Below are 72,089 nucleotides of genomic sequence, written 5' to 3'. Positions count from 1 at the left end.
TGGCACAATTCTACTCAGGTGAGTTATTACCACGCTGCATTCTGGGGCTGATAGTTCGTCTTAATGAAACCCAAGTGGGGTACCAGCAGTCCATTCAATTCAATAATATAAAATCATAGGGGCGCAGGCAAAGTTCATCCCCGTTCAAATTTCTTGCCCAACAGACCTTCTCCGCCAATGCAACGCACCAGCAGCGGGACCGCTGACTTCTGCGGCGGTGCTTCCCTCGACCGGGTCTGGCCGATACAAATAAAGTTTCACAAGTGCCCACGCAGGAAGCACTCCCTGTGAGCAAACTCCAAATTGGGGAAGAGACCCACGCTCCCAGCATCAGCAGAGCCTGACGCGTTTCAGGATGTCTCCCTTTCTCAAAGGCTTTTCTGCAATTGAAAGACTGCCAGTTACACGAACAACAGCGTATATCCCTCCTTTATTTCCATGGCACAATTCTACTCAGGTGAGTTATTACCACGCTGCATTCTGGGGCTGATAGTTCGTCTTAATGAATATGGAATTGAATGGACTGCTGGTACCCCACTTGGGTTTCATTAAGACGAACTATCAGCCCCAGAATGCAGCGTGGTAATAACTCACCTGAGTAGAATTGTGCCATGGAAATAAAGGAGGGATATACGCTGTTGTTCGTGTAACTGGCAGTCTTTCAATTGCAGAAAAGCCTTTGAGAAAGGGAGACATCCTGAAACGCGTCAGGCTCTGCTGATGCTGGGAGCGTGGGTCTCTTCCCCAATTTGGAGTTTGCTCACAGGGAGTGCTTCCTGCGTGGGCACTTGTGAAACTTTATTTGTATCGGCCAGACCCGGTCGAGGGAAGCACCGCCGCAGAAGTCAGCGGTCCCGCTGCTGGTGCGTTGCATTGGCGGAGAAGGTCTGTTGGGCAAGAAATTTGAACGGGGATGAACTTTGCCTGCGCCCCTATGATTTTATATTATGGAATTGAATGGACTGCTGGTACCCCACTTGGGTTTCATTAAGACGAACTATCAGCCCCAGAATGCAGCGTGGTAATAACTCACCTGAGTAGAATTGTGCCATGGAAATAAAGGAGGGATATACGCTGTTGTTCGTGTAACTGGCAGTCTTTCAATTGCAGAAAAGCCTTTGAGAAAGGGAGACATCCTGAAACGCGTCAGGCTCTGCTGATGCTGGGAGCGTGGGTCTCTTCCCCAATTTGGAGTTTGCTCACAGGGAGTGCTTCCTGCGTGGGCACTTGTGAAACTTTATTTGTATCGGCCAGACCCGGTCGAGGGAAGCACCGCCGCAGAAGTCAGCGGTCCCGCTGCTGGTGCGTTGCATTGGCGGAGAAGGTCTGTTGGGCAAGAAATTTGAACGGGGATGAACTTTGCCTGCGCCCCTATGATTTTATATTATGGAATTGAATGGACTGCTGGTACCCCACTTGGGTTTCATTAAGACGAACTATCAGCCCCAGAATGCAGCGTGGTAATAACTCACCTGAGTAGAATTGTGCCATGGAAATAAAGGAGGGATATACGCTGTTGTTCGTGTAACTGGCAGTCTTTCAATTGCAGAAAAGCCTTTGAGAAAGGGAGACATCCTGAAACGCGTCAGGCTCTGCTGATGCTGGGAGCGTGGGTCTCTTCCCCAATTTGGAGTTTGCTCACAGGGAGTGCTTCCTGCGTGGGCACTTGTGAAACTTTATTTGTATCGGCCAGACCCGGTCGAGGGAAGCACCGCCGCAGAAGTCAGCGGTCCCGCTGCTGGTGCGTTGCATTGGCGGAGAAGGTCTGTTGGGCAAGAAATTTGAACGGGGATGAACTTTGCCTGCGCCCCTATGATTTTATATTATGGAATTGAATGGACTGCTGGTACCCCACTTGGGTTTCATTAAGACGAACTATCAGCCCCAGAATGCAGCGTGGTAATAACTCACCTGAGTAGAATTGTGCCATGGAAATAAAGGAGGGATATACGCTGTTGTTCGTGTAACTGGCAGTCTTTCAATTGCAGAAAAGCCTTTGAGAAAGGGAGACATCCTGAAACGCGTCAGGCTCTGCTGATGCTGGGAGCGTGGGTCTCTTCCCCAATTTGGAGTTTGCTCACAGGGAGTGCTTCCTGCGTGGGCACTTGTGAAACTTTATTTGTATCGGCCAGACCCGGTCGAGGGAAGCACCGCCGCAGAAGTCAGCGGTCCCGCTGCTGGTGCGTTGCATTGGCGGAGAAGGTCTGTTGGGCAAGAAATTTGAACGGGGATGAACTTTGCCTGCGCCCCTATGATTTTATATTATGGAATTGAATGGACTGCTGGTACCCCACTTGGGTTTCATTAAGACGAACTATCAGCCCCAGAATGCAGCGTGGTAATAACTCACCTGAGTAGAATTGTGCCATGGAAATAAAGGAGGGATATACGCTGTTGTTCGTGTAACTGGCAGTCTTTCAATTGCAGAAAAGCCTTTGAGAAAGGGAGACATCCTGAAACGCGTCAGGCTCTGCTGATGCTGGGAGCGTGGGTCTCTTCCCCAATTTGGAGTTTGCTCACAGGGAGTGCTTCCTGCGTGGGCACTTGTGAAACTTTATTTGTATCGGCCAGACCCGGTCGAGGGAAGCACCGCCGCAGAAGTCAGCGGTCCCGCTGCTGGTGCGTTGCATTGGCGGAGAAGGTCTGTTGGGCAAGAAATTTGAACGGGGATGAACTTTGCCTGCGCCCCTATGATTTTATATTATGGAATTGAATGGACTGCTGGTACCCCACTTGGGTTTCATTAAGACGAACTATCAGCCCCAGAATGCAGCGTGGTAATAACTCACCTGAGTAGAATTGTGCCATGGAAATAAAGGAGGGATATACGCTGTTGTTCGTGTAACTGGCAGTCTTTCAATTGCAGAAAAGCCTTTGAGAAAGGGAGACATCCTGAAACGCGTCAGGCTCTGCTGATGCTGGGAGCGTGGGTCTCTTCCCCAATTTGGAGTTTGCTCACAGGGAGTGCTTCCTGCGTGGGCACTTGTGAAACTTTATTTGTATCGGCCAGACCCGGTCGAGGGAAGCACCGCCGCAGAAGTCAGCGGTCCCGCTGCTGGTGCGTTGCATTGGCGGAGAAGGTCTGTTGGGCAAGAAATTTGAACGGGGATGAACTTTGCCTGCGCCCCTATGATTTTATATTATGGAATTGAATGGACTGCTGGTACCCCACTTGGGTTTCATTAAGACGAACTATCAGCCCCAGAATGCAGCGTGGTAATAACTCACCTGAGTAGAATTGTGCCATGGAAATAAAGGAGGGATATACGCTGTTGTTCGTGTAACTGGCAGTCTTTCAATTGCAGAAAAGCCTTTGAGAAAGGGAGACATCCTGAAACGCGTCAGGCTCTGCTGATGCTGGGAGCGTGGGTCTCTTCCCCAATTTGGAGTTTGCTCACAGGGAGTGCTTCCTGCGTGGGCACTTGTGAAACTTTATTTGTATCGGCCAGACCCGGTCGAGGGAAGCACCGCCGCAGAAGTCAGCGGTCCCGCTGCTGGTGCGTTGCATTGGCGGAGAAGGTCTGTTGGGCAAGAAATTTGAACGGGGATGAACTTTGCCTGCGCCCCTATGATTTTATATTATGGAATTGAATGGACTGCTGGTACCCCACTTGGGTTTCATTAAGACGAACTATCAGCCCCAGAATGCAGCGTGGTAATAACTCACCTGAGTAGAATTGTGCCATGGAAATAAAGGAGGGATATACGCTGTTGTTCGTGTAACTGGCAGTCTTTCAATTGCAGAAAAGCCTTTGAGAAAGGGAGACATCCTGAAACGCGTCAGGCTCTGCTGATGCTGGGAGCGTGGGTCTCTTCCCCAATTTGGAGTTTGCTCACAGGGAGTGCTTCCTGCGTGGGCACTTGTGAAACTTTATTTGTATCGGCCAGACCCGGTCGAGGGAAGCACCGCCGCAGAAGTCAGCGGTCCCGCTGCTGGTGCGTTGCATTGGCGGAGAAGGTCTGTTGGGCAAGAAATTTGAACGGGGATGAACTTTGCCTGCGCCCCTATGATTTTATATTATGGAATTGAATGGACTGCTGGTACCCCACTTGGGTTTCATTAAGACGAACTATCAGCCCCAGAATGCAGCGTGGTAATAACTCACCTGAGTAGAATTGTGCCATGGAAATAAAGGAGGGATATACGCTGTTGTTCGTGTAACTGGCAGTCTTTCAATTGCAGAAAAGCCTTTGAGAAAGGGAGACATCCTGAAACGCGTCAGGCTCTGCTGATGCTGGGAGCGTGGGTCTCTTCCCCAATTTGGAGTTTGCTCACAGGGAGTGCTTCCTGCGTGGGCACTTGTGAAACTTTATTTGTATCGGCCAGACCCGGTCGAGGGAAGCACCGCCGCAGAAGTCAGCGGTCCCGCTGCTGGTGCGTTGCATTGGCGGAGAAGGTCTGTTGGGCAAGAAATTTGAACGGGGATGAACTTTGCCTGCGCCCCTATGATTTTATATTATGGAATTGAATGGACTGCTGGTACCCCACTTGGGTTTCATTAAGACGAACTATCAGCCCCAGAATGCAGCGTGGTAATAACTCACCTGAGTAGAATTGTGCCATGGAAATAAAGGAGGGATATACGCTGTTGTTCGTGTAACTGGCAGTCTTTCAATTGCAGAAAAGCCTTTGAGAAAGGGAGACATCCTGAAACGCGTCAGGCTCTGCTGATGCTGGGAGCGTGGGTCTCTTCCCCAATTTGGAGTTTGCTCACAGGGAGTGCTTCCTGCGTGGGCACTTGTGAAACTTTATATATATATATATATATATATATATATATATATATATATATATATATATATATATATATATCTATATTAGCACAGTTTCGCCGGCAGGTTCCCTCCTCCAGTCCCGGGAAGAAACCACACAGGAGCCGTGGCCACGATTCAAAGTGCAGTTTATTGCGAGCACAAGGACCTACGCGTTTCGGAGTAAAATTACTCCTTCCTCACGGGCAAGAATGTGCATTTCAATAGTGTTAATAAAATAAAGTAATGTGTCACGTGACAATGAAAATAAACAATATACTTAAAATATCAAGAAGGCTATCACGAAAGTTGATGCCCTCGATCGTAGAGATCTTTTATTTCCCAAAGTCGTTGACTCTCAAAGTAAACCCAAAGAGACTATAAGATTTATAACGACTTATAGTACACAAGCATGGGAAGTAAGAAAGAGCCTTAAGAAATTTTGGGAGGTCCTCAAAACTGACGATGACCTTAATGAATACATTGGAGATCACCCCTCTCTGACCTTCCGCAAACCGAAATCACTACGTGATTATCTTTGCAACAACATGATTCAAACCCCCAAAAAAAGTAATGCAGTGAAAGGTTTCTTTACTTGCAATCAATGCAAGGCCTGCAAGTTTAGTACTAGTATCAAATCCCTCAAGTTTAACAATAATGAGGATCCATGGATTATACAAAAACACCTCAGTTGCAATACTGAATTTGCCATTTACACCCTGAAATGTCCATGTTCAAAATATTATATTGGCAGCACCATCCACAAAGGTAAGAAACGGGTGCTAGAACATTTCAGGGCCATAAACAAAAATGATAAATCTTACCCAGTGGCTCGCCACTTCCAAGAGCACCACAAAAGTAATGCCAATTTAGTGAAATTTGCTGTTATCGACTGCATCCCCCCCAATGTGAGAGGAGGGAATAGATTGTTGGAGCTCAGGAAACTAGAGTCCAAGTTCATTGTGAGATTTAATACCATGGTGCCCCATGGGTTAAATATGGACGAAGAATTGTCTGTGCATCTTCATGGTGACTAAAACAACTAGTTAACCGTTTTATATTACTTGCTGCTTACTATTTCTGATTGCTGTTTTTTAGAATTTGTGTGTTTTATACTTTACAACCACTATATTTAGGCTGTAGAGATTTTAATAGACCTTTGTCTTTATTATCTTATCTGTTTCAGGTGCAATAACTTACCTTGGACTTCATCTATGATCAAGAATACAATAGCCCACTAGGGCATGATATGATTTTGGTTCCAATCTGCTACGATGAATTGTACTTAGAGATGATTATGCCCACTGGGGCAATACGGTCATGTTTGCTTATACAGACTATGCCCACTTGGGCAATACAGTTATGTTTTCTTATTTATGTTGGGTACAATCATAAGTCTCATATGCCTAGCCAATATGTAGACATTTATTAGGTACCTTTATTGAGTGGTAGTAGACATTGTCCTATATATACTGTTAGGCCTTGGACACTGACCTATGATTATTCCCCCTCTTCGGGGCTCTCAGGTCTGGGGCTTTTATTTATTCTTTGGTTTGATTAAATCTCAAAGTAGTACCACATCCATTGTGCAGATATATGTCCACTAGGACAATAATATTGTTTGTGTTCCCAATAAATGCAATTTATTCAATTTAAGTTGGCACAGTTAATTTACGCTCGTTGTTCTCGCAAACATGCTGGTATTGAACTCCAAGTATCTCAATTTTCCGAATCTAACATTGCCGCCCAAATAGCACAATGCATTAATCATGTATAACTATCTTTTGGGATGGCCGGTTCGAGCCCCAAGTCCGTGTATTTCATTTTCATTTTAAATATGGGGTATGAAGTGCCATTTTGAGTTCTTTAAATCTGAATCTTGAATTTAAAATTGACTATAAAGGATTTTGTATGCTTTCACAAGATGAACAACAATTATGAACTGGAATGTTATATTGTATGTAAAACAGACGGATGAGACATAGTAAGTCAAAGTATATTGTTTATTTTCATTGTCACGTGACACATTACTTTATTTTATTAACACTATTGAAATGCACATTCTTGCCCATGAGGAAGGAGTAATTTTACTCCGAAACGCGTAGGTCCTTGTGCTCGCAATAAACTGCACTTTGAATCGTGGCCACGGCTCCTGTGTGGTTTCTTCCCGGGACTGGAGGAGGGAACCTGCCGGCGAAACTGTGCTAATAGAGGGGGGTGGCTACCCCTGCCGTGTGCCCGCCGAACCAGAGGCTTGGGGAATAGCCATAATTGTGTGTTTCTATATATATATATATATATATATATATATAACAGCGAAGTGTCTCCCGGTATTGTTCGCCGAGAGGACAAGAAGACTCGCACTCCAGGATCCGTGTTCAGAAAGTATTTATTGGCGACACGTTTCGACCAAGAGGTCTTTCTCGTAAGCCAAAAGCATACAGTTGAATTCACCATTTTAAAGTGCACAGTGGAAAACATCGAGGATGGACCAATGCTCGAGAGAGCAACAATGGAGCTCGAGGAAAGACTACATTCTTTTCAGCTCACATAATGCACAATATGTACAGAGTATCAAACAACTTTCTTTTTAGAAACCATAAGGCATACACAACAAATATCATAGTGTTCTTAATCACAATATTAACACAGTTTTTAAACCAAATATGCAATGCAATGGTAATGGAAAGGAAAATTGAAAAAATAAATTAAAACATTAAAACAATTCCGGCTAAGTGGCCTCTTGTTTGCTTTCTCGGAGAGGTTTTTTGTGAGCAAAAAGCAATCTAGGACGAGTGGCTGAGGGCAAGGTAATGTATGATAAGCACCAACATATAATCCCGTTGTAGCAAATACACTTATTAATTTATTTACCTGATGGGGATCAAAAATGGAAATTATACATATCTGATGCCAAAATATGTTCACAAAGGAAGGTCCATGTAGCATTAAAACTGAAAAACAAAACTTTTTCTTAAAAGTGCTCTCAGCTTTGGAACAAGCCTTGTACCAATTCAAATGATTGTGCGTGAAGTGACCCCTAAATAATCTATTTACAACTCTCTAGATTGTACTGCTAAAAAGGACAAGGTGGTGAGTGAAAGTGTGGTGTGCAGAAAATTAGTTAAAATAAAGTCGCAGCCAAAAGTAACCAAAATTGATTGGGGATTTCAGACTCCCTGGAACTAAGATGTCAACGACTAGCTAACAGGGATACGTGGGTATGGCAATCAAGTGAAACCGGATTCGGACTAGTGTCCGTGGTTCCGGGGGTAACCCATGGGTGGGTACAATATGCTCTTTTGTGAAAGTTCAATGTCCTGTCTGTACCAACTAGGAAGAGAGCCCTCTCCTATGTTACAGGATGGTCAAGGAAATTGGCGATCACAACAGTAGAAGGTTCCAAAACGAAAAGAAATGCTGAAAGTAAGCCAAGTTGCAGGTAGAGTACTCATCCGATGTGGACATGTAACTCCTCATCCTCATTCAGGCCAAAGAGATTCTTAGAGTCGAGGCGAACAGTGTACTGTGATTCCAGAACTCGCAGCTGTTTCAATCTATCTCCCCCTCTGGGACTGGCTGGTACTCTGTCAATGCCAAAAAATGAAAAACAGTTAACATCTTTGTTGTGATGACGCAACCAGTGTCGTGCAGTGGCATAGCTCATATCGCAATTCTTGATAGCCCTCATGTGTTCAAGGATGCATTTCTTGATGCTCCCTATGTAAAACTTACCACACGGGCATACAATCACATAGACACAAAAATCGGTATTGCAATTCATGAATTTCTTAATGGGCTCAGTTTTACCAGTTGGTAAGGGATATGATGTCACCTTCTTGGCATATACATATATATATATGTATAACATTCTTTAAGTTTTTAGAATCACTCACAGTCACTGGATTATGTCATCAGTGATGTCATCAGTGATGTCACTGACCATGTCATGAGTGATGTAATATGTGACATCATCAGCAGTGCATTGCGGGGGTGAGATTTATAGTTAGCTCAGCTAACTATAACAGCTGAATTACACAGGTTGTGTACAAGTTAAATGTCAGCCTCACTATAATGTTCCTGAAACCTGTGTTTTTTTCAGTGAATATATGTATGCATATTTGGGGGGCTGACCCTCAAATCCCCTTTTTGGGGGGGCAACCCTCTTAACCACCCCTTTTGAATCTCCTTATCTACCTTTACCTATGCCCACCCCTTTCCCCTTTACTTCTACCCACCCCTGAACCCTAAAATCCCCTTATCTCCCTTTACCTCTACCCTCCACTTAACCCTAAAATCACCCTTGCCTCCCTTTACCCCTACTGATCCATCAACCCTACATCAGCCATAGCTCCAGCCATCCTTGAACCCTAAAATCACCCTTACCTCTACCCTTCCTAGAATCCTAAAAGTACCCGTATCTCCATTTACTTCTAACCACCTCTTAGTCCTGAAATCACCTTTACCTCTGCTTGCACCCAAATCCTTAAAAAAAAAATGACATATACATTTATGTTAATACTTACAGAGAGGTAAAAAAAATATGTAGTAAAGGTAAAACCCTATTAATTGTACTTACCTGCCGAGTAAATACTGCGGAGTAAAGGAAATGCAGGGTAAGTCTGTGGGCAAATGTAGCGTACCCACTGAGTACCCCTTTTATGATGAAACCTGCTCCACTTTGACTGCGAAAGTGCCTTCACTTACCAGAATGCAGTCAACTCTGCACGAAGCAGCACTTTATAAAAAACAAGTTAATCATGACCTTAACATTGTACCTGCATTTTATTGATTCATTTCAAGAAGTGGCTGCTCTATTAAATAGAAAAACATCTGATGCGAGTCTTGGAAAAAAACATAGCTCATTTTTCAGACTCGTTCGGCTGTGGTGTGTCTGACACTAAGCAAATGATAGGAGGATGCATGCTCAGGACAATTAGCCCTCTGCAGCAGGAGCAGAGCTCCCGGCACCACAGGGCGACTGCTTAGTTGCAATGCACGGCATATGTTAGAAGGCAGGCAGGAACAGCCAATGACATAGATGGAATGTTCTCTGAATCGAGCAATGACTCATCCAGACGGAGCTTCGCGTGGCACATTGTTCTTGTAACGGAGGCAATTAGGTTAATGTGCAGGTAAGTATAGAGCTGACATTTTCTTGAACTATTGATTCGTGCGGTCGTTGTCTCTGGCATTGTTTTTCGCTCGGTCTTCTCTGCAGCATTTTCCAGGCTCTTGCTAGCTAATGTTATTTCTAGTCCCTTTCAGAACAAGTCCAACAGTGAAGGAGCAAAAAATAAAGGGGCAGATTTATGTCACGCAACGTCACGCAATGGCGGCGTAAACGTGGCGCATCCCTGCGACCCATTTACAACGTTGTAAAGCCCTGCGCCACATGTGGGCGTTCCGGCGCAGGGTGGGCGTTCCGGGTCAGGTGCGCCTCGCAAAAGTGGCTGAGTGAAATCTACAAGATTTCACTCAGTCACTTTTAGGCCAATGCTGCGTCAAAACCCTGCAGCTGCTTGAAGCAGGTGCAAGGCTTGACGCAGCATTGGACAGATAGGGCACCCCCGAGCCTTGCTGGAGCTGCGTCGCGCTTGCGACGCAACTCCAGCAATGCGCCACCTTTACGGCACAGATGCGTCACGCATCTGTGCCGTTTTTGCCCCATGGTGTGCCGCATTGTAAATGCGGCGCACCATGGGTGGCGGAGCTGCGGCGCACAATAACTGGCGCATCCCTGGGGATGCGGCAGTTATTGTAAATCTGCCCCAAAGAATAAAGGACTTCGGCTCCGACTGGCTCAGAGTTGCTAGACTGAAACATTTTTGTGAATTCACGGTGCTTGGAAGATGCAAAAGAAAGCCACGAAGTGATGGGAAGTAGCAGGAATCTGGAAGAGAAATCCAGCTGTACTGTTTCAACGCCAGTTTAAGGTCAAGACATTGAACAGTTTATTTCCAGCACAACCTATGTGTTTGAATAGCGTCAAATGGGAATGAGGATTCTTATTGACAGTGCCTAATAGGCCCAAAGTTTTTTATTGGGGATCTGCCTCAGCACAGCGAAATGCCAGCGTTGCTGGATACCAACGCTATTTAGTCTTGATTCCATCTCGTGTATCCTTCTTCCACATCCTTCACTTTATACATCTTTACCGCATGCCTGCATGTTCTTTTTTTATCCTTGTTTTCACCTTCCGTCAATGTTTTCCTTGCTTTTCTCCCTCAATCATTTTTCCTGTTCTGCCTTTCTCTCACTCACTCTAGTTCAAAGTCTGATACTGAAAAATAAATCTTGGTACCCAAAAATGTGTGCCAATGCCCAACACCGGCAGCCTTCCCGTTTGACTTGCCTTGCAGGGCCATCCCAGAACTTTTTGCCTTCCTCCTGTATTTTTTTTGACCTGGTACTGGTGGTTTTATTACTCTGGGCACTTTATCACTGCTAATCAGTGCTAAAGTGCATGTGCACTCTATGGTAAGCTTGGTAAAATTAGTCTACACCTTTTCGGCAAATTTAATTTACCTATCAGTCCCTTGTACAGTGGCATCCCATATACCCAGGGCCAGTAAATTAAATACTACTGGTGTCACCCACCTAAGTAGCCTTTCAAACCTGTCTCAGGCCTCTGCCACTGCAGGGCCTGCGTGAGCAGTTTAGTGCCGCTGAGACATGGCACATAAAATGGTTGGCACACCTAAGGTAGGCCCTAGCTAGCCCTGTGGGCTGGCTGCAATGTGTATATAAGGTAGGACATGTGCCTTAACTTTGTGGCATATTCTGGTTGTGACAAACAGCCTATTTGGTTTCTCACTGCTATGAAGCTGCTCTCTCATAGGAATGCTTAGAGGATTCCCTGATATATGGTTCAGTGGTCATTCCTGACATGAGTGGAGTAGAGCGGCCATGTTTGGTATGTTTAGAATAGTAGTGATAAATCCTGCTTATTGGTGAAAGCACATTTATTATTACTATTTTGAAAATGCCACTTTTAGAAGTAGGCATTTCAGTGTGCTATGTGTCTTTGTGCCTGCCTGATGTGTATTGACCGTCTGGTTCTGATTGACAGGAGAGAGGGGATGTGCATTCACTCCTGCCAGTTCCTGGGGGGGGTTGAGGTGTGTCCTGCCCTGCCTGGGTGACTCAGCGCTAGGCTGAATAGACCTTGGTTGAATTTAGAGTTGCAGGAGGAGTTGTCCCTTGCATCTGAATAGGCCTGGTCTGTATTTGGAGCGGTGGGAGGAGTAGCACCTTCACCTGAATAGGACTGTGTCTGCCTTCCACAATGATGGCTCTGCCCCCCTGTGGTGTGTCTGGAGCCAAGGCTTACACTTTGAATGAGAACAGTTGTGCACTGTTAATTATATTTTTAAGTGCCCCAGAACTGGTTTAAACTGGGCTCGAGGTCCTGTGCCAGGGCAGTACAAAGACTGTTTGTACCATAAGTACTGGGGCAGTGACCCATGTTTTTTGGCTTGCTTGGAACTGAGGGTGCTTGGAAGACGAGGACTACTGTGCACCAGGAGGAACCTCCATATGGGACCCATCTACTTGGAGGAGTGGACCTGTTGCCCTTTGGGCAGCTGAAGGGACTACTGCTCTGCAAAATGGACCCAGAGTGCTGTCCTGCATGGGCCCTGTCTTCGGAAGTCTCCCAGGGCTGTGCATCTGGCCTGGGGCTAAGTGAAGTAGCTCCGTGCTAAGCTTGTGGAGCGCTTCCTTTTTTGACTGTGTGCTTCCACAAATTGCCCGCTGAGCCCGAGAAGAGGCTCCAACCTTGACTTGCGATAGGGCCGAGTGCCTTCGCACTGTGAGGAAGGCTGCACCAAGAAGGAAGTTGCCTCCGTCTCCGAGGTTGAGCACGGCTCCCCCCAGCTGGTTGCTGTAGCAACGAGGGAGCCGCAAGAGAAACTGGAAGCCAGTCGGAGGCCGAGCCTGGTTTTGGACAGGGCCCGCTGCCGGGAGAAGTCAAGTGGAGAAGAGGAGCTAACGGAGGCTTCGCTCCATGAAGATCAGCCCCACCTCCCTCGCAAGGGAAGCCCTGTATCAGAGGAGAGCCGATGGAGGCTTTGCCTCATGTCCTGCCAGTAGCTCTCTGCATCGCTGGGTGGCTGCAGGAAAACCCTCACTCAAGACCCCGGTCCGTAGTCGCAAGGTCAGTGAAACCGGGGAGAATCTCCTGTGAAGGTCGGGTTGCCCGACGTTGGGCCTGACTGCCCTGAGACACTTTTTGTTGCTCCGAGTTTGGGAGCGAGGTTGGTGTTCACAGCTGCACCGTCAGATCATGGGCAGCTGCTGGAGGGACACACGCATTTTTCCAAACCCCTGCCTCTCCAAGCTATAACGGATGAAAAGACCGGACAACGCTAAAGAATGCCTTTTCTGCATTTTGTATGCTTCTTAGGGATAAACCCAAACTCTAATAAAGGGAATGCTTCTGATACAATTTGGCCAATTCTATATGCCAGCATTTTAGCATAGACTTTTGCATCCGTATTGATAAGCAGCATACAACTGGCAGAAAAAGTAGGAGTGGTGCTGATAAATGACCAACTTGTAGAAAATTAAATCTTCACATTAAAGGAGGAGACCCTACCACACCAATTGCTGAAGCATTCACTCTGGAAAATAGTGGGGCAGTAGAAGTAGATGATTGGCAGTAATAGGCAACCTGTCTCGAAGTTTGGATTTGTCCATCAGGAAGTGACTTGTTGGGTAGCGGAGCAGGTGGGTGAGTTACTCTATGGGAAAAATGGGACAAGTATTGATCACAAAAATGTGACAGGCCATGCCCATGGCTTCAGGCAGCAGCAGCAGTATGGATCTGGAAGCCCCCTCTGGTACGGCAACAATCGGGCTCTCATGTGTCACCTCCTCAGCTGTGTGATCTTTGATACTACAAACAGATATACTACCCTTCCTCTGACTGTTTATGGTTCTTTGCAAACAGCACACTGTAATTCTCTTGTACTCATCCTGGAAGCACACTGACGAGCATTAGTGTACCAGTGTCAGGAAAGCAAGCGGTGACAGCCAGGAAGGAGCAAGCATCTCAGGGAGACCAAGTTAGGATAGGCAGGAGCAATTCTTTTCAACTGACATGTCTGTTGTGATACCAATACCCATATAGACATCAGATGTATTAGGAGAGAGAGTTTTGCACTATACAGGTGTTATGATTTGTAATGTACCCCAAGATTGGCCTGAGTCGTTACCTAACCTTTCCCCTACATTGACCACGCCATTGTACTACATAAAGTGTTTGTGCTGACATTTTACCTAGTTAGGTGCTGCATAAATGTTTTGTCTTTTTCTCCAAAAACTAGCCTCATTTATTATCAGAAACACAGCAGGACTACCATCTTCTGCATCTTCTGCATAATAACCATGTATAAGGGTTATCCCTTTCGTCGTCTTCGGCTGACATGGCACAGCAAGGTGGAACCCCTGAGGGTACCTTCTGGGTATATAAGAACCATATCTTTGCCTGGGCTGGCAGAGAAGAAAGACTTCCATGCTGACACGCTGACAAGAGAAGCTGAGGCTCCTGCACTCAGACACTCCCGTACGCAGTGGTCAGTCATCCCTTGGGATGTGTTCATCTTGAGACCAAGATGCGGTCCTTCGGTCTCTGACTTCAGGTAAAGGGGATGGATTAATCCTAGGGGTATTCTTGGCTCTACACCTACATACATGCTAGGTACATTTAGGTACATCTAGTTAGGGTCAGCATCGTAGGAGTATGCTTTTTTTCTGACATGTATTTATCTACCTGCATATATCTGTTGTTTTAGCACTAAGATAGAAATCTACCATCCATTTACTCTCTTGGTGCTTAAAACCATTTATATCAGTTTCTGTCTCATGGTTGTTGCAGCACACATATTCTACAAAGAATGACTCTGATTCAAAAAATACTTATTGAAAACGTCCACATAGTTTATTCTGTGAATCTCTCTGAGAAAAGTGAGCACCGGTGACTGAGTATAAAGTACTGTGCTGTTTCCATGATCCCTGAGAGGACAGGGTTGTCATGTTCGACCGTTGCCCAAAACTATTTTCTCCTTGGCAAGAGGAGTTGAAAGTGGCACTGTGAGCTAGCTGGTATAAAGGCGAACATATCCTGTGGGGTTGTCTGGAATCAGTCTGGACACCAGTACCATAGTTTATGTGGTCTAAACGCACAGATCCTATATAGCTTTATAGGAACTACACAACACAGGGGGATGTTAAGAAGGACGTTGCTTCGGTCGATGATAGGTGTAAGTCCCATTGACATGAAACTACTCATTAAACTATCTCACATCAACAAAGGAAAACTCAAAATCTGTTACATCTATCATTCTATAACTAAAACAGCTTATAGGACCTATGAAAGCTTCTTGCTCTGAATTCCGGTATAATGATCAACCAAATGTCCCTCTATGGGTAGTCCTTTGTCCCTGATTGAATCTCTTCCATGACAGTGGATTGTGATCAGAGAAGAGTTTGAGATTGATGTTCATCTGTGTGGAGAAGTGTGGCTCAATGATTAGAGCGGCAGACCCTGATGCAGAGGTCTAGCCCGGGACCAGGGTTCAATTCCCCGCCTCGGCGGGTCTAGGGCTCAAAAATTCCACGGACCTGATAATTCTCGCCTCGGTGCCTATTCCAATCATAGAGTCCCACTCTGCAACTCTGGGCAATAGCTTGCTTAATCTCCACAACGGCCCCCACAATGCTAAGGATGCATGGCCTTCAGCCTGGGGGTGCCCAGGAGTGGACGCCTCACAGGGAAAGCCAGGACGGGTTCCACAGCGGTATTTGTACAAGTGCCTTGAGACCCTTGCGGGTGAGTAGTGCGCTATACAAGTATCAATTTACAATTTACATCTGCACCTGATTTAGCCATCTTAGAGAACACAATACCCAGCCTATCCAAGAATATTGATGATACAAACATACATCTCAAACATCCAAGCATTTGGGAGATCAAGATGCAAAGGCTATTGGCAAGCAATGGAAACTGGAAGATTTAGAAAATCAACATCAATGCAATTTATATACACTAGGACTAAAGCAGGGCATGGAAGGCAGATACATGACAATTTAAGGTGCTGCAACACCGGAATGCATTTCCTGATTTGGCTGGCTGAGACATGGACTCTTGGACATCGTTGGCTTAATACCTTTCTGGCGTTTAAACCTTAACAGGAGAAAGGAAGGTCACACATCGTTTAATATATGTTGGCATTTTAACCCATATCTGTGGCAGAAGCATCCTTTCATGTCCAGTCTGATATTAGTGATGGAGCAGTTGAGAAGAGGTGGGGTTTGCAACAGGTGATTGCTCCCCTAGAGTCATACTTTCCTGTAACCAGACTAAGGCTCCCGAATAGTTAGGTGTGTGGAAGGGAGGAATATCATCAAAGGGGAACTACATATGATGATGACTTAATCCAGAAGAATTAGCCCTTTTGATCACTCTGTTTGGCTTTAGATCTTAGGAAGTAGGGACACCGTGGCTTGAAAAGAGCAGATAAAGAGGTGGTGGGCCCGTTCTAGTTGGCAATACTTTTGTTTGCCTATCTTTGTTTTAGTGATGGTTGGGGGTTGAGAAAGCTATCCATGCACCTGATGTTTGGACAGCAAGGGAGTGGGTGATTTCGTTGACTGCAATTTTGGTTTGATTGTGGGTTGTGTGGTTGGGGGGAGGTTTGGATAGCAGTTGAGTGAAAAGAGGGGTGCACCAAAAGGTAAACAAATCGGTTGTTTATCTATGTTCTTTAAAATTAGGATTATTCTCCAAGTTTGGAGAGTCGCTTGGCTAACGGTCCTGCCAAAACACAGGAAAATAAAGGAGGAGCTTCACTCACTAAAGCTCAACTTAATCTGGGCAAAATAGGGAAAGCCACGTTTCTTTTTCGTTTTTAAACTGCGACATGAATTACGCTAGAATTCAACTGTAATAAGTTACTACAGGTAAACAGCTACTCCATTTCTTTATTACGGTGAATAACAACGCCACAAGCCGTCTGCAATGAGGAATAGACAAGGGCTCTTTTTATGCAAGAGCTTCAAGCTCTCCTATATTATACATGCATAACTGTGCACAGAAGCGTTGGTGAGGAAACTTATATATACTGTGCAATGTGTGTGGTTTCATGGCAATTTACCCTTTTTGGTGTGCATGTGATTTATTTTTTCCAATTGTCTTAAGTTACTTTTATAAGCTAAATACATGCACAGCTCCGATTTTGCTTTGATTGGTATTGTGAAGCCATGCTGTAGCTCTCACTTCAGAGGGTTTTGTAAAGCTATCTTTGTTGCAGATAAACATGCTGGAATATGCTGGACAAAGTGCCTGCCGTGTAGGGTTTTGGAATTGGAGGCCATAGGAAAAATAACTCTTTTTAACGTGGTTGCTTATTTTTGTCCCTTGAGCAAAAAACACCCACAACAAGATATTAGAAGGAAACATTGTACATTGTTTAAATGGTAATATAGACCCAAATACATGCCAGTAACCACTTGATGGGATTTGATCGACCATATCACAAAAATGGTCAGTCTAAGTTTCAGCAAGCATAGAAACAGATATGTCAGAAGTGTAGGCAGGGCCCAGAGAAAGGAACTGAGTGTGCCCTTCCTAGTTCCATGACCTGCTTCTAAGTTTAAAAAACACGTGCCCTGCAGTTTAATAGGAAACAAGGCACTACATCACCTGGCACCATCTACCGGTATTGCAAAGGCCGCCGCCGAAGTGGACGTCGCTGGCTGGCACCATAACGACTGTCGGGGACCTGAAAATTTCAGTTTGAGCTGCTGCAGCGTGTCCAGAGACGAAGTAGGGGGTTCACCCCCACACCCAACCCCCAAGAGATGGCACGCCAAAAGAGGTGTGAAAATACCTGGCCAATGTGGGGACCAGGTAATGTTTTGAGCCCCCCAATGGGGGAAGCCCCCACTGACTAAGAGGAGAGCGGTGGGCTATAAGGCACCTTGAGCTGCAGAGGCTGTTCAGCAAGCTCAACTTCACAGCAGAGTTATCCCCTTCGGCGAGATCTTTGCCAGGCGCTTAATGCAGGTAACGGCGGGGCTCATGGATAAACGCCACCATGTCAGGATAGGGGCAGGGTTCAAACAGGGCCTAACCATGTGGGACGTATTCCTGGCAGACTTTATCAGGCTGCTGATATGGAGAGAGGGCTGGTTAACAGCCAACAGATAGCCCTGTTCACAGACGCATCATGCAGCATAGGGTTTGGGGTAGTTCTGGGAAATAAGTGGTGTGCAGGGCAGTGGCCAAGGAGCTGGCACGAATTAAGTGTCACCAACATCATCATGTTCCTGGAGGTATTTCCCATTGTGGTAGCACTAGAAGCCTGGAAACAGAAACTGAGGAACATTAAGCTAACGCTTTGATCAAACAACAAAAGGGTAGTGCAGGCGATTAACAAAGGCATGACCCGGTGCTCTGACATACTGAGAGTAATGTGTTACTTGGTTAAATTGCAGCCAGAGGGGAACATAGAGCTGAAGGCACCCCACGTACCAGGGGTGGGGAACACAATGGCAGATGCACTTTCATGAGCACAGATGGGCAAATTCAGGGAATTGGCCTCAGGGGTGTAATGGAGGATCATCCCCTTCCGAGAGTATTTATGGGCCCTGACAGGATGGACTTGTCGATCCAAGTTAACAAGGCTCTCACCCCAGGAGTGTCTACGCGTTACAAGAAATTTGCAGGAAAAGTGATGCAGGTCGGGTGCTTCAGACAATGGGAGACTTAGGGGAGACAAAAAAGGTAGTGGAGCATTTTATACAGTGGGCATACAAAGGAAAAAGGTCCAAATCATGGGCGCAGGCCTAGCAATAAGAGGATGGAAGCACAAGGAAGGAAAGAAACCCGACATCCAGTGACCCATAAACTTTAAGAAATTGACCCTGCTCATGGAGACGCTGGGGGACGTTGCTAGAGATGCATTGGAGGCAACATTTTGTCAAGGCGGCCTTCACAAAGGCCTTCTTTGGGGCATTTAGGGTCAGTGAACTGGTGGCCCCAGCAAAAAGTGGCCCGGCGGTAAGATGCCATCAGACCACCAATGTCAAACCAGGGATAGCAAAGGTAGAGCTGATGTTGAGATGGTCCAAAACAGACCAGGAAGGCAGAGGGGCATTGGTGCGACTGGATTGCATTGATGAGCCCAGGTACTGGGGGTCTGCTGCCTTGTGGCCTTCATACAGGGAAGGGCCCACTATGCAAGCTCAGAAATGGGAACCTCCTGAGTAAATTTCAGCTCAAAGCGGTCATGCACCAGGCCCTGGGCAAGGCAGAGCTCCCAATGGCCGCGTTTGGATCACATTCCTTTGGGATTGGGGTGACAACATCTGCGGCACAGCATGGGATGTTCGAGGCCAGGATCAAGACAGTGGGCAGGTGGCAGTCCAACGCTTATAAGATATATGTGAGGCTACAGTTATTGTAACTAAAAAATAATAACATGAAATGGGGGAAAGGATTCACAGAGAGCTATGCCACCTTACAACGTGATTGGTGCCTCAGCAGGGAGGCACCCTCGCTTGTTTGGGTTGTATGCCACTCATATGTCTCCTGGATGCACACCTGGTGCCTGCATGGCAGTCATAAGCAGAAGGCAGGGCAGTCGACACGTGTGTCTGGTGTTGGGGCCGCCCGGAGATGAAATGGAACTAGCTTTCAGCAACTCTAAAGGAATTGCAGGCAGCGGCCACATGGCACCCCGACGACCTTGCGCTGCTGGGGAGAAAAGACCTCCTCCATGCTATCCAGTTAGGCCTAACGTAGACAACCAAGTTGTTTGGTAGCACCACCATCATATGGTCCGAATTGATCACCAGGCTGGCTTAGCGAGGCGCCAAGTCAAAACTCAAGGAAGAAACCAAACATTGCAGTTAGCAAATTGTGCAGGATTATTGGCCTGGAGAGCCTCAGGCACGGCCTCATAAACCCAGTTCACCAGGAGCTTTACACACAAGATTGGGTTCACCTGTCAGAGGAGGGGATGCAAGTGTTTTGGGCCAACCTATGGGCGCGATGGCATTGGCAGGTTGCACATACAATTATTTTTTTTTTAAACAACACAGTCAAATGAATCATCGGGGAGCCACCGGGAGACGGAAGCCTCCCTTAGGGCATGGCAGATAAGAGGGGGTACATTTGTTGGTTATGGAGACACACAGGCAGGGCAGTGCATAGGATGAGGGGCACTCATTTGAGGATGCCTTATGGCAGGGTAAGTAGTATTAAAAAGGGGGTAGCAAATAGAGACCGCACTCGCAGCCCAGATCCGCTGCATGGCAGGGCACAAAAAGGACAAACAATGTAGCGTGTAGGGACCTAACTCAATAATGGTGAAAACCAACAAAACAATTCATGACCCCAAAACTGGAAAGAAATGATTTATGACTACAAAAGGAGGGAAGTATCGAACTGTCAAAGGATGACTTATGAACCTGTAAGATGAGCAAAATGATTTATGACAGTACATTAGGACAGTCTGTGACAATGATTTATGACCAGGGTCATAAAGCTATGACTAGGGCACTATATTGTAAGAGCAATTTAATACATGTCATGCAAATAAAACTGCGGCCAACATAGACCACAATATAACACTTGATATTGGCAACTTCATTATATGTACATAGGTAATGGTTTCATGGCAGTTGCAGTGGGCACAGTGTGGGGGTTATAAACAGATCATTTTTACACTACAATCTGTAAATATTATAGCTGAAACAGTGCATGATCTTGGAAATAATGAGCCCTCTGACCCCCTTTTAGATGTTCCCGCACAGAACACTGCAGATTGAATTCTGCCTTGTGTTTTTTCAACTTCCGAAGCCTTAGTTTCATTTCATCGCCTTCCTCTTGCTCAGGGAGTAGAGTTGAATATCCTCTATGTTGCCTGGCAGAAGCCTGTTAGATCTTGATTGGGCATGTGACAATGACAGATGAATCAATGGTAGGACAGGTATGGTAGAATGCAGGTTAATCTGCCTGTACTCAGGCTGGCTGCAAACACTTTTACTCCACATCCAAAACGACTTGGACCAAACCAAGGGCCTTCAGTTGGGCTGTACCAACTCTGGGAGCCATGGCATATTCTTTAGAAAATAACATACCTCATATACCCATTTGTAAAAGAGCACTGTTCATAAAGGTTATAACACAGAGTCCTAACAGACATTGGGTCTTTAAAAATTAGGGCATAGAAAGTATCAGGTCTTAGACTGACTCCCTTTAGATTGTGAGTCCATAACGTCACTGAGCTTTGTCTTAGTACTTGCTGGTAGATGAAGTGTCTCTGAGGACTCTGAGGTCCAGAGCTATAAGGTATGGAAAGTCCAGTCATTGAACTGTCTGGATAACACAGTTCATAATCATTCTGTTTTCTTCATCTGAAGATGAGATTCGGATTTCCCCATTCAATTTCTTTTTCTCAGATGGAGGTCATTTCCTTATTTTGTATACTTCTTTGCCACTTCAACAAGCCTTTGCAACTTGCATTACAGTGATTTTGCATGGTCGCAATTCAAATGTGAGCTGTGATTGGCCTCCAGTGTGATGGTCTTTGATGAGCTCCCACTCTCCGCCTTGAAGGTTATTGTGCTGGCTGTGTCTTTGAAGTGTGTACTCTGACCTTTTGATGTGGATAGATCTTGGTTCAGGTGACGTCAGGCTCCAGAAGCAATGGATTGAAATGTAGTGAGCTTCTTTCCTTTGATTACACAATGGAATCTTTGAGCTAGTAGTTGTATAATTTGATGTGTTTCTATACTTTATCAATAATTAATATGTATCCCTCTCCATGTAGTCTTCCTGAGCTTATGCAATCCTGACCCGTTAGTTCAGCTTGCATGTGAATCTTCATACCTCTTATTGGCTCAGAGCCAATGAGGTATTAGCCATTTTCCTCATGAGATGCTGAATTACTTTTAGTGCACATATCTTTAATGAGTCTGTGTGTTGAAATTACATTTTCGAAATTGGGAGATACGTCTCCTGCAGAACATGCACCAAGTATTTCAACCTCTGAGTATTCTTTGAAGTCATCTACGATGACATCCATATGATTCTGACTTGGGAGACTCCAAAAATAGTTACTTGTACTGGCCCATAGGATCAGAGGTTTGTCTTGTATGAATATTGAGAAAGATCATTCTCCAGTCACTGTTGATTGACAAGCTGCAGATGTTTTGGCAAATTCTTCTACATTGACACTGAGTTTTGAGAACCAGACCTTTCCTTGTACTAGTGTTTTAGTTTTGAGAATGCTATGGACTTCTGCATCTAACAACTATGTGGCATAACCAATCAGTAATCCTGCTAGTACTAGTCAACTCTTTCTTGTCCAAAATTTGTCAACTTTCACTGGTTGTACAATCTAGAACACTGGCCTATTTCCCAGGGTAATTTCCTGCTAGAATGAGGTGTAATCTATACAGAGTATTCTCTATACCTACAGGCTGAGTGGAACAAGATCGCGAGGATAAACAGATGGTGAGAAAGAGAAATTGGACAAAGAGAGAAAGCGTTAAAAAGAGAGCGCTGCAAGAAAGATATATGTGTGCATACCACTGATTTCTGATTTCAAGAAATATAATTTGTAGATTTATATAGTTGCAGATTACCACGAGGTGCTGTCCTTGGGCACGGGGGAGATTACATGATTTTTCCCAGAATCATAGGATGTTGAGCCGAAGCAGAGATGGGAATCCAGATACCCAGCTCCGGAGTCGGCATCTCTGACCGTTGCACCCCCATCTCTGTTTCATGATCACTCTCTTGTGAAGCTCATCATTGGGTTCAAACACAGTGAACCATGATGCACTGCTTTTGGAACAACAAGGAGCAGGATCAACTAATAGGATATGTTACAAGATATTCACATGCATTCAGTAGTGTGCTCTTGAAAATAGAGTTACATCCTCCTGTCACCGTTGAACTTTTTAGCAAATAATTGTTCTCCTTTTTCCTATAGATCCCAGCCTCATTTAAACCAAGGGGCTTATGTATGAGCCCTTGCGTCACTTTTACGCCGCCGGTGCATCACTTTTTGTGATGCACCAGTGGCGTAAAAAATTCAGCATGTTGTGTCATATTTACAAAGTGACGCATCTAGGTAGATGTGTCACTTTGTAAACCCCTGCGCCACATTATACCTGTGCTCTGACGCAAGTAAGCCTTGTAGAAGTGATGCAGTGAAGTCTATAAGATTGCAAATGTGTCAATATCTTACGCCTGCCTCACAGCAGGCGTAAGACTGACACAAGAACATTTGAAATGGCCATGTGAGAATGACCCATTGATGGAGTTGCATCACTTTTGTGACACACTCCAGCAATGCATCATTTTTGCGCCTACAGATACATCAGAAATACTGACGTATCTGTAACTCCTTGCGACATGATGCGCCATACTGTAAAGATGACGCATCCAGCATGTTACAAGGAGGGCGCAATGAAAAGTGATGCATCTCTGTTTTCACGCAGCGATGTGTCACTTTTCATAAATGAGGCCCCAAATTTGACAATGTTCATATTAAATTTGGCCTCTCTTGGATTATATTGGAAAAGTGTATTTCAATAATGTGCCTCTTCAGGATGTTTACGTCTGGATGTTTTTATAAAAACGTAAGAGAAAGAACGTTACCGTCATTTGGACTCTATGTGTACCGTCCTCATAATACTGTATAAGGAATTCACATTTTTACACAAATTATGAGAATCAATATCTTGTTTGACATGTTCTTTCACCATATGTGTTTTAGTGCGATAGGTTTTGTTATTCTGCAAATGAGCTGAGAGGATCTTTCATCAAAGGGAGCTAGCTGATCTGAAGAACATTGTATTTATAGCACGGAGCAGCTCATTGGTATGCATAGACTCCATTCTGCCTATTAAAGTCATGCAGAAATAATAATACACATCTAATGAAAACAGGCTAGTAAGCAGAGTCTTGTTACAATTCAAAAACACACATCTGTGTAATGTGGTGTATGTTAATTTGATTCATTTTGACTATTTACTTTTGCCAAAGCTATAACTATATTTGCTATAATTATACCACTTATAGTGACCACCAGGGTAGCACCCAACACTCACCTGTAGATATAAACCTGATTTGAGGTCCTGAAGAAAAAGAGTCTGCAAGGAATTGAGTTACTAGTTGGAGGAGGGGTGACTCCCTACTCAAGAAGCAACCAATCGCCTTGTCAGGATGAAATCACAAGCACACCGCAAATTAACCTGTGCTCAACCCTCTTGTAGCTTGGCACAGAGAAGTCAGGCTCAACTTAGAGGCCAGGTGTAAAGTGTTTTTGCAGCACTTCAACAGTAATACAGTGACCGCACCGCAACACACTGCAGAATTTTGAAATATAGAGTAGATTTTCTTCAAGGCCGTCCTGGCCATAGTGGGCGTTTTCCTGGTGGGCTGGAGATGTGGAGGCCGGTTTTGCGGCCCAGGTGCCTGGTTTTGCAGCAGTGCTGCAATATTGGTCCCCTGTAACAAAATAAAAGTGGCAGCAGTGGTCTCCCCCCCACCTACCCTCCCCCGGGCCAGTCTAGTGGAATTGCCAGGGCTGGTTTCTCTTCCCAGTCTTCCCATAATTTTAATAAATAAATCAATACCAAAATGACAAAAGTCTCATCAGTAGAATCTGAGGTATGCAAGTTTAAAGATTCCAGTGAAAATAGTGCCAAAAAGTACAAAGCACCAACTTGGTTATCCAGTCTCATCAACTGTGGTTATCCGGTCTCATCAGACTAGGACAAAGTCCAAAGTTCATGCTGACTGCAATGCAGTGTGGGATGGCTACAGGGACCCACTTAGGACTACTGAACACAGTTCATTAGTCCTGGCTGTGAAGAGATGCGGAGTTCATGTGGAGGATGCATCTTGCAGCAGAGAATATGCAAGGTCTGGGCAAGGAGAGGCTTCATGCCATGGTGGTTCCAGGGAGCTGCAACATGTGATGCAATGTCTTTGCATGGAGATGCATCATGCAGTGGCAGCTCCGATGGCTTGCACTGGGTGTGGTGTTTCCCTTGCATGGCAATGCATCAGTTCCAATGGGTAGTAATGGGCAATGCGAAGTCCACACAGCAGAGGCAATGCCCCGGTTCTGAAGGCGATGCATCGAGCAGCAAAGGCGATGCACTGGTTCTGGGGGAGATGCGCTATACAGTGGAGGAGATGCTTAGGTTCTGCTGAATCCACAGATGGGCTAGCAGAGCACCTTCAGGCCCACTTCCAAGGGTCTAGGACTGGGGTAGCACCACTTGGGAGGGCAGGACTCAAAGAGGACAGAGTCCAGGAGCAGGGTTCAAGGTGCTTGGAAGCCTGTCCTGTCCCTGAGATCAGTAGGCCAGCCAACTAGCCCTTGTAGTCACTCTGGGGTCTTGAGTCAAGAGTTACTGGTCCAGTCCTTTTCACCCAGGAAAGGGGGCAGCAGTACATCTGGTCAGCGGGTCAGTGGGTCAGCAGTCCTTCAGAACTTCAGTCCTGCAGAGTGAAAGTCCTTTCAGCAGAATAGCAGTCCTTTCCGGCAGAACCTTCCACAGGTCTAAAAGTGTACTGAAGAGGACGTTCTAAGGGTCCAATACATGGTGCCCAATTTGAAGTGGAGGTCCCCTGAGGTGTCAGAAAGCCTCTTTCTCCTTGTCCTGGCCCCAGCTTGTCTGGGGGCAAAAAAACACAGGGTAAAACAATGTGTGAGCCTGCTCAGACATAGCTTTTGTGATGTGCAATCGTGGTAGGTGACAGCTCCTCTTTAACTTAGAGTGGCCATCTTGTCAGCACCTATCTTTCCTTTGTTTCACTGTCTGGGAGCAATTCGCAAGACCAACTGACAGTTACCCCTAGTCATGTAACCCAGGAACAGGCTGCAGGCACCAAATGATTGGGACAAGAAAACACCAGGTCTCTAAAAGTGAAATTTTCAGCATTGGTTAAAAATCTAAATTTACCTTTAAAGAGTGCTTTTATTTACAATTCTTTAGACACCAAAATCGAGACATAACCCTGCTCCCACTTGAAAGTTATCACTTATTAAAATTGAATATGGCAACGCAATGACATCCTGAGGGAGAAGTAGTCCTTGCAGTAGTGAAAAACAAATGCAGCAGTTTTTCACAACCAGTGCATAGAAAAGTTAAAAGTACAAGCACAACTTTTTAAATACACTGCACCCTGCCCTCTGGGCTGTTAAGAGCCTACCCTAGGGGTGAGATATGTCATAAAAATGAAGGCGTGGGCCTAGCAAAAGGACTATTGTGCCAGGTGGACATGGCAACTTAAAAACTGCACACACAGGCTGCAATGGAATGCCTTAGACATATTTAAAGGGCTACGTATGTGGGTGACACAATACGTGGTCCAGATCCTTAATTAATGTACAATTAATTTACAGTTAATTTACAATTAGGTAACTTACAGACCCTGGGCAAAGGTAGTACCACTTTACTAGGGACTGGAAGTAAATTAAATAGGTCAATTGGGTGTAAGACAATTCTATTTTGTTCCAAGTAAAGAGCACACACACATTAGCACTGGCTAGCAGTGGTAAAGTGTGCAGAGTCCTAAAGCCAGCCAAAATGACCAGGAAGGTTGAAAGTAAACTGTTAGAGGGAACCATGCAAAAAATACCCTCCTAAATGTTAACAATGTCTGATTGCATGTCCTTAAACTGATTTTAACTTTGATATAGGAGAAAAAGAGGGACCCTTTCTTTTCTCTCTGCTTCATTGGATCAATAGTCATTACCACCAACTCTGGGTGTGTGAAGAAAACCTTGGTGTGAACAGTGGCCCCCAAGGTGTGACCAGACATTCATTGTAAGATCACCAAAAACCCTAAATGGAAAATCAGTAACACAATGTTATACATATATGTTGCTTACTGCTCATTTTACTGGGCGAGGGGTTCCTACCATGATGGTGTTATCATATTTGCTGCTACAGCTAGTCCTTTATACACCCTGACATTTTTTTTTACCTAAGGATAACTTTTGATGTTAAAACAGGGCTTTCTGCACAATGCTCTCACAACAATATTCTAGCCTGGTATACTCCATACCAACAGACAATACACTCACAACAATTTTCTAGCCTGGTATACTCCATACCTACAGTGCTAAGTAGTTTTACATTATTAAGTACTCCAACAGTAGTTTCACAGTAAACTGCTGCGCGTTTGGGCCCAGTTAGAATGGGGCCGAGTACGGTAATCGGGCAAATTTGACGAATCAAGGCAAGATGTACATTTCCTGCAGAATGGGTTCATGAAGATATAGGATGCACCAGAACAATAAAGCATGAATTACTAATATTTATGGATAAATTTGGCAAATTTTCTACCAAGTATGATTGGAAGAAGTCACACAGTAAGCCTAAGCTAAACATAATCTAGCTATTATTCCACAAATAATGTATGTGGTCATGGAAAGTGCCTAGCTAAGCAGGATGAATTTCACTTCTGAATTGTCCACAGAACATAACAGCATCAAACCTCAAAAAAAGCACTTAATTATGACCATGGGCATTGTAATAGGCATGATACCTACTCTTTAAGAATATGCCACATGGGTTAGTGTATTCGTTGACTTCTGACCTACTAGGCATGGAACCCTTTGGATTGAAGTACTATCAGAGGAATTAAAACAAGTACAGAATGAGCACAGAACTTCCCCCTCTGTAGGTGTCTGAATGAAGCAAACTGGGACCTCAACACAGTCTCTGACATAATATTAAGTAAAATAAGAAGTGGCAAAGCAAGGGACTAATTTTAGTGCCTCAAAATAAAAGGGTGGCAGAACTATGTAAGATAATATTGCAAATTTATACATCCATGGGCAGAGATACACTTGCCAAAGGCGGAAGTAGATTGGGATCCATATAGAAAAGAGGAAGAAGAAAATGGAAACACATAACAATGCTCACAAAACATTGAGAAGATCAACCAAGAGCTGACCAAGATTGCAATATCAAGTCGACTCTAGGGTAGTGTAAGCCAATTTTACCATGCTTAGTTTGGTGAAGACAAGCACTTTAGCACTGGTTAACAGTGGTAAAGTGCACAGAGTCGTAAGTTTACAAATGAATTTCTGCAAAAGTGGAGCACTGTACACATGGCCTGTTTGAGGGAGTAAAGGCTTTCCAACCAGCCTCTGTCCAGATCATATTCATTGGCTACTTCTTGGAAGTCAGCTCAGTCATGGAGGCAACAATGGTGCCAAACCCCTACCACAAACCCCCTGTAATAACCAGTGAGGCCCAGGAAGACCCTCACTTCTGTTTTGAGGGGCTCCCAGGCCAAGATAGTCTCCATCTTGCCCTAAAAGGGCTGCACCTCCCCCGCTCACGAGGTTCCCAAGTACAGCCTGAAGCACTTACAGCTGGTGAAAGAGGTGTCCTCGCAGCTGCTACTGAAGACAGCTATGTCATCCACTTAGCCGCACTGAAGGCCTCCATCTCACTCAAAACCTAGTTCAAGAGCTTTTGGAAGGTAGCAGGGGATTACTTTAAGCCAAAGGGCATTACCTTATAATGAAAGTGGCTCTCTAGTATGGAAAATGCTGACATTTCCTTAGCCCCTTCTGGTAGGGCAATCTACCAGTACTCTGAAGTCAAGTCGAAGGTACTCAAGAACATGGCAGCCGCTAATTTGTTGTTGAGCTCATGGGCTCTGGGGATGGGGTGAGCCTCAGATTTTGTAACTGAGGTGAGCCCCCAGTAGCCCATGCCAAACCAGAGTTCTAGGGTGTTGCCTGGTGGGGCAGCTTTGGGTACCAGCACCACTGGGCTGTACCTGGGACTGCTGGACTGCTCAGTCACTTTTAATTCAAGTATCATGGGGACCTCCTCTTTGATGCTGGCCCTCACTTTGTCAGACAGCCTGTATTGTCATTCAGGCTGTCCCCCCTATTTATAAAATGGATACACAAATGTGTAAGCCCAGGAGTGAGGGAAAACAGTGAGGCAAATGGTACAGGCAAACGTGGCAGTCCCTCTGCTGTTCAGGTGTCAGGGTAGGGATGAGGTTGACAACCTCCACTGATCCATCTTTTTCTTTAGATAACAGGAGGTCAGAGGGAGGTAGGTTCACATTTCACTTCCTCCCTATCATCTGTAACCAACAGCATGATGATCCCAGACATCTCATAGTGGGGCATGAGGTGATTGATATGGAGTACCCTTAAGGGATTTCTGGGGGTCTTGAGGTCCACAAGTAGATGACGCCCCCTTCCTCTCGATCGCCTCATAGGGCTGGGTCTAATGGTCTTGGAGAGCCCTGGACACCACTGCTCCATCACCCACACTTTCTGCCTGGCTTGAAACTACACCATGGTAGCCTTCTGGTCATACTACTGCTTTATGACTTCCTGGCTAGATTTCAATTTCTCATAAGATTTTTCCAGAACTTTGTCATTTGGTCCCTAGCGCTAGCATGTAGCAAACTACATCTTGGGGAGGGGAGAAGTTCTTGGGAGCTTTGTCCAACCCCTCTTTTACCAGATTGAGATGTCACTTAACAGTGTGACCATACGGGAGCTCAAATGGGCTAAATACAACTCCCTTCTGAGGCACCTCCCTTTAGGCAAAAAGCAGGCATGGCATGAGCAGTGGTGTAAGGATAGTTGAGGGGGCCCCCCTGCAAGGTATATGGAGGGGCCCACACTCCGGATTGAATCTGGAGCTCTGAGTACTGTGCTAAAGGGGCCCCCTGTAGGTTGCCCCCCCACACCGCAGGAGCTGCGGGGGCCTGTGTTACGCCCCTGGGCAAGAGGATGTTTCACTTCCACCTCATGGGCTTAGGCAGGCACATAATCATGCCATTTAACATCTTGTTGAACCATTCAACAAGCCCATTGGTTTGTGGATGGTAGATTGTGGAGAACCTATAGGGGACCTCACACTTCTTCCACATGGACTTAGTGTAGGGAGACATGAAGTTGGGGCCCCTGTCAGACTTCACCTCTTTAGGGAACCCTACTTGGGTGGAAATCCCCATCAGGGCCCTAGCCACTGCAGGTGCAGTCACAGTCCAAAGAGGTATTGCCTCTAGGTATCTAGTGCACTGTCTACCAAAACCCAGATGAACCTGTTGCCTAAGACAGTTTTGGGGTCCAAGGGACCAACAATGTTAATGCCCACCCTTTCAAAGTGGAAAGCCACTGACAGGTAAGGGAGAAAGGGGAGCCTACAGCTTTTTCCATCTCTTCCCACTGGCCTGGCAAGTAAGACAAGTTGTGCAGAATGTATTTGAGGATATTCTCATCCAGGGACAATACAAGTTGGAGACAAGCCTGGCCAAGTTATTGTCCTAACTCAGATGTCCTGCCATGGAAATATCATACGTTGGCCCCAGTAGGAAGGCCCTGGAGCATTGGGGGGCAACCAACACAGTTGCCCCATGCAGAATTGCCTTAGGCTCTCTATACAGGAGGTAATTCTCCCAATATACACAGTGATCTCTAAAGGTATCACCAGGTTACCTGGCTACAGCCTGATGCCTTATGCCTTCTAGGGTGCCTTACATAACTACTCCCTAGTGGGCTCACCCTCTGCTTGCCATCCAGCAAGCTCAGACAGGTTACCCAGGGACCCAGAAAGTTCAGACAGGCTACCCAGGGAGGCAATGTCATCCCCTGTAGGTACAAAGGCTGCATCCTCTGGTGCCCCATCCACCTGTACCGGGGGAGTTTCAAAGGCTGGTTTCCCATGCCCCTGCCCTTGCTTCTGCTGGTAGCTTTCTGGTTCATTCTTCCAGGTGTCAGACTTCTGTGCAGCTATGGACCCGCCCTCTTGGGACACTTGGCATCACCTTTTGTGTGCCCATACTGGTAGCTCTCAAAACACTTGACAAATTTACCAGTACTCTTCCCTCAGAGTGGAAAAATGTACCAGTGTTCTTTCTTTAGTGCTCTTGTCAACAAAACCTTTATTCTGGTAGCCACATTGGGAATGGGACCCTTTCCCCTATGAACTACTTTGGGGGCCTTGAGAGAACTCCAGCTGCTTTTACCTGCATCCTCCTTCGTCTGGTGGGAACCCTGGCCACTCTTTTGGGAGTGCCCACAAGATGACTTTTTCAACACTTTAGTGTTGACCCACAGATCTGCCTCCTCAGCAAGCTTCCTCAGGTCAGTAAACCTGCTACCTACTAGGTACTGGTGTAGCTCTGTAAAACAAGTATTGAGCTTGTGCTCCCTCAATATCAAGTTGTACGTCCTATACAAACATCAAATGTGCTGTCCCTCACCTAGCCCTTCAATGTTTTGCTAGAGCAATCGAAGAAATCCACCCAAGTCTGGTTTGGGAGTTTGTGGCTGTCGCTAAACATCTGACAGTACTTCTGAGGGGTCAGCCCAAATTTAGCAACGAGTATGGCTTTCATGGGGGCATATGTTGTCTGGTCATCTAGCTTGAGAAGTGTGTCCCTCCCCACCAAAAGCATGTGTTTCAATAAGCTACTCCCAGTACTCCTCTGGAATCTGGTGTACCCTCAGATCTATCTCATATGCAGCAAACCAATTGTGTATATCATCTCCCACCACATAATTGTGCACCAGCACTTGTGGTATGTGGACCCTTAAGTCTCCAGTGGGCACTAAAGGTATGCTGCCATCAATGTTGCTGTACTCTGCCTGCTTGGCTCTCAGGTCCAGCTCCATGAGATTGGTCTCATGGACCATTCTTGGTTCCTCCATAGCCAGTCTCTCAGCCTTCCTTTCCTTTGCTTTTACCTTTCTTTTTGCCAGCTGCTGTTTGAGCTCCCTCTCCACCTTCCTGTTCTCCAGATCCTCTGGTGACAGACTCCTGCCAGACACACAGCTCCCTGTCCCATCCTGGGCATACTAGGCATCCACCAGGGCTGGGGTGGGCTCTCCTTACATCTCAGAAGCCAGGTCTGTGTCCTCAATTGCTTCATTCTCCTCCAAGTGTGCTCCTGCCTCCTCGTCATCTTCCCCTCCTGAGGTGGACTTCAATCTCTGCACTTCCTGAAAGGCACTGTGGGTAAGTGTGAGCGGGAAATCCGTTACGCTCGCGGATTTTGCGGATTTTTGGGAAATCCGCAATCCGCGAATTTTGCGGATTTCCCGCAAAATCCGCAAAAAAAAATCCGCGAACGTAACGGGTTCAAAAGTTGAACCCCCACTCATGCAACTATTTTAGAATGGCGCCAGCAAGCTGCCAGCGCCGTTGTAAAATAGTTACAAAGTTAGCTTGCACAGGAACCACTAGATAAAACGAAGCAGGTGCTGCTTTATTTTATTTAAGTGCTTCCTGTGCAAGCTAACTTTGTAACTATTTTACAACGGCGCTGGCAGCTTGCTGGCGCCATTGTAAAATAGTTGCATGGCTGGGCACAGGTCTGCAGCTCACTCAAGGGACCCCTGCGCCCTTCGGGGCGATTGCATAGTAACACACACATGGTCGCTCGAACTAGTTGATGCTCAAATTCAGTGACTCATTCATTAGCCCAAAAACAATCGTGAGCGTCGTCGAGGCTGGACAGGTGTGCCTTCTTCCCAAATCTACCGTGGAAAATCAGCTCTGATGCTGGATAGGCTTTGCATCCTTGACTTTCACGAGCGCAATACCCGTGCTGTTCCTGTGACCAGGAGCTTCTTTCTCTTCATCTGATGAACTGATCTTTCTCTGACCTTTTATTCACACAAGAGGCACATACCCTACTGGGCACATTGTGTTCGCACGGGTTTCTGCAAGTTCGCACGCGTTTTGTACAATTTCGCAATTTGCGAAATTGTACAAAACCCTCGCGAACTTGCAGAAACCCGTGCGAACTTAAAAAAAAAAAAACGCAAATTCGCGGGAATTCGCGGATTTTGCGGATTGCGTGTTCGCAAATCCGCAAAATTCGCGAACGCGAGATTCGCAAAATTCGCCCATACCTAACTGGGCTACCTGGAGATCCAAGTTGGCAGCATTCTTGTCTACTTTCAGACTCTTCTCTTTGCAGAGCTTCAACAGCTGAGCCCTGGTGAGGGTGTCAAATTCGATCTGTTCAATCTCCATTTTCAAAAAACAGGAACGTAGGGCATTTACATTTAGAAAAAGGAGAAAACAGGCAATGGAAAACTTAGAAGAATTTAAGAAGATATCATCTCTGATGTCAAATGATTTAAAGGGGATCATTCTGTTTGCAAGGGCGTACCCGTAGTTACTTTTATATTGCTACCTGTTTTTTTCTGTTAGGCGCCTTGATGCCTTCGTGCTAAGTCACGCGTTATAAGATTCTTTTCATTTAATTTCATTTCATTACACAAATCACTATATGGTACTGCATAAACACAATCCCTGGACCCCACCACTGATCACCAATGTGAGAAATTGGGTTGTTGGTTGAATGGGGGAGGTAATCCCTATTTATGCAACAGCCACAATGACTATCAAGGTGAACCACATAAGTCACTATTTTAACCTGTGCTTAACCCTCTGTAGCTTGGCACAAAAGCAGCCAGACTTAGAGTTAATGTGTAAAGTATTTATGCAGCACACAAACAGAAAAAGGGAAAACACAACACAAAAATCCCCCAACAATGTAGAAAAATATAGTACATTTTCATAAATTAATTGACACCCAAACAATACATATCCAAACTAGAGTTATGAATGTTTAAAGTTTAAAGTGAAATCTAGTACCTAAGCGATCAAAGCACCATTTGCAGACATCTAGTCGTGCAACACCAGGTCAAAGTCTAAAAATATGGCTGACCGCAAAGGTGCAAAGTTCTGATACAAGGAGGACTTTTTGCAAGCTCCTCCCCCAACTTCATATTAGCTGTCAGATATGTATTGTCTAATCTATTGCAGTGTCTGGATTGGGCTATGGTAACACGCTTTACTATGTAAACCCTAATACCTGACTTCATCCGCAGCTTATTTTTGGCTTTCTTCTGAGGATGTCCACTTGTCAGTACATTCCTAAATTTCCCTGGCTTCTAAAAAACAAGTAGTAAGCTTTCAAGGTTTCAAGGTTCTCTGCTCATAAATCATTTTTATATGTAACAACTAGCCTTCACCAGCAGTACTAATAACTCTTAATTTCAAAGATTTGCAAATCCTGGCGAGGAGGTCAGGCCTTGACTTTTTAGCCCTCAAAATATGGAATCTGAATCCATTGGCACTCAGTTCCCAATCTGTTATACTGTCCTTTCTTAAACAGCTTAAAACATGGATATTTTCCTATAAGTTTTTGTTTATCACCTTCTGAGTTGTAATTTAGAGCCAAGATACCCTAGGTGGATAGCAGTGTGTTCTATAGATACTCCTTCTCCTATTCATCGCGGTTCCCTTCGGTTGAAAGGCAAGTGTTGGGACTGGCAGGTAAAGCACATCCTGATCCCTGTCCAAGTCTGTAATCTGGATGCAACTCCCATGGTAGGATGACTAATGGAGGAAGTCATCAAGAAAGGCCTCCCTATCACCACTCTTCGTGGTAGTAGTCGTGGTGGTGGGCTTGCTTGTTATTGAAGCTTGAGTATACTGTTGGTACTAGACAACTCCTTATTGTCTGTAATCTCCCCACTAGCTTTTCTGTGATTTGTGTGTATTTATCCCTCTATTGTTGCTACTTCAATGCCTTTGAGGCTTCAACGACCCTTTTGTGCACAGGTTGGAGTTTGATTTCTTGATAACATGTGATAAAATTAAATAAATAAGTAAAAACATGCACAAAGATGCAAACTGGAAACTAAACAATTCCTACCTCATAAACGGTAAGACGGACTAGATCTGTGATGTGCTCATTTTGAAAATGCTGTGGGAACATGAGGTACTAAAGCAGGCCAATGTGTTTCCATCTGATTCAAGAGTACTATGAAGCTGATTGCTGCTTACAATAGTGCTGTTTAACCTACAGGTGTTGGGTGGAAGGGCTCTGACAAGTAAAAGTTGCCATGAGAGTGTTAGAAGGAGGTTGGCACCAGCGCTTATTTTTCAGGACCAGTTCTTAATTTTCATCTTCAGGTGTTGATACAGCTCAAGAGAGAAAAAGACAAAACATGAGAAAGATGGAATGGGAAAATGATAAATAGTGATAAATGGAGAAAGTTAGCATGAAAAAAACTTTCAGAAGTGAGATAAAGCTACAGGAATGCAGATCATAGAACTGTATTGTATGTGGAAAGCTCAGTGAGTTACTGATTTTGTCCCAGAAATCCTTTTTCTACTTGCAGTTCATAGGTTACAATCTTAATATAAAGCAGTGACCTATGAACTGCTATCAAAGAGCTGCATGCAAACTGCAAGGCACAGGGTTGGAACCATATGTTTTCCCCAGTCTTTCACTAGGCTAATGTTGCTCTAAAGGGCTAATTCTGTACAAATGAATTCTTATTAGTAATGCCAATCCCAAGCACCGTGGTACGTTTTAAATCCAATTTGTATTGGTGACATGTGATCCCTTTTTACCCCTTGTAATCTTCATTGTTTTTGCAACATTTCCTTTAGACTGATATATGCACACATGATTCGGTGGCTCTGTATAATGTGGGTGTGATGTAAACTGCTCTGACACCTTAAACTGGTATGAGGAGCGCCATGAATCAAATAGAATGCATGTGAGAGAAGGGCTTCGAAAAGATGAGGGGCTACGTTGCACGGTGGCAGCAAGGGAATCCATGGAGTAGGAAGTCATGGGAGAGAGCCCAAAAAGATTTTGGCACTGGGTGCCACCAGCGCTGAAGCTGACCCTGTTCTCAATGACTCCGCCCCACACAACTGCATCCCATAAGACTGTGCCCTCTCCTGGTTGACGCACCCCCTTCCTAGGGACATTTTATTGCATTTTCAGCACTTCCTAACCTATGTATCTATTTGAAACAGGCTCCTCTTTACTCCGTGTAGCCGGTGGCCATATTTTCTTTCGAGCTATGTGATGTATAAAACCTCAAGGCAATTTCATTAAAAAATAAAAGACTATGAGAAGGTAAACCTCTGCTGTGATAGAAAATAACATGTGTTGTGTTATTGGTTAAATGTCATACTTGTATTAGTTAATTCAAACCAGTTGTCCTGTAGATGTTGTCAATTATGCTTCTTATTTGAGATCAGTGAGCCTTCTGTGCTCCTTCCATGTAACAAAGCATTCCTTTATCGTTTCTTTTTTTCCAGAGCAGAGTACTAGTAAAACAAAATATACAGAAAGAAACGTGTCAGCAAAATTCACAGGAGGCTTGTCAAGGGCCCTTTGTCCAGCCCAAAAAACCACTCGAAAACCTTAGGCGCTGATGAAGAGTGGGTTCACAGTGGGTCACAATTTCCATAAAACGCCATAAAAAGTGCGGGGTTTGTGAGTCGGCGTCTAGTACAAGGAAAGGAAAGTAAACTTAACTGTAAATAACACCCTTCGCCGTTGGCCACATCTGAAGTCAAACAATGAAACACGATATGACGACAGAGAATCCCTTACACAGATTATCAGCTGCGTCATACATTAGCGAACCAGGCCTTCTGACATAGGTTTGTTTAGTTGCATACAAATGTTTAGCATAAAGGGGAGCAGCACAGTTTCGCTGATTAAGTGCATGATAAAGGCCGCTTTATAGAAAACAGGTGCACATCACACATTTACCCTAGACCTTAGCCTTAGAAAACTAGACTTCACTATACACCAATTGCCTATGTCATCACCCCCTCCCTTATACATCCCCTCCCCTGCCTTTTACTCCCTTCCAACCTTCACCTACGTCTATTAGCATCTAGCAATTTAGGCATTGTAACCCTTAACTTTTAACTTCTTACTTCCTACAGGTTTAGCTTTATTGTCACCCACATTGTCCTAATTCACCTATATTCACCACAATCATCTAAATCTAGCACCTTAAGTGACAACCGCGTTGCACCTGCTTCAAGCCACAACATTTACAAACCATCTCCCCTTGCGCACCTGTGCTCAACAACAACTGCCTCCATCCCAAAGTAGCTGGGAAAAGACCCTTTCTAGAGGAGAGGGTGGGAGGGAAGAATTATTTAAACTACCCTGAACACCAGTCACTGTGTCACACTGCCTAAAATGGTGGTCAGGTCAGGAAATGGCTAGCTATATATCCCCCCGCGAGTCCAAGCAAGGGAGCCCAAAAGCAGCCCAAATAGAGAATGGGCTGTCCCACTTGCCAAAATACCCAGAGGTCACACACATCCTGAGGTTGGCTGCTTCTCAACGCCCATTGGCATAAAGGAGAGCAGCACAGACCACAAACTTGCTGTTTTAGTGTATGAAAAAGGCTGCTTTATTGAAAACAGGTGCACATCACATATTTATCCTAGGTTTTAGCCTTACAAAACTAGACCTCACTATACACTGACTGCCCACTGTCTCTTGATTTTTAATAAGTCCCCTTACATCTCCTTCAATAAGGGTAACTCCTTCTTCTCTACCATGTACTTTTCCCCAAAGGGGAGCACTAGGATATGGGGACATGTGTGCCTCCTCAACAACCTGTTCAAACATTGCAACAGTGCCCACCACTGCATACCACCTTTGCCAAGCGCCATGCCAAGACACTTTAAACTGCTGAATATCAAAATTAAGTTTGGTGCCTTGCTCCTTTTGCACCTCATTCCGCTCTGCCAATTTGACAAATGAATGTCCTACTACCCAAATTGCGAGTTCTACAGACTCCAGACCAGTCACTGCACCTGGAAATAATGGTGTATATGAGATACAAAGCAAGCTTTGCACATTAAGCTTTTCCCTTGACCCAACCTCACATAGCGCTGAAAGCACTTTATGACCGCCTATCCAATTGCATAATCCTGCCCCTGCCCCATCCCTGTCGTGCCGCCTCTGTGGCCACTCCAATCCTGAAAGAATGTGTGGCGTACTGCCCCGACGGTTGGTAGTGTAGTTCCTAAATCCCTGATAGGCTCTGCGCATTGGAATAATATACACTATAGATTTGACATAGGACTGAGGTCAGCATGTCTCCATCGAGTACATTAAACTTAATTACTTGTGTGTGCCAGTTAACTCAGCGGTCACTAGAAATGTTCTCGACTGAACAAGAAGGGATTAGTTTCTGACAACTGCATAAACATGACCACTTTGTTTCCCTTAGAGTCGGAACAATATCTTCAGAGTTGTGGAAACAATAGATTACAGTTTCACTCGGTCAATTGTGCATGCTTCGTTTCTACAGAGTTGCACAGAAATAGAGAGACAGGCGTTTCAATAAAAAGGGTTTATTGAACAGCCTTATATCTCCTGCAAGAGATATGAAGTGCTACAATTGTATGACAAAATGCGAGGTATAATGCGTACAGCGTAAACAGTAATATAAAATAATACTGTAATAGCATGGTCTATTGCTATGACATATATAAAAATACATTCATAAATAACACAGGCTAAAATACTCAACTGGTGCTTCTAAAATAATCCTACCCCAGTGTACCTAACCTAAGTGTAGTACGAGGGAAGAAGTAGGTGCTGTTTTAGCTATAGTCTAGTTTAGTTTAGTTTTGCCAAGAATTGCCAAAAGTTTCTCTACATTTTGATCAGCTCCGTACCTTAGAATGAGAGAGGTTGGTATCTCTTTCCCAGGACTCAATTCTCTAACACCCCTCAAGGGGAGTCAGAAACACTGAAGCTGGATTCTCGGCAAGGAGGATGACAGCGTCTGGTCAGTGCATCAGTTGGGGAGATGACTTCCTTCTGGACTTGCTGTGGTGAGCCACGTCGTGCAAGCAGGTAGCTGAACCGCACTGTGCCTTGCCATAGCAAGTGAAGGTATATTTATATCTTGAAGGTGTTTAGGAATGCCAGTATTGACATAGAAGTCGGGCATATGAACGTCATACATGAACCTCTAAGGAATAGATGTTCATGCATAATAAATGAGTTATTGGAGAAATCAATATCCAAGCAAGGGCAAGTCCTAAAGGCTTAAAAGTCTTGTTTTCCTGGAACTTGTTGTGACATAGATGAATGGATGTAAGTAGACATGCCTGTATTTGGTTAGCATGGACAAAGCCTAAATAAGGACTGGATTTCTATGCCTATATAAGGGCAAAGTGAAATATACCTATATAAGGGCATGAATTGGGAAATTCATACATAATCTAAATCGTATTACAACAGGTTCCCCCAATTTTTATAGTGCCTTTCTCAAAACCCCTAGAAGTTGGAAAGATGTCCCCCCATGCCACCCACATGCCTGTAAACTGCCACTTCATGTGTGCCGGTATGGCTGCTAGAATACTGTCTTCAACCTGGCCCTCTGACTGGTCTTGGACTGCTGAATGAGCAACCCCAACCTATTATACCTGCCCCCAACATCCTCTCATTCAAACCCTGCTGCTGCCCAAGTCCCAATATTTTGGACACTCTGTAGGCCCCCAAAAACATCCAAGACATTAGCGTAGAGAACAAAATTGTCTCCTTCTTGTCATTGCATATATCTGTCAGAACCCCAACCACTTTCTTCAATAGTTGTTATGACAATGGCCTCCTAAGTCTAGATTGGTGACCTGTTTCTCATGCCCAACCCTAAAGCATCCTCCTTCCCAGATGCCTGGCTGATGACACATATCCCCACAGGAGCATGCCCAAAGATGCCATAACTGACAGTTACCTTGCAATCGGGATTCTGGATAACACCATTTCAATCAGTGCCAGCATGTATTGAACACCATCCTCCTCCCTGAGCCAATCCTCTGACCTCCACTTAGCCCTACTGTCTAAGAACCCCTGTTAAGCCTGCGTGCACACCTTTCTGGTGAAGCCTGCCAGAGTCCCTACCACCAACTGAAGCATCATTTTTTGCCTGTGCTCCACATTGTTGCCAGCATTGATATCTTGACTTTGTCTGCTTCTGTGGCAAGCCCATGGAAACTCTCTGTGAACGAGGCAGAGCATCCACAATGTCATCGTTCATCCCCAGTTCGTACCTGGCCATGTTTCTCAAGCAACCCACCACAAACACTCTCAGCAGTTTAGGCACCTGTTTGTCTCATGCTAATTGTCTGTTGACCATGTGTACCACCGCCATATTGTTAATTCTGAACAATAGCTTTTTTTTGGCATTTCCACACCCCAAAGCGTCCCTGCCACAACCAGTGGAAAAAACTCCAGGAAGGCAATGCTTCTGCCCCCACTTCCAATCCTCAGGCCACTCTTCTGTGTACCCCCTGCACCCCAGTACAAACTGAAATCCAGTCCTCCAGCAGCATTTGAATATATCTGGAGTGGATGTCCCAAACCGGTCCTGTGGGGTGACCATTGGTGTGCCATTGAACTCTTTAAAAAGCCGGCACCACATACGTAAATCCTCCTTCGTGCTTGCAGACAATCTGATGTGGTGATGAGGCAGCAACTGCCCTGCTAAAACCAAACCTGGCCACCTGTAAAATGTCCTCCCAGCCCTCACTACCCTGTACGCAAAGTTGAGATGGCCTAGCAAAACGTGGATCTCCCTGACCTTTACCTTTGGCCTTTGTATCATTGTGTCAAGAAGTAGTTGCCTATGGACTTTTTATTATCCACCGAGAGGCGAGCCTCCATAAATACCAAATCCAGAGGCACCCCAGTATCACCCATGAGCCCAGTATCACCCATGAGCTCTTGAAAACGTTCCAACTGTTGTTGACCATCCGCAGAACCGTGTTGAACCAAAAAAAGAAATTCGCTTAGGTAGTGTGTCACGGTGGTCATTCCTGTCTGCCACATAAAAATGTCCATCACAAGTATGTACTGAATTGCTCAAACAGCGCACAGGATATGGAGCAACCCAGGGGTAAGGCTTTGCTCACATACCAGAACCCATCAAACTGTATCTCCAGCAACTAAAAAACCTCTAGGTGTACTGGGAATAGCCAGAAAGCTGAATTTATATCACATTTAGCCATCAAAACCCCAGGACTACTTGCTCCACCAAGGTCATTACCACCTCCAACAACAAATAAAATACAGACGCCCCTTCTTCTGGTATGTAATCATTGACTGATCCTCCTCTGGCCATACAAATGCTGTATAAGCTGAATTTGCCCCCTCTCCTTCTTTGCAACCATGCCAATAGGCAACACTATCAGTTCATGCATTGGCTCAAGCTAAATGGGCCCTCCATCCTGCTTTCCTGTACCTTCTTTAGGAACTTTGCCTGCATCACCTGTTTGTGTGACCATGCTAATTTAATGTGGTGCACCCACAGAAGTACCCTTGGCCGCGTGCCAAAAATCTGCACTTAACAATTCTGAGTCCTCTCTTTTGTGCTGTAAGGTCAACCAGCTATCTAGGAGGTTCATTTTACTTGGTATATGAACCCTTGACCATGTTCCTATGCTCACCGTGTCCCCCTGTGTTTCCTGATACCTGATTACTCTGCTGCCCTCCAGCCAGCCCTGGTATTTAATCCACTGACCAAGCTGTCGCTCCTGACTACTACCTCGAGCCGCATAGCACACACTAGGCACATACTAGTGCATGTCTCCCTCTACACTTGCAGCCGAAACTTACAGTACTCCCTTGTACTTACTGTCTTGATGAAGTCCCAGCATGTCCAAAGGGCACTCCCTTGTGCCTTTTTCCCTGCTTCCACCTCCCCGCTGGTGGGACGCTGATGAAATGGTTGACAAACCAGTGGATGGCCACTTGCAGTAAATATTGTCTTACTGAATTTCTCAAGGCCCATTGTCTGATGCCACAGATCATTGTCAATTTCTCCCCACTTAACTTCAGGAACCCAAGCCAAAGGCACGCAAAACTTCTCATCATATTGATACCACATCTGACCCGCGTATGTAATCTGAGCCCTTCTGATCACATCCATATATGTAAAAATGAACACACACTGTTCCGGGTATTTCCGGGTATTTTCCCAAAATCAAGAATGCTGCTGTCCAATTTTCTATGGTTGCCAGCACCTTGGGCCACTTAGACAGCTCGTATTTCTCTTCCTTGGAACCCTCCTTTGCCTGCAACTTGCTGTGGAGCAGCTTCAGCATTTCAACACTCTCTCCTTTCCATATTTTTGGTAGCCAGCATTAAGTGGGTGCTGAAGTGTTTTGTTAACCCCTACATGGGGGATTCTTAATCTTAATTTCTTTACTCTCCCTGGCCCCCACTTCCTGTCCCTTTTTTGACTCTCAGACTCCATCCCTGTTGCTTCCTACCTTTGACATTATGAACGCTACCTGGGACCCTTGATCAGTCTCCCCCACAGGGGTTGGCCCCGTCTTCTTTCTTGGATTTGTCCCTACCGTTGCTGCTGCTAATGTCTGTGTGTCTATCCCCACTCCTGGGTCATTGACGTACAAACCTTTTCTCAACCGGACATCGTCATTGTCCCTCTCTCCCCCAGCCTCCACCCCAATGGACACTTTCTTCTTGACCCCCCTCATCGCCCCCCACTATTGCCCTTACCTGGCATCAAGGTTGGCCTCGGCATCGGATATAGCACCTAACCGGCTGCAAGGGTTCCAAGTCCACCTTCACTGTATGTTGAGTCTCTCAATCGCCACACGTTTCCTGTAACATACTAGTCACAACATTAGTGAAACTCCTGCATGCCCCATGTCAGCACCGGCATCGTTCTTCGTCCTTGGGTTTGTCTTCTACCAGATCCCCTTTTTCCAAACTCCTCTCAATATAGGCCAACTGCTTATGAGGGTCAACACTCTCTCATACACCTGTGGGTAACCTGCCCTGTGTATCCAACCTTACCCAGTCAGAGGCTGTCTGGTCTTTCGTGCCATCGTGGAGTACCAAGGAGATGTCTTACCTGTCCTCTCCTCATACCTGGTGCCAAATGGTGACCCTCTGTCCCAGGTATGGCAATGACCTATCTGGGTTGCTACACTGCCAAGGCCAACCCAGACCGTTGTGTGGCAGAGATCTCACTGTCCTATGTCTGCCTCTGGCTGGTTATGCTAGACTCTGCCATCTCTTCTTCTGGGGGCCATTGAGCCACATAAGACTTTCTTGAATCTGCACTCCTGCCGTTGTGACGTACCTGCATGACCAAAGGTAGGTCCGGGTTGGCAGGGTTAGTATCCCTGCCTGCCTGTTCCAATCCCTGCTCTGTGACCCCCACAACCAATGCCACCCACCCTGACTCTGTAGTGCTCTCACCTCCGCTTCTCCCCCTCCCCCTGATGTCCTACTGCTGGCCCTGCTCCTCCCTCCATGCCCTCCCTGCCTCACTGCTCTCCAGTGAATGCCCTGACCTGCTATCCCAAACTCTCCACTTCCTTCAACCTCCTCTCCTCCTCATGCCACCCTTCCTCGTCCTATCTCAACTCCAGTATGGCCACCACCAACGCTGTGGCAGGGTCAACTACTTTATTCTTCATTGCAGTGCCAGACCGCTTTCCTCCTCCCACCCCAGCATGCTGCCCTCCTCCAACCAGCTGGGATGCATCCCCTTTGGGCTCATTCCAACCAATCCATACGGCCAACAAACCCACCACCCTGGGTTGGCCAAGGGCCTATATATGAAAAATGGTGGAGGGCACACAAGGTATCCCTTCAGGGCTTATTTATGCTGTGGGTACCACCATCTCCCGGGGCCCTCCCCATATAACCTAGTAATATGCAACAGGCTTACTGCCTTTTCCCCGGAGTGTGTTTCCAGTCTATTTTGGTGACAGGTTATAGATGGAGAGAAATACGAAGACATCTCCACCAAACATAGAAGCGCATACTTCGTTTAGTAAAGGGAAAGTACCCCTGTTTGTGGAGATACACCTCTTTGCAGTTTCATCTATCTTCTCCTGATGAGGATTCATGTTTTAACAGATTTGTAGATTAAAACACTTGAGGAGCAATCACATTGCTGAAATTACATGCACACAAGATCACTTGCAACATTACCCCATGGTCTTTTACGTAGCTGTAGTGCAGGATATGCACAAGACTATTACCCAAAGAGGTAGCACTTATTAATTAACCAGGTGAAAGTACTCCAGTTGGGTAGATGTTTTCAGCAAAACTGGAGACTTTTCTTGGAAAAAATGAGGTTCCATATGGCCCTGGTATGCATTTGGCAGAAATTAAACCTCAACAGGAAGCACTTACAAATATAAACCTAGAAGGTGCCCCAGTTGGAGCTCCCTTCAGTGAAGTACAAACGTTCATCACTTCTTGGACTTGGCGAAGGCAAATCAAATGTGTTTCCTCTTGTATTCCACTTTGGAAAAACTATCTGAAATCCTTAATGGATGTGAATGCATCATCGATCTAATGAAGCGCAATCTGATCTGTAGTGATTGTGACAAGTGGTTTCTTTCTTGTTGTCTCCTGGTGAGAGCAGAGTCCATGGTTGTCTTTTTCAAATACCCTAAGTATGCAAATGCCCAAGATCTATGTACCACACACAGACAAACACAGGCACTCATACAGGCATTCACAGACCCACACAGACACTCACACATCCACTCACAGACCCACACAGGCGCTCACACACCTACTCTATGCTCGGGCTCTTTGAATCATTGACACACCCGGTCATTATCCAGTCCGCTATAGTTTCCTGATTGGACTATTGCAAAACCTTGTATCTGAGCACTAATAAGATGGTTATTGAAAGACTTCAGATTGCCCAAAAATTACAGTGGTGCAATTTCTATTCGCACTCCCTAAGTTATGCTCGGTCTCCAGATTCATCCACAGATTGCATTGGTTCCCGGTGGATAAGAGAATCCATTTCAAGACACTGTGCATTGCACACAGAATCTTTACTACCCAGGCGCCGCCTATTCCATCCAACTTATTACATCCGTACGCCCCTTGATGTGAGCTGCGTTCAGCTGATTTCAATCTGGGATGTGTTCCTCATGTGAGAAGGGCACAAGTGCGAAGGTGCTCGTTCTAAGCACTAAGGCGCTCTTCCGGAGACCACCAGGAGCATCCAGTATCACTGGTCATTTAGAAAGGCTGTGAGAACTTGCTTATTCCCAGCCTAATATCTCAGCCTCGTCTCTACTTCCAAAGTCTGTCCTGGAACTAGTGCTCGGCTGCCCCGGGGCTGGGGCAGCCATGCGCTTTACAAATGTTTTAACATTCTTAACATATACATTAACTAACAGACCCAAAGTACCACTTACATACCCACTCACAGACTGACTCAGACACTCATGCACCCACTCAGACACTCACGCACTCACTCACGGACTCACTCAGACACTCACACACCCACTTAGACAGTCATGCACTCACCCACTCTCAAAGAGTACAGGTTACAGTTAGGAAATAACATTTTAAAAACCTTAGAAATTCGCTTAAACAACAAAGGTTACAAGGACATTATGGTTAGAAAATAACATTAAAAAACATAGAAATTCATTGAAAAAAACAAAGGTTACAGGAACGTTATAGTTAGGAAATAGAATTTAAAAAAAACATAGAAATTCACTGAAAAAAAAGTTAAAGGGATGTTATAGTTAGGCTCATACAAATCGATTAAAATCCAGCACTTACAGTTACCTGAGCTAAATATAACTGACACCCCCACAATGCACTGCTTATGACCTCACATAAAACATCACTCATGACATGGTCAGTGGCATTACTCATGACATCCCAAATGACATTTCTGAGCAGTGACCCCCAAAATGTTCCCTTCCTCCTTCTCATTTTCTGACCATCTTTTTTTGTCTTTAGGACTCTGGGCACTTTACTACTGCTAACCAGTGCTAAGGAGCTTGTCCTTGCTTCTCTAAGCCTGGTATAATTGGTTTACACCTACTTAGCACATTTAATTTACTTGTAAGACCCTTATAGAGAGGTATACTGTATACCCAGGGCCTTTCAATGAAAGGCTACTAGTGGGCCTGCAGCACTGATTGTGCCACTGATGCAAGTACCATTTCAGACCACTCTCAGGCCTGCCATTGCAGGCCCTTTGTGTGCAGTTTACTGACACTTCGACTTGGCATTTAAAATCACTTGCAAAGCATTTAACTCCCTTTTTATTATACATAAGCCGGCCCTAAGGTGGACCCTAGGTAGCCCATGGGGCAGGGTCCTGTGTAGTTAATGTGTAGGACATGCACTTTTATGTTTTACATGTCCTGTTAGTGACAAACAGCTAAATTTGTTTTTCACTTCTGTGAAGCCAGTCCTCTCATAGGTGAGTTTTGGGAATTCCTTAAAATACTTTTAAGCTGTAATTCCTGATTGTAAAGGAGTAGCTGCATCATGTTTTATATCTTTTGGAATGGTAATGATAAATCCTCTTTAATGATAAAATTGGATTTAACATAACTCTTTTCAAAATGCCATTTTTAGAAAGAGGGCATTTCTCTGCTCTTACTGGTCTATGTACCTTGCAGCCTGTCTTCAATGTACGTCTGGGGCGGGTGACAGCCACACTTTGTGCATTCCCTCTAGGCAGCCACAAACACACAAAGGGTGAGTGTGGCAGAGAACTCTTCTGTTTTCATCTGCATTTTGGGAGCTATTCCTGGGCAGGAAGAGAGAGGGGAGCTGAAACTCACACCTGAATAGGCAGGGTCCTGTTTCCCACACTAAGGCCTTATTACCCCCTACGGATAGTCTACAGCCAGGGCTGGTATGAAAGGGGGCTATGTGCACTTCAAGGGCCTGCTTTGAAGCCACCCCCACTTCAAAGGCACATTTGGGTATAAGTGCTGGGGCTCTGCCTGTACCAAGACTGTACACTACTGGACCTGTGAAGTGCTCTGCCAGGAGTAAAGACTACTGTGCCACAAGGATTGCCACTTTGCCTGACTGCTGCTCTTATGGAACTGCTTTCTGCTTTGCTGAGCTGCCCTGCTGAGGAAAAGGACTGGACTCACCTCACTTGAACCCAGAGTGGCTCCAAGTTACCCCCTGTTCTGAAGTTCCAGGGCCATCCATAACTCCCATCAACTCTGCAACAGCACCTGGAATCTGCCAGCTACAGTGGTGCTAATCCAGTCCTGGGCTCTTGGAAGGTGATTTCTGCTATCCAGTACCGTCAAAATTGATGCAGTGAGAACTTTGCGGCAATCGGAACCAACTTATTGTCCTTCAAAGTAGGAGCTGATTGATAACATTACTTTGATGGACTACACACCTCGATGATGATGGACAGTGTAGCTCGAAAGTGGTATTTTTTGGTAATAGAGGAAAAATACCAAACCTAATACTTACCTAGATCTAAAGGCGTGTCACAGAACACAGTCAGACTGTACCTAAAAACAAAAAGGCTGCCTTTAACTTTAGTAAAGGCAGTCATTAGCCAATCACCTAATGACTTGTCAGGAAGAATACATCTGAAAGTTCCATGAAGATTCGTTAAACAGGTGTAAAGTTATTAAGGGACAGCAATCTGGGGAATTCTTATCTCTGGTAACCCTAGCTATAACTATATAATGGCTAGAGCCACCCTGTAATATATATAGAAAGAAAAACAGATAGATGTATTTAAAAAAATATTAGCAATATATTTGTAATTGAAAGAAAATTACAATACTATACCATAAAACTTGAAGAATTCTCAATAATTGTTTTTAAACTTTAAATGAATTCAAATAATATTCAATTCCCAAACATCAACAGACTACCCCAAAAAACATTTGAATAATAAATAAAACTATATTTTATTGAAAATATCACTTAAAAAAACTTTTCAATTACTAATACATTTTACAAACATTATTATTAAACACACTTACCAATAATAAATAATTCAAATAAAACAAATAATTAACATCATGAATGAGCTCGTAAAAATGTATAATTAATTATCAAAGAAACAATTAAATATATGCTAAACAATTCAAACATGTTACGACTTCAGCAACTAGCCATCATATTCCTCAACAAAACCAACAACCAAGTACCAAAATATATTACTAACAAAAATCTATAAATTGAAATGTACACTAACATTTTTTTTAATTAAACAATTTACATATCTAATAATTAATTAAAGAATTATTTGTCATCACAAATGTTTAATTTAATTAAGTTCCCACCCTATACCCTATACCCTTACAAGCCCAACGACCCACTAGTCTTGAAAAATAAATAAAATATTAAACTTCATTACATAAAATAACTATTAAACAACTAAACATTATACATAATTTTTAATGAATAAAATATCCAGTTTACAATGAAAAGAATTAAGAATAAAATTCAGTTTTTTCATACATTTATAATTTGATTACATTCCCACCCTATTCCCCTATGAGCTCAACTAGCTACTAAAATAAAAATATCCATAAAACTTAACAAATAAAAATTAAATGTCTAATATACCTATTAAACAATTAGAAAATGTAACTAAATAATCATCAATTTAATATTTATTTTGAAATAAAAAATTACATTAAAATTAAATTGATCATAATTTAATTAACTTTCCATGTTATTTCCCTACTAACCCAACAACCGGCTACAACATTATAAATTACTACTTAAGCTAACGAAATGAAATTGCACATTTTAAATGGTTTTGCCCTAATTTGGGCTCTTCAGCCAGGTGTAGCTTGGTTCCAGTGGCACAGTGAGTACATGCATCTAGGCATACCCTTGATCATTTAGAGTGTTACATCAAACACACAAAATGTAATGGGATAAATACTTGCAATAGGTTTAACCACAGGCAATCATTCAGGCTAGCATTCCAACCCATTGTTCTTTTGCCCAACATGCCAGCTCATTTTGGACCCAGACATTTGGAAGCCTATCTTGACCCTGCTTCATTCGGAACAGTCCAGCCTGTCATGAAAGGTCTGGTCTTCCCTCAACCGTAACAGAAGTACCCCAAGCCCATTTTTGCCCTGATTAGGGCTCTTTAGACAGGTGTATCTTGGTTCTTGTGGCGCATGGAGCATGGGACTGATGTCTGGGCATACCCTTGGCCACCTAAGGCATTACATCAGACACACAAAAGGTAATGGGAGGAATGCTTGCAATAGGTTTACTCATAGGCAATCGCTCCTAGTAGTATTGCAAAATAATTGTTGTTATGCCCATCATTCCAACTCATTTTGAGCCCAGCCATAAGGAAATCTAATTGACCCTGCTCCAATAAGAACAGTCCACGTCGAAATTCCAGACCCAGTCTTCACTGAACTGGAAAACCAGCAACTCAAGATCAGTTTTGCTTTGACTGGTGCTCTTCCGTCAAGTATAGTTTGGTTCTAGTGGCACAGTGAACATGGGACCCATGTATGCGTATAGCACTGAAACCTTAGGATGCTACATCAGACACATAAACGGTAATGGGAGGATGCTTGCAATTTATCTGAGGAAGTATGGTGTGCAAAGGAGTGATTGTTAGTGGTTAGATTTGTTGCAAGCATTTCTCCGATCACTGTTAGTGTGTTTGGTGTTGCACCCTATGTAGCCAAAGGTATGCCCAGACATGGTCCCAAGCTCACTGCGTCACTAGAACCAAATTCCACCCAACTGTGTCGCCCCAATCATGGCAAACTCATCTTGGGTTGCTTGTATTTCCATTCAGGGAGTACCTGTCCTGGCGGCTTGGACTGGACTGTTTCTATTGAAGCAGTTTTAAGACTGATCAGCATATAGCTGAGTCCAAGCTGAGGTGGCATATTAGGCAAAAGAACTGATGGGTTGGAATGCCACCTCAAGAGATCGCCAATGGTTTGCATTGTTGCAATCAGTTCTCCCATCACCGTTTGCCTGTTTTAGCTTTCTGTAACAGCCAACTCCCTGTGGAACTTGACAACATCCATAAACTGAACATTTAGAAGTAAACCTGGGCGGTGAACTCCGCTCCGTTCGCAGAGTTTGCGAAGTTTTCCGCACTTCTCGATCTGCGAAGCATGCAGAGTTCCAGTTTTTTCCCCCGCTCTTGATTGTCACCATCAAATTGGTGAGTGCAAGCAAGGAAAATCCACCTCCAGGCAATATTTTTCCTTGCTCGTGCTCGCCAAGGTCTAGTTGGAAAATCAAACTCCTGGTGAGATTTCTCAACGTGGGTGGTTGGATTTCTCAATACCTGTAGATGTGTGTTATGGCGGGATTTTTGATCTCTTATCAGATCACTATAGATCTAGATCCCAACTCAGGTCGACTGAACCTTTGTTACCTGTCATAGAGTAAAAAGCAATCCACTACTAGGTTAATCAGTTTAAGACTTGCACAACTCTGAAGAACCACTTACTACGAATAAGTTTTAAAAGTTTTATTATAAAGCCAAAGATAACTGGAGATACAAACATCTCAATATAAGGTTCAAAAGATACACTGGCATTAGTACAAACATGAATTTTCTAAATGCTCTTAGGTGACAGAAGAGTATCACCAAAACTAATTCAAAGATCATCAAGGTTGCAAGAATGGACACAAGTTGTAACTTGTGCGACATTTACAAAAGGGAAGGAAAATCCAAATTAGACTGTCCCTACACTAGACTAAGTGACATCCCTACTTAGCAAGATCTTAACCTAAAAAGGTGTCAGCCGTGGTGACTTCCAAAGAAGATCACTCACTTTCCCTTAGTCTTTGTTGTAAATCTGTGCATCGCAGTTATGCGATATCTGCCTACCCATCCGCTCTCTTAGGTTCCTCAGGCCATCTGCTCTACCTCCACCCAGGGGTGCTGTCCCTAATACAAAATCACAATTACAGTAGAAAACGCCCCTCAGAGACGCCCCTCACGTACACCCCTCACGTGGTGTCGGTTCTGGCTTTTTCCATGCTGATACTCCTCTGGGCTCATTGTTAGCGTTGACCTTGCTTCTCAGGCTCTTCTCCGGCAAGACGGTACCCCCCAGGAAATTCCTGAACCCTCCTCCAGGCCTGTGCCTGTCTCCCAGAACAGAGCTCTATTCATCACTCACTTGATTGGAACCCCCTCGCACCTGCAAACAGACACCCATGAAGTGGGCCCCGAATTCCGGCCTCCAGCTTATCTCCTCAGTCGTAAACCTTCGAGCATGGTCCATGATTTATACTTAACACGACCTGATTCTAACTAGCACATGCAGATCAAAAGAAACAACCTTATCTCTTCAGGCCTACTAGAATTACATGAAACGGGCCTGTGCACACTATGAACCTTTATTTCTCAGCCTAAACAGTATTCTAACTTATTACACACAACTGGTTATAGGGAACACTTCTATAAAACGTATATTTTCAGTTCTATGATCAATGCAGGTGGAATGGACCGACCACTTTGTAATCAACTTCTCCCTTCCCACCCTTATCAAAGAATGCCCCCAACCTGCTCCCCTCCCGTTATGGCGCAGGCAGTGGTATAAGGTGTCCGCTGATACTTTTAAAACTACTTTCGCACCCCCCGACTTTCTCCCCTCTGACTCCACCAGTTCGGCCCTGTCTAAATACAATGACGCCTTGATCACGGCGGTCAACCTAATTGCCCCTTTAAGACGCTGCAACCGGCGTTCCGACCGCAGGCAGGAACCATGGTACTCGGACCTACTGCGTGCGGAGAAAAAGGCTTGCAGGAAGTTGGAGAAATCCTGGAGAATCACACGCAGTACGGCCGATAAAGACCGCTATGGCTCAGCCATGAGACTCTATCATAAAAACATCAGAGCTGCCCGTAAATCCCACATTTTCTCCCAACTGTCTGAGGCTGGCAATGACTCGAAACTACTGTACTAGGTTCTCTGCACATTCACCAAGCCCGTCGCCTGTGACAGTCCAGAAATGCTGACCCAAAAATTGTGTGAGGACACTGCTGGGTTTTTTGCCGATAAAATTGATTCTATTTATCGAAACATTTCCCAAGCAAGTCCACCTATTGAGGAAATGGTCCCCTCTTCCAGCCTCCAGCCCGGAACAGTCGGCGCTGTTTCCGCTGTGCTGTCCTCTATCCCAGAGATTAGCTTGGACCAAGTCAACTCCCTGATCGGGACTATTAAATCAGGCAGCCCAATGGACCCTGTACCTGCCCGTGTCATGCACCTCATTGGGAGTGTCCTTAGTCCCTCCATTCAGACGGTGATCAATCGCTCCCTCTCTGAGGGACTGGTCCCCCGGGAGTGGAAAGAGGCCATGGTCAAGCCTATCAGGAAAAACACCTCCATCCCCTGGTCAGATATGACTAATCTGAGGCCAATCTCCCTCTTGCCGTTCATCAGCAAATTGATGGAGAAGCATGTGAATCACCATCTTTCCAGCTTCATTGAGCAGACCGGCAGTCTGGACCACTCTCAGTCGGGGTTCAGGCCGAGGCATAGCACCGAGACGGCTCTTCTTTCGGTCACGGATGCTATACGCTTGTCCCTGGACAGAGGGATGTCAGTGGTGTTGGTGCTGCTGGACTTGTCCGCAGCATTCGACACCATATCCCACACCATCCTTCTTAACAGATTAAAGGAGATTGGTATTGATAGATCTGCCTTGGCGTGGTTCACTAGCTTTCTCTCCGAGCGTACCCAGAAGGTGAACATGGGCTCCTTCAGCTCCCCCTCGGCCAGTATCACCAGAGGAGTCCCGCAGGGCTCCTGTCTCAGCCCTACGTTGTTTAACGTATATGTCTCCTCTTTGGCTAACATTATGAGGTCTTTTGGGTTTATGCCCATCTCTTACGCTGACGACACGCAGCTGCTGTTTACTTTTAAAAACTTTACCCCTGAGATAAGACAAGCTTTCTCCAACGGCATGTCTGCGATCGCCAGCTGGATGGCCAAAAACTTTCTCCAGTGTAATGTGGGAAAGTCTGAGGTCATGCTATTCGGAGAGGCAAGAATCCTGTGGACCCCTGATTGGTGGCCCTCAAGTCTGGGTCAGGCCCCTTCTCCGAAACAGGTGGTGAAAAACCTGGGGGTCCGTCTAGATCATGACCTCACCCTTGCCCATCATGCCAGCACCACGGCGGGATCCTGCTTCCACATTATTAGCCTCCTTCGGAAGGTGTTCCCCCTTCTACCAGACAATACTAGAAAGACCTTGGTCCAGGCCCTCGTTCTGAGCCGCCTGGACTATTGTAATGGCCTATTCTTAGCAGCCAATGAAGGAGTGCTCAATAAACTTCAGGTGGTTCAGAACACTGCTGCCCGCCTGGTGACCAATGCCCCCCCTAGAACTCCATCCTTGCCCCTCCTCAAGGCCCTCCACTGGCTTCCCATCCGGAAACGGGTGGAATTTAAGATTTGCTGTGTGGTGCACAAGAGTCTCCACAACCTCGGTCCACACTATCTGGCCGAGAAATTTGTATACCACCGCCCTTCCCGCAATCTTAGGTCCAGCAATCAGCAATTACTTCAGGTTCCTAGACACAACAAGACTAGACAGGGAGGTTGCGCCCTTTCCATTATGGGCCTGCGTCTGTGGAACAGTCTTCCCCTTTCCCTTAGAGAATGCCCGAGTCATCTAGCTTTCAGGAAATGCCTAAAGACAACTCTATTCTAGTAGGAGCGCTGCCCGACCTGTTTCTTCACAGCACCGCGCGGAGATACACCTTCGGGTGTGATGCCGGCGCGTTACAAGCCCATAAATAAATAAATAAATAAATAAATAACACTTTGAATTATGACAACAGTAATCCATATCATGCGAAATTGTAAATGCACGTATTCTTTCTCAGTGAACTGCCATGAGGTCTACACATTTCTACGTTGAGCAGCATTACATTCTCCTCTGCAACAGCCACATAACATGGAATTTAATATCATTCTAACATCTCTAAACACTCCTACATTAGCTTTTCATACTGATATATGCACTCTGTATTAATTAAACACTCTTATATGTATGCACTCTATAAATTCGACACTCTTATGTGTTCCTTTAACTAGACTGGTGCAACGTGCTTGTAAATATGGTGCACCTCTACATTTTACTTGATTTGCGCTCTCTCAGTTCCCCCCTTTGATGACCTTTAGAGGTCATCACCATCACAACACCATCCCTGAGGGTATGAATTGAATCAAACAGAACTCGTTGCAGTGCTCCCTCGCTTCATCATCTCTAGAGCCCTCAGACTCCTGTACTGGTTATCCTGCATCGCAGCTAACCTCTGCTCCTGCTCTCTCATGGATCTTTGCAACCTATTTGATCTATACCATTGATACAGCCGCACCAACCCCCACAATGTGATTACACAAATCACTATTTTGATGATAGGTTTCAGTATGTACCAAATGAAACCCTTCCCTAGGTTGGCAAACCAACCTCCAACTTTACCCATTCCATGACCCACTTTTTCCCACACATTCACCTGTGTCAGATCCTCAATCTCATGATGAATTTCAGTGATGTTCTGTATATATTTTTCAAGAGGTTTTGAATTGTCTGGAATGTAAGTGCAACATTCCTGGACCTTCAAAGCCTTACAGACTCCTTCCTCTTTGGCTAACAGAACGTCTAGAGCAAGTCGGTTCTGGAGAACCATTGCCCTTATCGATTGCATCTCTCCCTCCACCAGCATTAGTGATCTAGCAGTACTGGCAGACAACCTATCTACAACTGTTGCCAATCTCCTAATCGTGACATCATTCAGTATTATCCCTAAAAGAGGGAACATAGCACCAAATACGCCTCCAATTACCTCATCATTGCTTACATCCCTTCTCCCTCTGGCTTGAGTTCCTTCCTCTATGATTTCTAGATCCTTAGTATGGTATATTTTGGGGAAGACAATTGCTAAATAACATGATCCGTACCAATTATCCGGTAGTTTCACGTATGCATTTCTTCCACAGACAAAATATACATTCGGGATCACCTGCATTCCCTTCAAGAAATCCTTTGTATAGTATTCTATTTGGAAAGCATGTTCACAACTTACTTCTCCCACAAACACATTCTCATAGTAGGTTTTACCCCTGTATATACATAGTTTCCCTCTTTGCACTCGATCTAAAGCTATTGGACCATTACTACCCTTCCTTTTGTGTGACTTTTCCTCCTCGGTCCAATCTGTTTTCCATTGGCTCGAAGCCTTTAGGATCTTCTGCCTCCTATATCGATCATCCACCTGCCCTATAACATTTTTCTCAATTTCTGACACTTTACAAGTCAAATTATTTCATCGGGCATATGAAGTATCCAGCGTTCTCCAAGGAATGAAAAATTTCCTTAATCGATCTTCACTCTTATAATAATCCCACTTGTTCATGTGCTTGTAGGCCGGGACCTCTGGTAAAACAGCGTCAAAGTTTGAAAAATAATACTCAAAGCTATTGCGTCCATAAAATATACTAAGCAACAAACTACATGTGATTCCATAAGTCAATGGAAGATGATGATACCTAATACCTTCGTCTACAGAGGCTGGCAATTGCATGCAGGCATAACAGTCCTTTGCATCCATAGCATCAATGTATTCATAAAGTAATTTAGCATATGCATTTGATTTGAAATTTCCTTGTGATTCATCTACGTGCAACCTACGAGTTTCTGCTGCTAGCAAAGCTTTATCTTTCTCTGTATTGTCCCCCCTTTGACCAGCAGTAGTAGGTTTCGGTGTCACTACAACTTTTGCTTCTTTTGTTGCCTTCTCTTCATTTTCATGTCCCACTATATATGATACAGTAACTACTAAAACTATAAGAAAAATTACTCCCACTAAAAGTGTGCCTACTATGCATTTTGCCTTGCGGTTCGGGTTGCCGGCCTCCATGATCTCAAGACAGTGTAGTTCTATTTTTCTGCCACAACACAAAGTCTCTTTTCTTTGCTCCTTCAACAGTGTTTTCTTTGCTTATTCGGTCTTTTCGAACCACACCTGGAAGCTGATAATCCCTTTTGCAAGATCAGTCTTTTGAATTATAGCAACAGACAACCCTAGCCCTTCTCCGTCCACTAAATGGAAAAGTCCCTAAATTTCTTCTTCTTCCACTTGGCGCTAGGTTATCTCTCAATCTGTTTATTTACAAAGTCTTTAGCAGTCTGTAATCATGCGTGTTCCAGCGGCTCTAATCACGTATTCTAAAATTTTAAGCGAAGAATGATCTCCTCGAGTGCTGGCATCGTTGGACCAAAAGTCGGAAATTCTACTCTGTTTAAAATCAGTTCTCTTATTCTGCTCAGATAAGGAGGATTGGGGACAGTGAGTGTCAGCAACCCTTCGATCTCAATTCCAGGTACCAACAACACCACTTCCAATGTTATGATTGGGTCAGTACTGGTCACTGTCACTTCCCTCACCCTCCCGGATCTCCGTGCACTGGACATCTGCTGCTAGATAGGTCCACTCAGGAGTGGCGTATCTTCTGCAGGGCACTCGCACCCTCCTTGATCTTCTTGGACCCTCATGTTCTTGATTCTGTGCACCTTCGTCCAGATCTGAGTCTTCAGATATAGGAGCAAGAGTTCTCTCTGGAGTTGGCTTCAAGCTCAGCCTCTTCTTCCTTTCAGGCCAACTAACTTCTCCACGCCTTGTTCTCCTATTTCTTGTCCTCACACTCGGTTCTTGATCACTTTTGACTTGATCAGTGTCTGAGCCATATTCACATTAACTTTGTCCTTCTGTGGCAACTTCAGTTTCACTGTCGTCCTGTCTTTCTTCCGCTTGATCTGAAGCACTCCCAGCTTCCTCCGACACCCCCACAGCTTGACTGATCCCCTCTAGTGGTTCGCTGTCCACAGCTGGATTTTCATCTGTGAGAGGAGCTGTTTCTTCCAGGGGTGCTGGAACTCTTCGAGTATGGGAGGCGTGAATCCAATTTGGCAGCCCTCCACACTTCACGGCAGTATTCGTTGTCAGAATTATCTGGTAGGGCCCCTTCCAGCGCACGTCTAGGCAGTTCTTCCGGACGTGCTTCTTCACCAGCACCCAGTCACCAGGGCACAGGTCATGACATAGGTCTCTGGAAGATGGAATTTCAGCAGCCTGCACCTGAAGAGACACAGAATGAATGACATCAGAAAGTCCCTTGCAATAATCCAGGATCAGATCATCTGTGATATTCAGCAAAGCTGTAGTTGGAACAGATGGAAGTCTCATTGCCCTCCCCATTAGAACCTCGTGTGGGGAGAGGCCTGTTCTCCTGTCTGGTGTGCTATGCATACTCATGAGTACCAAGGGCAGGGCATCAGGCCAGCTTAAGGACGTCGATGAACACACTTTGGCCATTCGAGATTTTATAGTTCCATTTATCTGCTCCGCGATCCCCGAAGCCTCTGGTCGATAGCTACAGTGCAACTTCTGATCAATATTTAATGCAGAGCAAAGCATCTTCACAACTTCACTGTTGAAATGTGTCCCTCTGTCTGATGCCAAAGAGGTCGGCACCCCGAAGCGTGGTATTAACTCTCTAAGCAACAACTTTGCTACTGTGAGTGTATCGCACCTGCGTGTAGGGTATGCCTCGACCCATCTGGAAAATATGCATACAACCACCAGAACATACCTGAGGCGGTTGCTTTTTGGCATCTCAATAAAGTCTAATTGCATTCGGTTGAAAGGCCCACCAGACCTCCCAATGTGACTCAATGTAACTGGTGTCCTTTTCCCTGCATTCAATTGCTGACATGTTACACACCTTTGACAAACTGCTTCTGCGGCAACTCTGAACTTTGGGTTATACCAAGTCTGCCTAAATACCCGCAGCATGGCATCTCTTCCTAAATGTACTGGACCATGTATTTGTCGTGCCATTGGACTCACTAATTCATTTGGTAATACTGCCCTTCCATCTGCTGAAATCCACAAATCCATTTCACTTTTTACACAACCTGCAGTTTCCCATGTCTTTTTCTCAAAATCTGATGCGTTCTCTTGCATGTCTTTTAAATCATCCCAAGTATCAACTGTTTCTAGCATCATGTTTAACTCTGTCTTTTCCTGAGTCCCACCCACTTCCACTTCCGTGAAAGAGTATCCTTGCTCCGCACAGTAGCGAGCAACCTCGTCGGCATAACGATTTCCTTTGGACACAAAATCTGTACCTTTGGTGTGTGCTGCACATTTAACAATGGCAATTGCTGCCGGACCTTGTAATGCTTCTAACAATAGTCGCACAAACTCCCCATTTTGAATAGGCGAACCTGAAGAAGTCATGTAACCTCTCTGAGACCACAATTGCCCAAAGTCATGAACTACACCGAAACCATATTGGCTATCCGTGTAAATGGTGACTCGAATTTTGCTACCTGCTAAACAGGCATGTGTCAATGCAATGATTTTGGCTACCTGAGCGGAGTGTACTCCTTCCAGGCAAGCGGCTTCCACAACTCCAGTAATGGTGCAAACAGCATAAGCTGCTCTCAACTGACCAGTATCGTCTCTTACACATGAGCCATCAACAAAGAAAATTTCATCAGGGTCAGTCAACGGCTCATCCACAATATCTGGTCTTGGCTTGGTGCATAGTTCAGTCACATCAAGGCAATCGTGATCTTCACATTCTTCGTCTTCTATATCATTAGGAAGTGGCATCAAAGTGGCAGGATTCAAAACTGAGCACCTCTTAAGGGTCACGTTCTCCGCAGCAAGAATAACTTGCTCGTAGCGCGTGAGCCTATTATTGGTCAAGTGCTGTGTCTTGGTCCTGGTCAATAACAGTTCTACAGAATGAGGTACATACACCACTAATTGATGTCCCATCACAATGCTTTCACACCTTTCAATGCTGACACCCGTTGCAGCAACGGATTTGAGACACCCGGGCAACGCTGCGTCTACTGGGTCTAAAGTAGCCGGAAAATATGCAACTGGTCTACGGGCATTTCCATGAATTTGTGCTACGACTGACAAAGCACAACCTTCTCTTTCGCAACAGTAAAGTGAAAATGGTTTTTCATAATCAGGCATTCCCAAAGCTGGAGCACGGCACAAGTCCTCTCTCAGCTGTAGGAACGGCATCAAACAATCCTTGTCCCATGGTACCGGATCACTCACCTCCTTGTGCGTCAGTTTTTGTAAGGGTTTTGCTTTCAGGGAAAAGTTAGCTATCCACTGTCGGCAATAACCAACCATTCCTAGGAACATCCTGACCTCTCTTTGTGTCGTAGGCGAGTTCATCTTCATGATCGCCTCTACCCTGTCTGGTGACACCTTCCGCTTTCCTTTTTCAATTCGGTGACCCAAGTACTGTACTTCTGTCAGACAGTACTGCAATTTGCTCGGAGACACCTTATGCCCATTTTCAGCTAAATGGTTCAGCAAGGCGATGGTGTCTATCTTACAAGCTTCTTCTGTTCCTGACGCAACAAGTAGGTCGTCTATGTACTGAACTAGAACCGAGTTCTGTGGTAGTACGAGACTTTCAAGATTTTTCTTCAGTAGCTAGTTGAAAATCGATGAGCTTTCTGTATACCCCTGTGGGATACGACACCATGTTAGGACACGATTTTCCAGCTTAAATGCAAAAAGAAACTGGCTCTCCTCATCTAATGGAATTGAAAAGAAAGCCTGGCAAAGATCTATCACTGGGAACCACTCAGCTTGGAATGGTATCTGAAACAATATCACTGATGGATTCGGTACCACTGGACAACATGATACAACTATGTTATTAACCCTTCGGAGATCCTGTACTATTCTAAATTTCCCGCTAGGTTTCTGCAAACCCATAATAGGGGAGTTGCATGGACTTCCCACGATTTCCTTCAGTATTCCCTGCTGAATCATGGAGTCGATCACAGGTTTTATTCCTGCAATCGTCTCCGGGGTCAATTTGTATTGAGGCGTTCTTGGATATTCAACATTTGGTTTTATCATGATTTTCACTGGTTCTACTCCTTTAATCAATCCTATCTCTTCTCCAGTGAAATCCCATACTTCAGATGACACAGTATCTCTTAAGTCCCAAGGGAGCTCTTCCACCGTCAGGGTAGGATACAGTTCTACGCATACTCTTGAATTTGCAACTTTAAAGGTGGCATCATCGTCGTTAGTCTGTACCTCTACTCCCTGAGGCGTGCAGTATATTGTGCAATTTAGTTTGCACAATAAGTCTCTTCCTAACAGACACACAGGGCTAGAATCACATACTACAAACTGATGTTCATCGCTGTAGTTTCCTATTCTCACTAGCACTGGTTCTGTCAAAGGGTTAGTCATTCTCCTATTTGTGACTCCTACCACTTGAATTGTTTCCCCCGACATTGGCAGATCCGGAACCACGGCTGATCTCAAAGTTGATCGAGTAGCTCCGGTATCTACTAAGAATGTTGTAGGACACCCCGCCACCTCAGCCTCAACAAACGGTCCTCTTTGGTCCACCTCTAGAACTGCCCCGAGGGTACAGTCCTCCTCTCTACTCACACGCCATCCAGTCAGTGGATCAACGTAGTAACACTCTTCTCCTCCTACTAAAAGAGGCATTTGTCTATAGGTCTTGCCCTCTGTCGTAATCTTTGGTGGTTGCGGGAACTGAGCTCGAGGAGCCGAAGTCCCCCCTTTGGCCACCTTACCCTTTGGTACTGTCACCCCTTGGACTGGAACGGTCTGAACTTCCTCCTCCTCTACTTCCAGTTCTCCGTTTTCAGGGTTATAGGGACACTCGCGTTTCCAATGTCCCACCTGGTGAAACTGGTGACACTTTGTCGTCTTTTTCAATGTAGCAAAGTCTATTCTAGGTCTCGGATTTTCCTCGTCCCTATTCTGACTATTTGATCTCCTTCCCATCGTCCCTGTTCCCTGCTGCTGCTGTCCACCCTTTCCAGTCGCCTGCATCTGAACCATCATCAGCTTCTCCTTAAGTTTCTTTGCTTTGGAATCTATTTCATCACTGCAATACCTTGCGTATCTCAAAATTTCATCCAATGGTTTGTTTTGCCAGCAAATTAAGTGTTGCTGAATCATCAAACAAATATCAGGTCTCAACCCCAAAACGAACTTCGATACAAACTGTCCTATGTCTTTGGGATCCATTACATCTAATCCACTGTATTGTTTGAACGTTTTCAGCAATCGCTCATAAAATTCATGGACTGTCTCCTTGGGTTCCTGTCTAGTTCGGTCTATTTTCACCCAATCTATATCTTGCGGTGGCACCTTCTCTTTCAGCCATGTCATCACCTTTTCATATTTTATCATTACTCTTTCTGACGGTCCATTAGTACGAGCATCTCTTTCTGGTTCTGCTGTGGGCCATTCGACACTAACTTTCCATGCTATCCACAAGTCTCCTGGGACCACAATGTCGAATAAAGTGTTCAAATCAATCCACAGTACTTTTGAAATCTTGACAAACCTTTCTACCTGTTTGTACCATTCTTCAGGATTCTCTCTTAACTTCAGAAATGAATTGGTAAACGCAGCCAAATCTCCCCTACTCCAGGGCACATGTACATAACTCCCATTCGCTATTTCTCGCAAAGGGAATGCCTCCATCCGCAGTGGCCCTCCCTCCGGGGACATCACAATCGCGCTCCGCCTGACAGTCCCTTTCTTGGACCACCTTTCTTCCCATTTATCCAGATCTCTCCATGCTCTTATTCCTGTGATCAGTTCCCTTATGTGTGCTTTTAATCCAGTTGTCCTCCTCTCATCCAGGTCCTGATCTGAATAATGCAACCTATGGTTACCCTGTAATGCCTTTGTTCTCAACAAGTCTACCATATACTTGTCTGCCAGTTCAGACAATTTCTCGTGAGTTGCTCTTGCCTTTCGAGTAATATCCTTTGCTATAAACAGCAGCTCATCTTGCTCGTACATGTCAATCCTTTCTAAAGGCAACGCACCATCTATTATCTTGTCCAGGTCAGATTTTAAACTGGTCACATCGAGCCTTTTTGCCTTTATCACAGCTTTCAGTGTGCTGTCTCTAGAGAGCCCATTTATGTCTCTCCCATCACAGCTCTGAGTCCTACGTCTGGGCTCAGGCGTGTTATGGGGAGTCCTCCCATGCTCCCATCCTTCCAGGTCCCATGCAGTTCTATCCTCTCTTGGTGTATGGTGAAACACTTCTCTACTCCCCATAGTCCCGCATTTCCCATTCTGCCTGGTTTCTCTAGGTGCATGGTAAGACACTCCATTATTCCCCATACTTTTGCAATTCCCCTGCTGTCCATGATCGCTCGACGCATGGCAAGACCCTTCGCGGCTCCCCATGTTCCCGCGATCCCGCTCCTGCCCATGATCGCTTGACGCATGGTGAGACACCTCGTGGCTCCCCATGTTCCCGCGATTCCAATGCTGTACGTTATCGCCAGGTGCATGGGGGGTGCACTTAAAGCTATCCCTGTACTCTTGCGTCCTTCGGTCTTCGGTCTGAATGAGACGAGACGTCCCTCCACACTCTGTACTTCTACCTTCTCGCTCCTGCCTACTTCCACCGTGGATATGACGGGTAGCTCCTCTACTCTCCTGACTCTTACCGTCCCACTCCTGACCTCTTTCGCTAGCCCCGCAGTGAGACAATGTCCCATTGCCTCGACTTCCCCATTCAGCTTCCGCTCTTGACCTGTTACTCTGTGTTTCTGTGGCAGCATCCCATTGCCTCAAGTCAGCCCTCAACTCCTTAAAGGATTTCGGCCGTGGTCCTCTCAGATCCATCGGTCCTCTCTGACCCCCCTGTTCTGTTATGGGATCCACTGCTGAATCCAATGGGGTGCTCCATTTTATCGGTCCTGGCAATTGCCTCCAGGCATTTGTCATGTTGTTCCTTCTTTCCATTTCAGCTCTTTCTCTGTCTAGCCGTACCTGTTCCTCCTCTCGCACTTTCTCTGGGTTATAAACCGCCACTATAGGACCTATGGTAACGGGTACTTGAAGAGCATCTGGCAATCCATGAGACTCAACACACTCCGTTGCTGGCACCTTCTGCACCACAAACCTTCCGGCTACCCTCTGTACAGGACTAGGTTGAGGTGTTTCCTCACCTTTGGTAGGTACCCAATCCGTTATAGGGAGTGGTCTATTCTCCTCTATGCCAAACCTATCTTCCCTTGGGAGCTCGATACCTTCCATCTCCCTATTGTACGGAGGTGGTCTATCTATCAACAACCTACTTATTAGGCCATCCTCTGACTCACTCTCATCATCCTCCTCTGGGGTTCTCTTTTCTCCTGTAACCTCTTTCACTGGGTACAACTTATCCACTTCAATAGTCTGTACCCTCCATTTCTTGGTTTCCGCATCCCATTTGGCATCTTGTACTGCTCTTACTGATCGTCTCACCCTTTCTTGACGCCTGTTCTGATTCCTGTCGTGCGCCGCCCTAATCAACGCATTAAGGGCCTCAAACTGTGTTGGTCTAGGCAAAGGTCTCAATGAAGACATAACTGCTTTTAGCTGGTGCAACACTTCTAATCTAAACGTTCCGTATTACGGAAAAGTCAGTTCCTCGTTCCCTTCTGTAATCTTACTCCAAGTAGCAAGCCACAGTATAGTATGCAACCCAACATTCGTAGCCATATAATGAGCTGGTGTACCCTCTGGCGGGGCCTCTTCCCCGTAATAAGATTCTCTACTTTTTCTCTTAAAGATCGCTCTCAAGCATTTAAAACACTTCATGTTCAAAATCTACAATTTTTTCCCTATTTCCCTGCGTTCGTTTACTTCCTGATGACAATCCACCAATCCCAGCGCGGCTTTCGCTAACCGGCCTATCCCAGCGCAGCTTCACACCAACCGGCCTATCACAGCGCGGTTCGCGTCAACCGGCCTATCACAGCGCGGCTCTCTCTGACGTCACTTGTCTCCCCTTCGCACCAGTTCCCCTCCTCTCTCAGCTCGTCTCCCGGTCATGCATGCGTCCCATTCATACCCTGAAAAATTATTACTTCCGACCAAGCGATCACTTTCCTTGACTGTACGCCCACAGTCTAACTGTAATTGTCACCTTAACTGACGAAATGTCTTTCCGTGAACGTCCAGACAATCGCCTTGACTGATAGGTTACTTACACACAGTAACTTCCGACCTGCGTCCGTTACCCATATACTCACTCTTGCGTTCCCCCTATCACGGTCCTGCGGGCGATCAATGGTACCTCATGACCCCCTTTACAATGGTCGACAATTACTCTGGATGTTCGATACACCCGAACCACTTAAGCTCTTCTCTGAACTTAAGATTTTCACCAGGTTGCGCGCGCTCACAACCCTCCCTCAATCACACTACAGGCATTCAACTCCGCATGACATTACAATACAGATACAACACAAAACACCGCAATCTGACAACGCATGACCCTTATTATACTCACTCTCGTCTGACCCTGCTGCTTTTCTATCGCACCGTCAGCACCTTCTTCGGCAGGCGATTCTTCTGCTGCTCATCTCTCGATCTCTAGGGGCCTCGGGGTAATCTTAACCTAGTCTAGATCACCTTCCTCTAGAAGGTAACCATCCTTATCTGCTACCAACTGTTACCAAAACTAATTCAAAGATCATCAAGGTTGCAAGAATGGACACAAGTTGTAACTTGTGCGACATTTACAAAATTAGACTGTCCCTACACTAGACTAAGTGACATCCCTACTTAGCAAGATCTTAACCTAAAAAGGTGTCAGCCGTGGTGACTTCCAAAGAAGATCACTCACTTTCCCTTAGTCTTTGTTGTAAATCTGTGCATCGCAGTTATGCGCTATCTGCCTATCCATCCGCTCTCTTAGGTTCCTCAGGCCATCTGCTCTACCTCCACCCAGGGGTGCTGTCCCTAATACAAAATCACAATTACAGTAGAAAACGCCCCTCAGAGACGCCCCTCACGTACACCCCTCATGTGGTGTCGGTTCTGGCTTTTTCCATGCTGATACTCCCCTGGGCTCATTGTTAGCGTTGACCTTGCTTCTCAGGCTCTTCTCCGGCAAGACGGTACCCCCCAGGAAATTCCTGAACCCTCCTCCAGGCCTGTGCCTGTCTCCCAGAACAGAGCTCTATTCATCACTCACTTGATTGGAACCCCCTCGCACCTGCAAACAGACACCCATGAAGTGGGCCCCAAATTCAGGCCTCCAGCTTATCTCCTAAGTCGTAAACCTTCGAGCATGGTCCACAATTTATGCTTAACACGACCTGATTCTAACTAGCACATGCAGATCAAAAGAAACGACCTTATCTCTTCAGGCCTACTAGAATTACATGAAACGGGCCTGTGCACACTATGAACCTTTATTTCTCAGCCTAAACAGTATTCTAACTTATTACACACAACTGGTTATAGGGAACACTTCTATAAAACGTATATTTTCAGTTCTATGATCAATAATACTTTGAATTATGACAACAGTAATCCATATCATGCGAAATTGTAAAGGCACGTATTCTTTCTCAGTGAACTGCCATGAGGTCTACACATTTCTACGTTGAGCAGCATTACATTCTCCTCTGCAACAGCCACATAACATGGAATTTAATATCATTCTAACATCTCTAAACACTCCTACATTAGCTTTTCATACTGATATATGCACTTTGTATTAATTAAACACTCTTATATGTATGCACTCTATAAATTCGACACTCTTATGTGTTCCTTTAACTAGACTGGTGCAACGTGCTTGTAAATATGGTGCACCTCTACATTTTACTTGATTTGCGCTCTCTCATGTGTATCTGTGGCATTGAGTATATCTAGCTGCCATGAGGAAATGATAGTCTATATAGTCAAATCCTAGTGACATTCTTCTATTAAGTGCCTTTGAAGTGACTGGCTGCTGTACATATATAAAAGCATGTCAACGAATCATTAGGGCACACTATTTTATCAGCCTTGCATACCTAAAAATATTCAATATTGATATTTTATTTTAACAAGCGATGAGCGTACCTAAAAAATATTCAATATTGATATTTTATTTTAACAAGCGATGACCATTTACTGCATTCTAGGCCTCTTTATCTCTAATTGCCACCTACCTACTCAGATTTAAACATGATAGCTAGAGTCAATTGCAGTGCCACCGAGTGGCTTGTGCACTCCACTGCCTCACGCACAGCTGAACGAATTTTTTTTTTTTTTGCAGCATTTTTAGTGCTTACCTCGCCTTGGAGAGACATTAGAGCGCTGTCAGGCTGTTGGAGTAACCACTCGGTTCCTCGTGGTAGGGTGCGCTTTACAGAGTGGTCTACGTGGGTACTGTTTTGTTGTCATGCTATGTTGATGTAAATTTGTGGCTCGAGCATGTTATGAGCCGAGATATATGAGAGGGATGGAATCTCGCTAACATTGACATTCCTTACGACACTTACTTTATCGTAATTGACGTCACTGACGTATCATCTGTGTACGATGGGATTTCTGTGAAAACACGGGGGTTTGTAACCTGGGTCCCCGTCCGGACGACAGCAATGGAAGGAATATATTTAGGCATGTTCACTTATGCTATGGACAGATTACATGTTCAAAATGGAGTTAACGGAGTCTCTTAATAGAGAATCCATTAGACCACACAACAACACTGCTATGGTCTCCTGCAGTAGCTGACAGTGGTTGTGTAAAAGAAATTTTTAAATATCAAAGCCATCACACCAGTTGGTTGTTGAAAATCCCCACGTATGGGGTTTCAACATTGCGATAATCTGTTTTACAGTTTGGCAGCTACAGTCTGAACGAGCTCCATCTGGCCCTGAAATATTAAACTGAAGAACAGAAGTTATAAAAGGCCTTGAAAACATGGTCGAGTCTTTATACAAGTATGCTTTAGTTATGTCTGCAGTTGCCTGCTATCAGCACTGCGTCACTCAAGAAAGCGCCATAATACTTTCTAGGTAAAAGTGTGGTGAATAAAAACAAATAATGCATCTTAAATAACAAGAATAGAATTGATAGTAGACTAGACCTTGTGTTTGCTGAACTGCTTGACACGGTGAATGATTCCATTCCTCACGAAAATCTGCAATTTATGTTTTACAATTGTCAAAACTGTAATAATTACAGGCACCACGAAGAACACAGGTTATTAGGCACTTGTGGCCTCGTGTTAGCTGCAGCAGAAACCGAGCATCTCTCCTAAGCCAGACTTACGATTCTTGTTCAGGAACTGTGGGCCTCATTTATGAAGGCCTTGCGCCATCGGTGCGTCACTTTTTCCCATGTTAAAAGTGACGCACCGCCGGCGCAAGTCTTTCATAAATAAGGCCCTGTATATTTTAGTGATATTACCACTTGAGAAATCCGTGTCAATTTTGGACCTATACTGAATTAGAAGCGTATGGTATTTAAAACACATTATTTTTCACGTACCCTACAGAGTTTTGTTAGAAATAACAGCCGTGTATGCGAACTAAAGTTTGGGGGTACCTTGTAACACATGGCGGGGTGGGCCGGGTTAATTAGTGTGGAGTCAAAAACGCTGTTATTACAGAATCAGAGTGATTAAAGCAAATTTAAACAGTGGGATTTGTGTCCTGCAGGCCAGGATTAGCCATGAAAGAAAACGCGTTATTAATGTTAGAACCCAAGACTGAAGCCCGTGGGCAGAGACAGAGCAAAAGAGAAAACCCGCCATGGCTACTTTAATGAGCGTGCTGGCTGCATGACACAGGCCACTTGACATCCTCATGAAAGTAACACCCTCAAGCTACGCATTCATTACCGACTAAAATAGACCACGGGGGCCAGCTGTAAACTGTTTACGTGCAGCACAACCAAAACACAACTGGTAGCAGCAACTCAACATTTATGCCTGCTGAAACACAGAAGTGCTACTTTCCTGTCTTTCGATTGTCAGTGAGTTTGAACTCGTAGCCTTTTTATGAGAGATTTGATGTACAGTCTTATTTGCCACGCACTGTAAGTCCATTTAAAGACGCACAGCACTTATTGGGACACATTATTTACAAGGGCATTGCATCACCGGAGCGTGAATTTTTAGATGCTCCAGTGGCGCAATGCGCTTCTTTCTCCATATTTCAAGGCGGCAGTAAGACACTTTGCGTGGCTTAACACTGCATCGTAAATATAGTACCCTTTGATGCAGTATTCTGCGTCAAAGGGGCGTGCAAAGGGTGTTGCTGTGGCCGATCCCACACAGCATCCATTGCTTTTTGACACTGGCCAAGATTTAGAAGAAATGGTAAATATGAGGCAGAGGCAAACACTAATGCCAGTGAAAGGGGGGTGTTAGAATGGTGCAACAAGGAGAAATACTTTTATTTCTCTGCGTTTTTTGCTCTTTCTATGTGGGCTGCACTCTACTGTACACATGAGGCCTCATCTACAAGCCCATTGCGCTACCGGTGCATCGCTTTTTAGATGAACCAGCGGCGCAGTGTGCCTGCTCATATTACAAGGCGATGTAAAATCACCCTGCGTGACCTTTCATTGCCTTGAAAATATGGGCCCTTTCACACATTATTCTGCATGAAAGGGGCATTCCATGAGCTTGCCGTGGGTGTTCCCTTGCAACATCCATGGAACCTGTCACATTCCCATATTTACAAAGTGTTGTAAATCTGGGAATGCGTCAGAATCCTGCTCCTCTCCAGGGGAGGTGCAGGAGTGGTGCAACAAGGAGAAATACTTTTATTTCCCCTTCCTGCACGACAATCATCCCTGCAACGCAGGCACCCTTGTACATGAGTGCAATGGTGTCTGCGTTGGCGCATTTCTGCTGGTTGTGCGCTGGTGCAGGGGAGAAGGATAGGAATATGCCGTATCTTGTAGATTCAGCGCATTCCTACCATTCTATTTTGATGCACGGCAGGGCAGCAGGAAGGCTTGCTGTGCTGCCATGTGCCAAAATGAGGCCCATAGATAGAGCAAATCGCTGTTAAAGATTGTTTATGTGCAGGAAGGTGTTCCTTACTGCACTTAAACAGTCATCCCTGCAATGCAGGCAACCTTCCACAATGGTGCAAGAGTGCCTGATGTGGTGCAGGCAGTTTTTTCAGCGCTGGCGCAACGGAAAATACAGGGCTGCGCCGTATTTTTGTAAATATGGTGCATCCCCGTGTTTTTGAAATGATGCAGCACAGCTGAATTGCTTGCAGTGCCGTGCTGCCTCATTTCTTGGTAATTATGTCCCATTGTTTCATAGCTACTCGCGCCTTTTGATGAGGGTAACAGGGTGATTTTACAGTGGGGACACCTACAGGATATGACTTAGCATGATTAGTTGTATTTTTGGTAACAAAGGGCACAGCATCACTTCGTTTATCGAGCACAGCTGTATGCACGGAATACGTGGTGTTCTTGTTCAACACAGGCAACTTTTCACTAAGAGTTGAGAGTCTTTCACTGGGTTATGTCACAACACACGTCTGCAGGCTCTCCGGTGCTGATCGCCACATAAAGCACAGCAATGGTTATTTTCAGCATGTCCAAGCATGATAGGTTAGTGCTGAATACAGTAATTTGCAGGAGAATCATAGATATGACCCACAAGTGTACATGCTTAGTGCTGTGGTAACTCTTTTTTGGTGAACACAATACTGTTACGCATTATAAGTTTACTGGGACCCCTGGGGAAGGGTCACATGACCCAAAATGCATAGGGGAATACAAATCTTCTTGTGTTGAAAGCTACTGTTTGTTTAGATATGATAGCAAAAGAGACACAAATGATGGACGGACTATCGAACAAATCAAACCTTAACGCCCAGTCAAGAGATCTGGGTTAAAACAAATCCATTGTTCTTTTGCTCACCATGCCACCCCAGTTTAGAACCAGCCATATGCACATCAGTCTTGACCCTGCTTCTCATGGTAACAGTCCAACACAACCTGCCAAGTCAAGTCCTCCCTGGAAATAAAGAAAGCATCCTGGGACTGGTTTTGGGTATTACCCCTCATCAGCCACGTCCCACCACAATGTCCACTGGGGCAGGATGCAACAACCTCAGTTGCATTCTACCCAACACCCGCTCCACCCACAAACACGCCATCGAACTCTGGAACCTGCTCGACTCCTCCTCCCCGGACATCGCTTTCCTGACAGAGACCTGGATGAACCCCTCCTCGGCGCCCAACATCGCCATAGCCATCCCTGATGGCTACAAGATCACCTGCTGAGACCGCACCAACGGAACAGGAAGAGGAATTGCCATCGTCCACAGAAACACCCTCAGAATTTCGACTAACACCGGTGACACCCTCAGCGCAGCCAAACACCTGCACTTCCAGATCCACATCGACCCCAACACCACCCTCAGAGGAATCCTCACCTACAGACCCCAGGCCCCCAGCTGCAGTTCAGCGACTCCATCGTCGACTTTGTCAGCACGCACACCCTTGCATCCACGGACTAAATCCTCCTCGGAGACCTGAACTTATACCTCGAGAACATCAACGACAGCAACTCTGCTCGACTACCTTGCCAACCTCGGTTTTGAACAGCTTGTCAAGACTCCCACCCACTCCGCTGGACACACGCTCGACCCCATCTTCTCCGCCAGCAACCACCTTCAGCCACACCACCAAACTCCACTGGACTGACCACCACCGCATCCACTTCACCTTCAAAAAGCCCATCATGCACTACCACACACAACGGGCCCTCCACTGCAACTGGAGCAAAGTCACTGAAGACCAGGTAATGACCACCCTCACCTGAAGCAAACCAACGGACACTACCGACACCGACCCGCTGCCTGCAACCTCAGGCAATGGATCTACCACTGCGCCAACACTCTCACCCCGATCAAAAAACGTCTAACAGACACACCGGCAGAAAAGCCATCTGTTTCACCGCCGACCTCCAGGCTTTCAAGCAGGCCTGTCGTAGGCTCGAGAAGAAATGGCACCACGAACAGACATCGGACAGCAATGCAGCCTACAAGAGCGCCATCCGTAGACACCACCAACTCATCCGAACTGCCAAAAGGACCTCCCTCAAAGAGAGCATCGACAACAATGCACACAATGGCAAAGAGCTCTTCAACATCTTGAAGGAACTGTCCAACCCCAGCTCCAACTACAATGACATCCCGCCATCACTAGACCTCTGTGACTCCCTAGCCACCTTCTTCCACCACATGATCGCAGACATCCACGACAGCTTCAACAACCAGGCCCCCGACAGACACCAACACCTCAGACTCACTGCTCTCCAACCACACCGACTCCCTGCTCTCCTGGGCCGACGTCAACGACGACGACACCATCAAAATCATGAACACCATCCATTCCGGCTCACCATCTGACCCCTGCCCGCACCACATCTTTAACAAAGCAAGCTCCACCATCTCACCCCATCTCTGCAAGATCATCAACAGCTCCTTCGAAACTGCCACCTTCCCAGAGAGCTGGAAGCACGCTGAGATCCACGCCTTATTCAAGAAACCCATGGCAGACCCCAAGGATCTCAAGAACTTCCGGCCCATATCCCTTCTCCCGTTCTCAGCAAAAGTCATTGAGAAAATTGTCGACAGGCAACTGGCCTCCTTTCTAGAAGAGAACAACATCCTGGACCCGTCCCAATCCGGATTCTGCAGCAACCACAGCACTGAAACAGCCTCATTGGCGCCACTGATGACATCAGGGCCATGCCGGACAATGGAGAAACTGCAGCCCTCATCCTCCTGGACCTTTTGGCCGACTTCGACACCATCTGCCATCACACCCTGTGCACACGCCTCCACAACGCAGGGATCCACGACAAAGCCCTGGACTGGACCACCTCCTTTATCACCGGCAGAACCCAGAGTGTCCGCCTCCCCCATTCCATTCTAAAGACACCAAGATAATCTGCGGCGTATCCCAAGGATCATCCCTCAGCCCTACACTCTTTAAGGTCTACATGGCACCACTCGCCAACCTCGTCTGATCGCACAACCTCAACATCATCTCATACCCCGACTAAACTCAACTGATCCTCTCCCTCACCAAGGTCCCCACCATCGCCAAACCCAACCTCCACGAAGGAATGAAGGCCATCGTCGACGGGTTGATGGACAACCGCCTGAAACTGAACTCGAACAAGACGGAGGTTCTCATCATCAGATCCATCCCCTCCGCCAGGGACGACTCAAGGTGGCCGGCTATGCTGGGAGCTGCACCGATGCCCACTGATCACGCACTCAACCTGGACTCAGCGCTGTCAATGACCCAGCAAGTAAATGCCGGCTCCTCCTCCTGCTTCAACATTCTCCGCATGCTCTGCAAGATCTATAGGTGGATCCCCACTGGAACCTGAAGGATGGTGGTCCAGGCCCTTGTCACCAGCAGGCTGGACTACGGCAATGCTCTCTACGGAGGAACCTCAGCCAAACTCCAGAAGCGACTACAAGGCATACAGAACGCCTCAGCACGCCTCTTCCTCAACATCCACAGCCACATGACAACCCACCTGAAAGACTTGTACTGGCTCCCCGTCAACAAGAGGATCACCTTCAAACTCCACACCCACGCTTACAAAGTACTCCACAACACCGGACCAGCGTACCTCAATGAACGACTCACCTTCTACACCCCAAACCACCAGCTTCACTCCACTGACCTCGCCCTCGCCACTGACCCCTGCATCCAACCAGCAACCGGCAGTGGCAGATCATTCTAGCCTCGCCGCAAAGACCTGTAACACCCTCCCCATCCACCTGCGTCAGACCCAGA

General features: G+C 45.4%; 1 protein-coding gene across 1 annotated transcript; it reads right to left on the bottom strand.

The window, feature by feature from the left end:
* Positions 1–31,250: 31,250 nt before the first annotated feature.
* LOC147728417 (uncharacterized) lies at positions 31,251–61,637 on the bottom strand. Its single transcript, XM_086963796.1, has 2 exons — positions 60,475–61,637; positions 31,251–31,599 (listed from the first exon to the last, which is right to left on the bottom strand). The coding sequence occupies exons 1-2, from the start codon at positions 61,635–61,637 to the stop codon at positions 31,251–31,253; spliced, it is 1,512 nt and encodes a 503-aa protein (XP_086819922.1).
* Positions 61,638–72,089: the final 10,452 nt, after the last annotated feature.

The sequence above is a fragment of the Lissotriton vulgaris genome, chromosome 3_1, assembly GCF_964263255.1.
Source record: "Lissotriton vulgaris chromosome 3_1, aLisVul1.2, whole genome shotgun sequence".
Taxonomy (NCBI): Eukaryota; Metazoa; Chordata; class Amphibia; order Caudata; family Salamandridae; genus Lissotriton; species Lissotriton vulgaris.
The sequence above is the reverse complement of the archived record's forward strand: the minus strand, read 5'-3'. Positions and strand labels throughout refer to the sequence as shown.

Excerpts from the sequence above, each read along its gene's own strand:
- LOC147728417 (XM_086963796.1), bottom strand. The coding sequence starts at position 61,637 with ATGGGGAATAATGGAGTGTCTTACCATGCACCTAGAGAAACCAGGCAG. Across the intron at positions 31,600-60,474 it reads GTATCGAAGTTCGTTTTGGG|GAGTCTGTCACCAGAGGATC; the intron begins GTTGAGACCTGA and ends TGTGTCTGGCAG.